The sequence below is a fragment of the Nesoenas mayeri genome, assembly GCF_963082525.1.
Source record: "Nesoenas mayeri genome assembly, chromosome: 2".
Lineage (NCBI taxonomy): Eukaryota > Metazoa > Chordata > Aves > Columbiformes > Columbidae > Nesoenas > Nesoenas mayeri.
In genome coordinates this window covers 72,774,007-72,846,095 of record NC_137543.1, presented here as the reverse complement: position 1 = coordinate 72,846,095, position 72,089 = coordinate 72,774,007, and positions in this window count along the sequence as shown.

Sequence of the window (72,089 nt, the reverse complement as noted above, 5' to 3'; positions counted from 1 at the left end):
GTCTAGCTAGATTACAATGTACATTTCTTTTTAAATATGTAACTAATTCATTTTTAAGGTAACGATTTCAATGGGAGCAGTTACATTTAAGCATACATTAAACTGTCTTGCCAGAACAGGGCCTCATAATAATAACAAAAATTTTCTGTTAGTTACCACATTAGATGGGAGAAATCACGAGACCTGACTAAATCAGTGCCAGAATATCATAACAAATTTAAAGAAAACCTTTTCAAAATTTGTTGTCCCCAAAAGGACTGAAACAGAAACCTCAAAATAGATTTTGAAATTTTGTTTTTGGTGTATTCTTGACCCATTAGAACTATAAGCTATCAAAGGAAAAGAAAGAAGTTCAAAATGGCTGATGGCTTTTATAATATGTAGTCCCTTTTCCAAAACCAGTAATCTGCACATAGGCTTCAACAGATTTTTTTTTGAAAATTTGACTATACCAAAACTAAATAGTCAAACTGTTAATTATCAGAACTGGTTACCAGTGCTTGAACTTGAGTTGCCCCCATTACAAAAATCCATATCAACAGTGGCTACCACTATAAAGAAGATTTCTGAGTTTTTCCCTTTCTCCCACATACCAATATTGATGTACCCGTTCATAAATTAGGAGCATAAAATGAGAAATCTATTAATTTGCTCTTCAATTATTCACACAGTCTTAAAGCTATGGTTACAGAAAGAAGCAAATGATAATCAGCAGATATAATAAGTAGGTAAGAAAATAGTACTTAAACGGAAACTATACTACTGGAAATGTTTATTTTTTATTTAGAGGATACAGCTTATACATGTAACACACTGAGCTAGGATAGGATGATCACCTAGCTTACTTCTGAAGTCAGCCTTGCCATTTGCAGCATTCACAGAATCGGTGAATATCAGGTTGGAAGGGACCACAAGGATCATCTGGTCCAACTTTTCTTGGCAAAAGCACAGTCTAGACAAGATGACCCAGCACCCTGTCCAGCCAAATCTTGAAAGTGTCCAATGTGGTGAATCCACCACTTCCCTGGGCAGATTATTCCAATGGCTGACTGTTACCCTTGTGAAAGATTTTCCTCTTGTGTCCAATTTGAATCTCCCCAGAAGTAACCTGTAACCCTTACCCCTCATCTTTTCCATGTGACTCCTTGTGAAAACGGAGTCTCCATCTTCTTTGTAGCCACCCTTTAAACACTGGAACATGGTGATAAGGTTTCCAGGTGTGGCCTGACAAACACTGAGTAGAGTGGGATAATGACTTTTTTGTCTCTGCTGGTGACCGAACCACTTTCCTGAGTAGCCTGTCCCAATGCTTCAGAACCCTTTCTGTGAAGAATTTTTTCCTAATATCCAATCTGAACCTTCCTTGGTGCAACCTGAGGCCATTTCCTCTCATCCTATCACTTGCTACGTGGGAGAAGAGACCAACACCCTCCATGCTACAAACCTCCTTTCCAAAACTGACTCAGAAGAGAATGAACTAATGTTTCTTGTTTGTATCATACATATTTGGAAAAGTTATGAGACACACAGAGAAAAGATGAATTGGATGACAAAGACAAAGCAGATTCAGTTCTCCATGCTGGTGAGCTGTGGAAATGTTTAAAAACAGGACCATCTTCAAGGGACTTACTGTGAATTTTCATTTTGTTTTGGTCAAGTTTATTAAATATAACATTCTTGGCAAAAAATATATTTTAATGACAATAATTCTTTGCATAAAAGCTCATCATAAAGTCTTTATACTTCTGGATATTTATATGTGGGTAGACATGCAAAAGTGCACAAACACAAATTTATATGGAGAATGTTGAAGAGAAAATCTGGTTTTGACTGTTTCTTCTATGTAGCATAATGGAAATAATAACTGTATATTTTTTTTTTTACATTTATCTTCCCCAGATAAAAGAAGTATATATGTGCATACAGGCAAGGGCGTTAGTAGGAATAAGACAGATCAGAATCTCTTTTTCTTCCTGTTTCAACAATTACATATATTTGAGATTTTTCATATATTGACAGATAATTGTTTTTTAGTTGTTTTTAAACATACTCTTTCTGATGCTCTCTTAACAAGTTTTGTGGAAAAGTAACATGAATGTTTATTTATTCCAGTTTTAAAATATCCACAGCATGACTTAATTTCAGATTACAATAACTGTTTTCTAATATTTCTTTCATATTACTTACTGATATCTAGAACTTGTTTGGTGATTTTTTGTTTTGTTTTGTTTTGTTTTAGGAGCAGAAATCATCTAATGGACTGAAATCAAGAGCTGACACTATTCTAGATATCTAAATTTAATGATAAATCAATTCATTTTTTGAATAGTCATAATAGGATATTCTTTGAGGCAAAAAAAATATAAGTACATTACTCAATTTGGGGCATAATAAAGGAATATATTCCTTTATAAATTATAGTTGTTGCCTCATATTTTTATAGATAGATAAATATTCCAGCAAAGTAAATATGGTTTTTAAGATGTTCCTGAATATTTGATCAAATAATATTTCAGAAAACATAACTGATCCCTGTGTTACTGCAGCATGCTTGTGTCTATTCTATTTTTTAATTCATGTTCACAAACTAGTGAAAGAGAAGTAGACCAGTTGCACAGCTTGCCTGAATGTTTCACTGGCTTGATTCATTGCTCTTGGGAGAGGTGTTTTTTATTGATTTTTTTTTTTAATTTCAGCCTCAAATAACTGCTCAAGACTGCATAAGATCTCAGTGTCAGGACAGAAACTGGAGCTGATACAATAATCTATCCTCTGCCCTCACTTACCTCAAGTAGTATGAGAATAATATTAAGAAATTGTCATCATTTTGATTTGTATTATTTCTGTTAGTTTCTTATTTAATTAACTGGAACTTTAACAAAATTTAATTATTAGCTTATTGTCACACATTATTTTTTATATATCTAAGTATAAAACAGCAGTAAGCATCTTCATGAAGATGTAGGTGTTTTGTCAGTGAATCAACTTAGTATTTTGTCTCTCCACTAAAAGATTATATTCCAAATTTCTTACATCTGCCCTTTCATTAATTTATTTTGGATTCAAGTCAGCTTTCTTATGCAGCAAGAGCTCTTTATGCTAGATTTATATTTAGTTCCTTTGATAGCTGAGATGTAGAATGCCTAGTAAACCTAACACATGATGGCTGGTTTAGGTCATGGTCTTGTTGCAAAAAACACTCTTTGAATCATTTTTGACAGTTTTATAAGCCTTCTTATATCAAAGCCGTCAATGAAGCACACCTCATTAATTGTGAGAACATCTAACTGCCCTTCATGTACAAGCCTCAAAGTAAGATTTTTCTTTCCTGCAATGGCATTAAGGTGCTTGTCTTTCTAGTAAGTATTACTCCAAAAGCAAATGATTCATACCGTCTGAACAGCTCTCTGAGAGGTAATGTATATATTATTTTTAAAAAGATTATTAACTTTGCCTATTAAAAAGGAAAACTTGGAAGAAACCTGACAATCTTTCACCAGCTGAAACCTGACAATCTTTCACACAGTCCAGAATGGACCTTGGGGATATATTTGTCTGTCAAATATAGTGTGCAGGCTTAGCTTCAGAGGGCAAGTCCAAACCTCATCTTTCTGTGGGGACAGGACAACATGGTTGCAGGCCAAAGAGCTGAGGAGCCATCTTAGCCACCCCAGTTGAGGCTGGGAAGACAGCAGCAGTAGGCCCACTCTCTGTAAATATCCAGGGAAGACAAAGACATTCAAAGGAATTTAAGTTCCTTCTGTTTGTTTGTTTGTTTGTTTGTTTTGTTTTGTTTTGTTTCTGTCACGAGGCTTATCAGCACATTAAATTTACCAGTTACAAAAAAGGAAGTATTAATATGTATGTCCTTAATTTGTTTGAAGTAGTCCAATTTGTGCATGCAGATATTTTCTACTAGTATAAAATATGAACATCATTGCTTCAAGGAACCTTGGAAAATTTGTTTATTAAAGACCAGTTTCAAGTAAGTATGTTCACAATGTTACAATGCAACTGTAAGGAGTGGTAACTTACTCTTGAGATAATGCAAAGTATGCAAGCAATGGGACATATGAAGATGAGAGAAAAAAAAGGAAGGAAGTCTCCTTTTCTAATGTTACTTTTCTAAGTGGACATTTTTCCCCAAACCTGGGAGTCAAATGTCAATTTGGAGCAATTTTACAGGAGGCATTAAGAGTTCTTGCCTTCAGGTGTGGCAAGGAAATTTCTCTGCACAACTTGGCATGCAAGTGCAAAGAAGGAGACATTGCATGGCTGCTGTGTGTCAGATACAGAAAAACGAAGGACTACATTTGTCTCATAAGAACTGTTTCAAAACACCTTGCCTTACTCCTTTCCATTGCTTTTCTCACTCCAACCTAGTCCAGCAACTCTTAGCAAATGAATTGTGCTAACATAGTTATCCCCAGGTATTCCTAGAGTTTCCAAACATATCACATTTCATGTCTCAAGACAAGTCTTGAGTTTGTACCCAGGCTTCAAAATCTAGATTCATTTTAATCAGGTTTAAATGAAGAATACACCTACCCAAACATTTGAAACACCATTATAGTTAGGAAATGAAATAACAAGATATCTTAGTGGTGATTGTGGATGGCATTCTTTCTTAAGAAAGAATTAAGATTAAGAAGAAATATAGAATCATATCATATTATGTAATACAGTATAAATATAATTTGAGTGGGTTGAGGAAGTTGATAAGAAGATACTATCAGTTTAATCAGGCATTTTTTGAAAGGTTTAAAGTAAAACATGAGCAATAGATTCTCACTGATTTTTAATAAAATAGACAATAGCATAAACCCAGAGGAATTGTGGAAAAGCATCTCACACTTTTTAAATGCAACAAAGCCCCTCATATTCCTGTAAGTTAAAGTGGATTGCATAGAAATAAAAAATAGCAACATTAATTACTGAATTTATATATATATATATAAACAGAAGACCGGACTTCGTAAATATCATATACATATCAAATACCATATATAGTGTATGCTAGTTCTCAATAACTATAAATTCAGTGATTATGTTTAGACTAATCTATTGCTTACCTATATTGTCAGAATAAATAAACAGTAAAACTGCAAACATTTATTAGAATTGGAAAAATTGTGAAAATCTGCTATATTTTTGTAATGAAGGAGTTGAACTGATTCTACTGCACATTTTGCTCCTTCATATAGACACCCCAATTTTTTTTGCTTGTAGTTTTCAAGACAGAAGGTAACAAAAAATATTGTTGCCTTTAGCAAAAACATATGCACCAAATCCCACAATTCTTTTTACATCTCATGGTAGTATAATTGAAACAAAGCTTTATACATAAAAACATAGTCTAAACATTAGCATTTTCAGTGGAAATAAAAAAGATTCAAGTCTGGTTCAAAAGAGAATTTCTCTCACTATCACTGAATAAATAAAAGTTACAAGAGTTATTCAACATAAAAGTGAAATAAAAGAGAAGGCTAAAGCTGTGGGAAACAAAACACAGTAGGTTAACGTGATGCCGGGCAAAAGATTGCCGTTTATAGAAGTTATCTATTGTTTCTTTTTTATTTGATGAATTTATTTACTGTGATTAATGTAATATAGGGCTTAAAAGCCTTTCCTAACCTTTAAAAAAAATGAGACAGGAGTCTATGTCCTTCAGTAGCTATTTTACAACTAATAGGAATAAGTTTTACACTGGATTTTGACTGGATGGAAGGCCTGTTTTCCTCCATGCTTTCCAAAAACATCCTGCCAAACACACAGAAATAGATATCCAGGAGATGTGCTGAGGAGTCACACAAAGCCTGCTTTGCTATGTGCTGTTTCGCCAGGCTTGGAAACATTGACCTACCAGTTTGGAGATCTGGCTCCGATGGAAGATGTTGCCAAAAGATACTACAGTTTTGAATGGTCAAAATAGGGAGGGGTGACATTGAGTGCTGAGACCTTTGAGACAATTGCCTCTGTAAGGAAAGGAGATTCTCTGCCTCTGGGCTCACTCTGAGAGAGGAAATCTCTTAGAAAAAGGTATAACCTGGCTTTGTCCTTGTCACAGTAATTGAGGTTAACTTCTTCTCTAGACAAGCCTGGAAAAACTGTCAGTCTACAGCTGGTAAGCATTTTTATTATTATTACTATTATTTTTTCTATCGGTATGCATTCCTTTAAGGAATTAGCTCATTTTGTTCATACTGCAAGAAGAAGAATACCTGGCAGACAATAAGCCTGCTGCCTCATGAGGGAAACATGGAAAATAATTATGGTGTCCAGATCACACACTGTCAGCCAAAAGGTATTAACATGAAGGCAGCTTGTGGCTCTTGTAAAACACCAAGTGAAACTTGGGAAGGAAATACAAACTGAAGGCTAGTGCATTCAAAGGATAATACTATTAAAATGGATATGTTTAGTACCGGAATTATTTTTTAAAAAAATATCTGAGTAGTGTAAATATTTTTATATCTGTGAAGAATATGATTGTTGTGTCCTACTACTTGAAGGAAAGACTTGCAGTTGTAATAAAACATCATAAGACAAGACAATTTTCTGTTTAACATTATGGAAACATACTATAGAAAATTAAAAGCAGTAGCTCTTCAGACAATACTTTGCTTGAACTCTGGTAGCTTTGCCTCTGTTATGGAGTATTCATCAAATATAAGAATAGAGGAATTTTGTGAAAAGTATTCCTTTCCCCCATAGATGGCTGTAAATCTATTCAGTTTTAATGGCAGAGAGAAGTGAAATGAGCAATTTTGAACTAACAGTGAATGCTGGCTTGACATTGTCAAGAGGTTTTCCTTCTGGCTAAAAAACAACACGCAAGCAAGGAATGTTTTTTGTTTTTGTTTTTGTTTTTGTTTTTTTGTTATTTTCCCCCATCTTTTACCAAGATGATTCAAATTAGAAAAATTATTTGTGATGAGAACAGAGCACTAGTAACACTCTGAACACCGATTTTCTATCACCTTCTCTTTCTGATACTCACTTCCAAGTTTCCAGCTATTAAGAAATATCCAATTTGCACTGTCATCCTGGAGTACCCCAACATCTTAACTTGTTTAGAACATAGAATGGAGGTCTAGAGATATATTAGATTTGCAAAAAGAAACAGATGCTTACGAGTGACAATAGTTTCAGCTCCATCATGAGAAACATGAAAACCAGAGATGTTCTTTTAATTCAATGGCTAAATTTGTATATTTTTAATCTGGTGACACATTTCATGGAATACTCATCAAACACCTACTGGTTTTGGACTGACTGAGAAAAAGGCAAGGTAGATCTATCAATATATGAGATGAAGTAGAATGTGATACTTTAGGTGCTTCACAAACACTTGGCTCATCAAACTCTTAATAAATACGTTAACAGAATTAAGTGAGAAAGTGGTATTCTACATTTAATTAGAAACCTGTGCTTTACAGGGTTAACTTAGTGAAAAATATGAGACCAAATTATTGATCAGCTAACAGATAAGTGCTCTGTCCCTGTAATGAACACATTGCAGCTTTAAGCCTAGTCTCTTAGAGCCTTCAGGAATGTCTGCAGGTCAGCTTTCAATTACTAATTCAGGCTAGAGGTGGTCAATTGTGTATGTATATATTGAAATGTATTCAGATGAAAAATACATCCAACAGACTGGGATCTGGACATGTTATAGAAGTGCAAGAAACTAACTCAGAGGAATACTGTATTCCTTGTAAATTCTTCACTCTAATATAGTCAATAGGAAACAGGGCTGCAACAACCATTGTGCCAATATCACAAGAGTGTTGTGCTTAAGATAGGTAATGGTAACTGAACATAGATTATATTTGATTTTGGTTTTGACTGTTTATGGCTACTGAAAAAAACAGGTGTTGACCAAAGCTAGCTAGTTCAAGTGAATTTTAGCAAAAGAAACACCTTTTCCTTTTCATGCTTTTTTGTGTTTCTTCTGTGGTATCTTAAATGGTATCTTGTTACTAAACTGAAAGTCAGAAATACGAAAAATTAAATATAGTAGAAGGCTGGAAAAGGATTTAGCAAAATAATTACATTTTTACTTATTCTCCTCCAGGATATTATGTATGATATGAAGTTGCCAGAGAAATTCACATAAACCTTCTTGTAGAGATTAAACTTTCCTGTCGTTTCCACCACAGTAAGTGTAACTACAGTTTATTATGATAATAGCATGTCTAATGCCAGAGCAGATCAGATTGGGATTTTTTATTACTTATATGATATCTTATACTTTCCAGAAGAGTTACTTTTCATAACCAATATGTCATCCACTCTCCCTAATTTGTTTGGAGGAAATGTCTTTCCGCCATTAAAACGCAATTGCCTGCAAGACTGAGAATCTCTATTTTGAAATAAACCAGTTGGAGCTTGTTCTGCCACCTGTGAGTCTCTGTCTCCCCATCTATATTAACATTTAAAGTTTATGTGATGCTCATTATATAATTTTAATATTTGCATTAACCCTCTTAGATTTCTAATGACACAAGAAAGCAGTATCACTCCTAGTTTCAGTGCTGAAATGGAGAGCTTTCCATCTCATAAGGGCCCCATAGCAAGTCAAGGAGCAGATATTGGTAAAATATTGTTAATATTGTTTCCAATCTACTGCCACTCCTTCAGATGCAACAGCATCCACTCCTATAAATGTCATAGAGCTGACAGAAACTATTAGGAGCTCTCAAAGCAGCCGTTCTTTCTTTCATCTGGTATAGCTATAAATCAAATTTATATGAAATCACACAAATCTATCTTGGACATGTCAGCACGTTCTCCAAAGCTTTGAAGTCTCACAAGAGTCCAGTTTCACAGATCCCTAATTAGACAATCTGATGGATAAAATTTCACCTTGGTACAGAGCTTGACCTCAGGTTTGGCTAAGTCCAGCAGCTCTGTGTTAAAACATTCAATGGACTGGCAACCAATGATATGAGCAGGACCTGATTTCTGGTCAAGGTGGAGTTAAAGGAATTTGAGGTGTTCATTACTTTGCAGTGCCAAGGTACTGATTTGCAGATAATGTCAACAGAGGATATTTAAATATAATTTATTTTCCTTCACTTTAGTTGTCAGCTTTCCAAGACAATGGCTAAATTATATCAGATAAAAATAAATTAAATTGCTAACCTATCAAGTGCTTTGGTTCAGTTTGGGATTTGTTTTTGTGTGATACTCTTGCTGTCCTTTTTTTCTTATATGTGCTTAGAATATAAAATCATTCCAAGTCTCAAAAAAATATTTATTTTTCCACTTCCTGAGTTGCTGGAATTTTCTCTTCATTTTTATTATTCTAGAAAGCAACAAAGTTAGTTTTTACAAGATCTCTTCTCATAATATTGGTTTAATCTCTGAAGAACATGACCTTGACCAACAGCAGCAGGTTGGATATTTGGTATCCAAGCTGAGTGCTGACATGATTGTACTTAAACGTAAGAGGATTTTCTCAGTCTTCCTTTTCTTCAGCTCTATACTGTCTTCCTTGTATCTGTAACTACATTGAGCTGACTTTACTATTAAGTTGTTTTGTTCATAGTAGCCATAAGAAAGTGTTGAAGATTATTTGAGACTGACTATGTTATATATAAAATGCAAGTAGAAAACACAGGAATGTTTTCATCACATAAATACAGAAATAAAGTTTATGTGTGGCATTTGTCTAGAGACTGTGAGTTCAAAGGCATATCTGCTTCTTTCTACCTTGCTGGACAATTTAACTAAAGATATCCTCTCTCCCTACAAATCTAAAAAGATGGCATCATTAAGAATAAAATATTTAATGCTATTATCATCCAAATACCAGAAAGCCGCTTCTGTAACATCAAGATATGTTTAGACATTCTTCTAAATCCACACATATCTGCTATACTCTGTTAAACCCAGCTCCTTTCAATGACAAATGCAGCTTTTTAGAGCATGCAGCATACGAGTCTCTCAGTGTGAATATTGTATGTATTTCTGAACTAGAATCGGTAAAGAGCTTTAGACTTTCTGAAGGTTCTTTCATAAACTGTAAATCTACAGTTTCGAGTTGCAAAGGATATTCAGCCCAAATCCAGGGCATTCAAATCTGAAAAAAATGTTCCTGTGTAATTGGATGACACTTCCTAGTCTCTGAGTTGACTAAATCTCAATTGAAACTTTCAGCTTTCTTCAACGTGTACTCTGTTATAAATAAAGTTAATATTAGTCTCACTCTACACAGAAGGAACTCCCATAGCACTAGCCTCAAAAAAGTCCATTTCCAAGATCAGTATTTATGGAGAAAAGAGAAAGTGAGAAAGCAAAAAAAAAGGGATACATATATTTTTGTTTGTTTGTTTGTTTCTTTGTTTGTTTGTTTGTTTTCTGATTCAGTAGGAACAGAAGTGACAGCAAAGGAAGCACAAGAGTGAAATTAGAATCTCTTGCCAAGGGAACGGACCACAAGTGATCTTCAGTCTCCTACACAGGCAAGTCCTTCCTAGCAACCCTTTGTAGGTAAACTGAATCAAAAGAGAAGAGCAGACATTGTGATACAGGATTCCGATCATTACAGCTCAGCTTGATCTAGTCTATACTTACAAGAGGGATGGTGCAGATCAGATTGCTTCACCAGATTACATGGAAAAGTAGCACTGATCCTGAGCGTACCCTGTGAGCAAAGTGTATGCTCTCAATCTAGTGTACAGGGACATTAGATTTCAGTTTCATATCCTGTTTAAATCAATGCTACCAAGTTTTCTGAGAATGCAGCAAATTATCTAATTGAGAAAAGGTCCACAAATGATATTGGTTTTGAGTAGAATTTGCTTCTACTGAGATAAAATTGTCAGAATCTTTTTACTAATAACTACGGTGAAAGAAATTAGAAGTCATCAATGTACTAGAAAGCTTCAGGGCAGAACTGAACGTGTTTCGGCAATGATGTCATATGTCACATAGTATTAATCTACCATAAAGTGGGTAATCACTACCTATGATACATTTTGAAAAAACGTGATTCTCAGCCTTGGGTTGTGAGATGAACATAATACTAAATACATCAGAATTTCCAAGTTGAGTACACATTGATTAATCTACAACAGCAGTGCTATGAGTATATTTTCATTACCTCCGTTTTATTGATGGAAAACAAAACAAAACAAAACAAACAACCCTCGAAGTCAGGAGAGTTAAGTATGTATTGCCAGAGGATAAAGATCGCCAAAAGGCCTGATGACAAAATCACAGAATCATGGACAAAATTCCTGTGATTACCATAGTTTTTAGTTTTGACACCAGCAACGAAAAACTATTGCGTACGTTCAAGCTATTTATGATGCGTTTTATATACAGAACTAACCCTCTATACACACATAAAATTAAAAAGAAAACCCACAACTCTCAGATAACTTTACATCACTGGTTACATTGCATCAGCTTGTTTATAGGTCATAGTGTACCTTCCTTCCATTAGTTCACTAATTGCATTTTTTTCTTCAAAGTTCTCAAATCTTGTATATGAAATTGCACCTCTATAACTTGTATGCAAGCACTGTTCCTCTCCTGATACTTTGTAATTCCCTTGTCTTTTTTTCCTGTAGATTTTTCTCTATGAAAAAGTGAACAATATTTTCTAAATATAGTCTGAAGTTTACTCTGATGCTATGTCACATCTCTGTATTTAGTTTTAGTCGTAAACACAAAGTACAAATAAAGTATAAACATACTGTCAGGACTAGTTAAAAAAAAAAAAAAGAAAAAAAAAGATGACAAGTAAATGTTTAGTGAAATGAAGAGTACAGCTGCATCAATTGCTTGACTACACACCATTTGCACACCATTGTTATTGGCTGATGCAAAAAAACTCTCAGAAGTGTGTTCAATATTGTAAGAGAGACAAGAGGAAAAATGCCTATTAATATGCTCTCCAGAATATAAATTGAACATACCTTTTCTTCTGAGAAACAGGGAAAGAGAAAAAAGTGGCTGAAAATGTTCTAAGTATTTTCTGTCAGTGATGGACTATGCCCTTTTTGCTAACCTATCTTGCCCTAGTACTTAATTCCGTTCTATCTCAATTTGCAACATATAAACTTGCAGAAAATAAATATGCCAAGGCCATGATCTCTGGAGGGCTCTCTCTTGACTAGATGACAGTGATGCTTAGGAATATTAATGCTGCTTCCTCCCTCAACCCCATTTTTTCTTTCACTTCCTTTACCTCTTCATCAACTGTTGGTGTTGAGAGTTCATAAAACTGCAAGACATTGAAGACTGTGGTCTAGACAAGTGTCTTAAGAGTATATAATGAGGAACTAAATTTGAGTTTCTTTTAGTTGACCTTTGGTATTTAGATTTTCATGACAGACCTGGGTTACTTTTTTATTTACAGAAAGTGGTACTTCAGAAAATGGCTTTGTACAGTATTTTTGAATTGTGTTGTAATGTTCAAATCTTTTTTTTGTCTATATCCTTCTGATGTTTTTGTTATTAGAATGGGTGAGTTGAACAGTTTCATTGAAATATTTATGGGAAAATGCCATTAAAAAATGTCCAGTCGTCTTAAAGCCAGAGCTTCCAAAGCTGTGCTGGTGTCATTGACTGGCAACATCACCTCCCCAAAGACAGTGAAGGAAGCTCCATGGCATTCTCACACCTATTCACCCACGCAGCACTAGGGTGAGTCTGAAGTGAGTGTGGAAATGCAATTCTAGGTTACAATCTGTCTTTCCTGAGGACAAGTACAGGAGATTTCCTTCTCTCCTGGTCATTCCTGGATCCTACCCCATAGGTGACCTGGGTCTTATTCTTTATACTTCTTGCAAGTCACCCATATACTGCATTGGAAAAATCCTGTCGATGACTCTGTATATATGAAGCTTGTTAAAATGAGAGAACCATCACAGATGTGTGTAGGAAAATTAGAAGACACAATAACAAATGAATTAACCTCACTGTGATTTAATTATCTTCTTTTCACACAGTACACTGTTTTTCAGTATTTTTCTTTATCTTTTTAGAGCACACTTGGAAAGCAAGAACAAAATATTCTTCTATTGATTAACTGGTAACCAGACAAAATTTCCAATAAAAGCTTTTGAAAATATTTTCTGATTTCATACATTTCTGTTCTTGAGATCTGATTTAATATTCCTCAAAAGACCATGTTTTCAGAATCTTGAACAGTTCTTCCCATAAAGAGTCCTTAATATGGCTATGGGATCCCCTCAAGGTGGTTTTATTTGTTCATAAGAAAATTAAAGTATCCAAAATCAAAGAGAGACCAAAGGCTAAGCTAAGACTTTCAGATTTGCAGTGTGATTGCTGCTTCTGTCTGCCCAAAAAAGAAGGACACAGTGGCAGTAATTTTTCTAATATAGTTTTTTCTTCCTGTGCATCTCTTTCAGATGTGTTGGCTACTACATATGTAGAATCTGTTCACACTCACAATTCTGTTGCCTTCATTTCATCTGTTGCCTTTGTTTCAGGGTAATTTATGATCTGGTGGTGAGTGATTTTCACAGTCTCATGTCTGCTGACAATACCCTTCCCTGGTTCAATGTGGAGGAATTTACACCAGGGCAGATATAATCTGTAGTATATTAAGCTGAAGTCAGACTTCAGCAACTATTACTGTGCACTGTGCAGTAATTTAAATTGTGGATGATTCATGCAACCATTTTTTCTTGTAAATAAGAGGTATATTTCTTACAATTACATCTGTCAGTAATTTACAGTCATGCACCAATAAACATTTTGAAACAAGAGGAGTAAAATTTGCAGTACAAGAGCAACCATGCATTTCAAAATAAAAAGCTAAGAGTTAAGGGACCCACTTATGAATCTTTTGCTAATGCTGAAAAGTACTTATTTCTGGAAGTGAATAGGTTTTCTCAACTGACTAGGTACACAAAGGGGTAGAAGCTATGTTGTTTAAGTAACGTCAGTCTGCCCCTGCAATTTTAAAGGTTTTTATACTGCTAATGAAGACTAGTGAGTCATGATTTGACAGAAGTCTTTTGCTCTGCAGCTGACACTAACTTGCCAAAAGGCACTTGATTAATTATAGCATTGTAAGCTAATGCATTGTGAGCCCATACCAGGCAAATTACTCTTCACAGAGCTCCGACAGTGTGTCTCTCTTCCACCTATGTAATTTATGCTAAGTGTAACAGTCACTGGAAACACATAGCCCCTGAAAATTAAAGCTGCAAAATAACAAACACAAAGCAAACTAGATTGCAAGCTTGAAACCATTTCTCATGGTCTGTAATTATAATCACATATCAATCCTCCAGGCTAGACCACAGCTAGAAGAAATAACACAGCATTGAAAATCCAGTGCAAAACATCATTATCTGTCACCTAGACTAAAACATATTTTATCCCATCTGATTGCCATTGCTTCTTTTCTCATATATTTGACAAAGACACAATAATGCATACTTTGTAGCAGTCCTTCTATGTTTTAATCTGTGATATGTCTGCCCTAGTTCCCAAAAGCCTTCTACTGTTAGGCTTCCACATTTTAAATAAAATGTAATGGTAACTGCTGTACTTTCATAAGTAAGAAGATAAGAATTTTCCATAATTCAGCATTGAAAAAAAAATATATATTATTATTACATCTTATGTCATCTATTTTTCTAGCTAGCCAGAATGACCTGTCCAATGCAAAAGGAAAGCCAAATGTATTCAAAGCCACTAAAATGTTTAAAGCTTCTAGAAACAAAAGAGGATCAGACACCCTTTAGCTCAGTATTATTATGAAACATTTTTTTTTCTTAGATGGTCTAAGCAGGAGTAGGCTCTTTGGGTGAAGCTAGTGTACTAATGTTTTTTTATAACAAATGACTTCCCTTCATGAAGCACATCTGGATCCTGAGAACTTTATTATTACTAGTCATAGGTAGTAATTTGCTCAGAGTGAAGTATCTGGAATGTGGTAATTGAGTGGGAACAAATTCTGTTTTAGGTGGTGATACAGCTATATAATCACTGGGCATCTAGAGATTTTTCACCAGTTAACTCCTTTATGGTCAAGAGATCCAAATCCTTCTGTAAAAGAAGAGAGGGAAAGAGCAGACAACTAGAAAAAAATGCTAGATATGCTTTACCAATGAAAGATCGTCTTCTGAGATGACAATATCCAGAAAAAATGTAAAGGATGCAGAGAAGGAAAACATAAAAGCAAAAAAAACCCCTCTTGTTTTAGGAAGAAAATGTGTTGTTTTTTTTTCAAAGTCTGGGGATCTGAGAACTGTGGTCTATGCATACATACGATAATAAATTTTGACTGTGCTTTAAGTGAAAATGACTGGCTTAGAAGCAATGTTAGCCTAAGAGCACAAATGGAAAGACAGGTGAGAAATTTTCAGATCACTGAACATAAAAAGAATTCCTTTTTAGATATTAGATTTGTATTTGGAACAAGTATGGATGTGCTTTTTTGCTGAGCTACATGGCAAACTTTACTTTCAGTATAGTTTTATCAACGTACATATAAAATTGTGAATGTGGTCTTGTACTGATCTCATCCACAAGAAGAACTTATTTACTTTTTATTCCTTTTAAGCTGCAGGAACTTCAATAAAACAAGCAAGGTTTCATGAAGAAGAGAAAGTAGTCACAGAAATGACAAGTTGAATCTCAGGGAAAAACTGTTTGGTTCACATGCTTTAAATCCAGTCAACATCAAAACTTGATTTCTTGATTTATGAATAGGACGTGATTAACAAGCAGTCAAGGAACAATTATTTCAAGATGAATATGTGCGATACAATAGATAAACCACACCACAGGACACTTAACAAAATACTAGTAAACACAACTTTTTAGTTACCCTTCCAGGACTAATCCCCCCAGGCTCTACTCCCACAGAAAATCCCACTGGTGAGAGCTTTGGATGCTACAGCCAGGCAGAGGGGCTGCCCTCCCATTCCTGCCACACTGGCTGCTATTGCCCAGTCCCTGCTGCTCAGTGGAGAAGGCATGGACAATGCCCACTGCCACGCAGGGCTCCCAGGCCACGTGCACAGCCATCAGGGGATTGTGGGCATTAGAGAAAGATAGGGGAAAGGGCAGGGACAAGCTCGTTTGGAGTGAGAGAGAAACTACTCACTCCCAAAGCAGAGGAGAAACTATAGCTGGGAAAGCATGAAGCAGGAAGTTCCAGTTTTTCATTCATCAGTCAGGCTTCTCTATCTGCCACAGGTTTTATTATCATCTGCATCTTTGCCATGAGACATCCCTTGACTCCTTTTGAGTAAATATATGCAGTGTTCAGGGTGAGTAAAGTTGATAGGAGTTCAGTCTCTGACAGCCAGTCTTTTGAGACAGGATGTAAATGCTTGCCATGTGCATTTGGTAAGAGATACATACTGTCAGCATGTTATTGGCAGATAAATAAAGCAATAATTATTATAATCTCATTACCAATACTCCATGACTATATTAACTTAAAGCAACATTAATTAAAATTACTGTGTAAATTATAAAACTTTAAAACCTGTCTCCTGTGCACCATCATGAAGTAAACAGTTTACAAAGGGAGCATACTCTGATTTGGCAGTTTCATCCTAGATACTGCAGGCAGATGGAGGCAATAGCTATAAAGAATTTTCACAGCCTTGCTTTACAATTACTCTGAAACTTTAGATAACAGTAACAAAAAAAGAAAGATTCAGAAGCTATCCACATTCATTGAAAGGCTGAGTTCATTCTGTCTCTATGATGTACCTTATGATACAGCTTTACAAAACTATCTTTCTACTCAGAAATATCACACCTCTTCTCCACCAAAAAATAAGAAAAATCAAGCTGATAATCTGTCTTTTAAGTTTGTTTTTGTTTTTGTTTTTGTTTTTTTAATCAACTGATTCTATTTTAATAAGCCAATATGTATGATTGTCTGTTCTGTCCTTGAAAAAACACCCACACATATACCACATATACTTTATATAGTAGAAGAATTTTGATGAAATCAAATACCAAAAAAAAAGTCTAATAGCTTGTGTACAGTGTCAAAGCAGCAGGGTGTTTGTTGTTTCCATCTGCTGGCTAATACATTGCAAATGCACAGATATATTCTGGATGATTTAAAAAGAGGTATAGATTAAACATATCATATATTATGCTACGTGTAACAAATGTATTATGAATCCTAATGGCAATTGCCATCCTTGTATTTTGCAATTCCTGTTGTTGCATCTGGTTCTTCAAAGTGCAGACTGTGTCCACTGTTTCTCAATTTGTACAGGTTCTTTGGGGCAAAAAAAGCTTTTCTACTTCCTCCCCAAGCCAGATGTTCACATCCAGCCTCACCTTAACTCCATGCCAAATTAATACACAGTCATGCACCATCTTTCTGCAAACTCTTTTCTTCAGGGAAGAAATTTTCTTCTGGAGCTCTGAAAGGCACCCAGATCTCAGAGCTGGGGATGAGGGAGATGCTGCAGCTGTACATGCAGTGCAATTTAGATGTTGCCTGGTTGCTGTAGTATTCAGAATTAAAAGCAGAAAGAATCTCTAAATTTATTTCAGAAAGTGTAACTTTTCTTTATTGATGTTCTAAGAGCCCAGCAGACAGTCCATTTAACCACTGAAAATGGATAAAAAAGGGGATATTTACCTAGAGACCTCAGCATTACTAAAGAAAATTCAAAAGGCTCCAGGTGCACTTCAATATCCATAATTAAACTGTTTAAAATATACTTTTCAGTTATGTATATAGTATGATTTTTCAATGACATCTGGATGCTTAGAGTTCATGCCTATGTGGGGGAAAACCTACTAAGATTTCATCTTACCTGTAGATTTCATACACATAGACATCTATATACACAAACACATCCCACTAATGTCTTATTCTGTTTGAGAAATAAAATATAATTGGGCACTATAATGAAAATATTTTCACTTAACTATTTTTTATAAAAATTAAAAACAATCAAGCAAACTGAAAAATCTCAAGAAGTTGCACATCAGCATAATGACAATTATGGCCAGTGACAGCAAAAGAACAGAGATAAAGTTCACATTTATTACAATTTTTTTGCATATTTTCAAGGGTTTGTTTCTGGCTTAGTAGAGATCATGATAGTAAGCTAATACACTAACATTTCAAGTTTTTATTTCTTAAATGTTTGTTGACTGTTGTTGAAAAGCAAATCTTATAACAAAAAAATGAAGTTAGGCATAAGAATTTATAATGAATTGCAGAATGACAACTTGGACTGGCAGATTATGCTACTAACTCTCTTTTCCCTACTGCTTCTTTGAAATATAGTTAATAGATTCTGAAATTAAACGCTTTCAAAGGAGAGTTCAGGTTTTTATCTGTTGCTTCAGAATTTGAATGAGAGGAAAAAAAAAAAAAGAGGTAAAAGGATCTGTCTGGGTTGCTACGCTACTACTTGTTTTATAGAAATTACAATATAGTCTTGCTTGAGTACTGCAACTTACTTTTATATAAGTAAACAGAATTCTATTTTGTCAGTTTCTGTATTTCATTTAGGACAACATTTATTCCTTCTAACAAATTCCGTTTGGATTTTTTGTTTTGTCATGGGACCACAGACTGTTTAAATAGGCTTTCCTCTTTTTTACTCTTTGCTTTTAGTTCTCTTGTCTTAAATCTGGATAAAAAATGCATCTTATTCATTAGTATACTTGTAGTCTTTGGCCCTTTATTTATTATTCTGATAATTGTTTTATTCTGTTTGTATATGTCATCAATTCTTTTCACTTGTTCTTCATATGGCAAGTATGATTTCATAGTCCATTCCAGTTTGGAACTATTTTCTGTTCAGAATTGTCTTATCCATTTGTATTTCTCTCTCCACACTGTTATTTACAATGTTGATTGCAAGTAATATGTTTGAAGTCTTTCTATGCCCTGTAAAATTAGAAGATGGAAAACTATTAGAAGATGGAGAACTATTCAAAAAGTGCATTTTCTTGAAAAATATCAGTATCTCAATCTTTAAAAAGCCTGAAAATAAGCTGAACATGCAATTTGAATGAAATAATTGACTTGCTGAATTTTGTATAGTTCTGGACATAAACACAAAACTCTAGAGTATGGTCAATAAAATACATTATTCACCGAGTACTTGACAAAACATTTTTTACAGCAGAGAACCTTCAAATCGAATTGCAGTCATTACTACTGCGTGTTCAGTTAGGACTGCTTAAATATATATTACATATGTTGTAAAAAATATGTATCGCATTGTATTGTAATATTCCCAGTTCATAATCTTGATTGGCTAATGTAAGAGAAATATAATCCAGAAGGAGACACAAAGCTACCTAATCTTTGGGATGGGTCAAATTGTCAATTTAAAAATTCAACACAAAAGGTAAAATTAGTAGTATTTGTGCATGCTGGTTGCTACTCTTAAGTAGATCAATGACAGTTCAATCTTCATGGAAAGGGGGAAATATTGTGGGGTTTGGGTTTTTTTGTTTATTTTGAAAAATTCATCTTTCACTGAGCTGAGTCATCATCCTAAACTAGTAGTTCCCCATGAAACACATGCAAATAAGCATGCATATGGAACACGTTTTGTTATACCACCAGTTTTACTCATTCCCTTATTATGCACTAATTCAGTGTTAGGAACTATTTTAAGAACATTGTGCTATAACCAGAGCTTGCTGTTAGATGTGTCAGTGCCCAGTGTGTATCATCTGACTGGCAAAATCCTTGCTTTCTAATGAAGGAGTTTTGTTTTTTTTTTTGAATGATGCAGCTGTATTCCCTGTGCTGGGAAAAATCATCTGTCTATAAGTCAAATCAAAAGAAGTCACAATTTGGGAGGGAGAGTCTATAAATGTCATGGAGAGAGGTAGGGCAGTGTTTAATCTACTGGATAAAGGTACCTTTTCTGCTTCGAAATTTCAGCAGCATTCTCAATCTGTCAGGTTTGTGCTATCTCACAAGCTACTGCTACAAAGAGCTCGATATATTACTGAATTCCTTAGGGAAAAAAAACAAAACCACTATGGAATTACTGGAGACATCGTGTACTTTTTGTAGACTTTCATGTTATATCTGGATTATAGAGCTCAGTGTATGCATTATTCTCTTGGGGCAAAAAGCCTGGCATGCAGACAATTTCCTGCACCCCAGTCTCCATTAGAAGAAAACAACACGCTCCTCTTCTGGGAATGAGCCACAATGTGCTGCTTTAATACACATCCATGCTGGATACACAGAAGAACACAACCTGCTTCTATGAAAGAGCCTACTTTAGCAGATAAATGATGACTTGAAGCCTTCTCTCTACTACCAATGTTGTTCCCATTGTCCAGACTGCATAAACGTGACTACAAGAGTTTCAGACTCTCCAGCACAGTCACGGCATGCAAGTCCAGACCTAGAAATTTAGGGTAAAGCATTCATCTTTATTCAAGCAGACATGCTCTTTCCCTTCTCCAGTGAAAATTTCTGTAATTAGCATAAAGAGGAATACTTGCAATCATAATGCTAAAACTATTATATCATCTTTGCAAACAAAGAGGTGCTCTAGATAATGATATATCTGTGTGTGTTGAGGAATGTCTGTTCCTTCATTAAGGTAACGTGGTCATTTGTTGTACATTTTAAATGGAGATATTCTTTAACATCTCCAGAGGAGAATGAATGGCTGCAGTGCAGGTAAGAACAGCTGCACTGAAATGAATGAATTTTGTCACTATTTTCAGGTAAGCTAGTATTTCTTCCCCCTTGGATTTGGTTAATTGCAGTGTGAATACTATGTAGATCATCTTTATGCTCACATGACAAACTTCTCAACTTAAATTCTGTTTTTCCATTTAAGCAGGTTGGTATATATACTGCAATGACCACAGGAGTCCTTAGTGTGATGGGGTAGCAGGTAGAAGGAAAATCTGACCAAAACCAACAAGGAAATGAACATAAAACACTTTTCAAAATTCATTTAGTTTACAATCTATTCCTGAGTTGCAAAAGTGCAAATACTTGCCTAGCTTTATTAACTTTGAGTATTTCTGAACTGATCATATTAAAAAGCATCAAACCACATCTTAAATTTTTATGATATCTGAGTTATTAAATGCTTAAAAAATGTGCTTTATAATGAAAACACCATCACAGCCCAGCCTCCAGCAGCATGCATACTGCTGCTGTAATACCTATCAAATTACTGGAAATTGTGGGGGTCTGATTTTCTTGGTATTGTGAATCAAAAGTAATCTGCAAATTTATTTCCAACAGCACTCATGCTCTTGATGCTTCATCTCTTCATTATATGTGAGATTTTAGGCTGGAAAATACCAGGACAATGTATTTATTAGTTGTTTAATTATACTTTGTGTTTGGTATGAAGAGAGGACCAAAGTCTCTTTCTACTGTCAGCATTCCTAAGCATATCAAGGCTTTCAGAATTTCCACTGTAATATATGTCAACAGGAACAAAAACAGAAGAGTTGTCATGCAGTTTTACTTTCATCATTACTTCCTCGCTTCTCTTTCTAGTTGTCTTCCTTCTGTCTGATTTCAAAGTGTAAAAATGTGTTAATGTACCGACACTTGATACACACACACACAAAATATTTTCCTTTCCTTTCCTTTCCTTCCTTCCTTCCTTCCTTCCTTCCTTCCTTCCTCCCTTCCTCCCTTCCTCCCTTCCTCCCTTCCTCCCTTCCTCCCTTCCTCCCTTCCTTCCCTCTCAGTGACACAATCTAATTAAACTCTCCTCCTCTCACCAAAAGTCTTCAAAATGCTCCCAAAAACATAACATCTCTTCTGTAATGTTGTCCTCTTTCTGTCTACTTGGATGGCAAGCTGTGTGAGACAACAGTTGTCCATTACTTAGTGTGCACGTTGGCTACCACAGGGCAGTGCTGTCATAATAAACCTGATTAATACCTCTGCAGCACCAATAAGTTATGTCTTTGCCACAAAAATACATGTGAGAGACAGGAAGGCTCTCATAATATGGAGAGGCTATCCTGGAAGAAAAAAAGAATCACCTCCCTCAATGAGCCAAAATCCCAAACAAATTCCAAAAGCATTAAAGAACCGAGATGGTTATAAATTCCTTTTTCTTATATCATATTTGATGAGCTTTTATGGTTGGGACTGATTACAGAATAAGATTTAGAAACATAAATAAACTCTAAAACCAGAATGAACTTGTCCTCAAATTACTTCTGAATTGTTTCTGCTTTGACTGGGTATATGTTCTTGGATTGAACTAGCTATGTTTACATGGACCTTCTTGAAATCACCCCATTCTTTTCATCTCCAGGACAGATAGCATTGTGGTCTCTGTTAAGACCATGAAAGGTTTTGCACCCAGAACATTCAGGTTAATTCAGTTTAATTCAAGACCTTATTGACAGTAAACCAGAAAATGGAGCTATTTAAATTGTTATATGTTCGTGAAAATTTTGATCATTAGATTTTGGCTTTTATTTGCAGCATAAGAAGCATTTATCCTCCTATCTTCCTCTGTCCCTCTGCAGTCCCTTAACATCTTCTGAATTTTCTCAGTGAAACACCTATTGCCACATCTTAGAGTGCACAGGCTGGGTCAGGAAATGGCCCACAAAAAAGGTTATGAAGTGATTATCAGCAATAAGGCAACAGCAAATAGCTACCTGTATTTCAGACTTCACTGACCTGAGTTGTTGATTAGCAATGTCTGGACATCTCCTATTAAACATTAATAATTTACCATTCTTTTCCACTTCAGTTTATCCTCATGTGCTAGTTATTTTTCTCTAATATGCGCCAGCAAAATGCTTCCTGCCCTGGTCTGAGATTTTTTGCCAACTCATTGATTTCTCTCTTTGACATTAAAGCTAATGTACTAGACAACACTGCTACATCATATAGCTAGGTTCTATAGGGTGAACACTTTGTGTTTTCGAGAACCTATTCTCAGTGAAAAATTGGAAGAATTATTCTCTTAATTAAAGCTGTATTTTTTTCCAAACTCCTGTGAGTTATCTTAGAAAACTAAAGCATACAGTATCAAGAAAAATTTATCTCATATTTTCTCACTAAGCAATAGAAAAAGAACAGCAAGTTTTGTTATAATTTCTGAGACCCCACTGATAACTGAGTTATTTATGCAGAGCTATCTGTAAGTCATTTACAGTACTCACAGGGGGTCTATCTGCAGCCTTAATTTCAGATCTGTGGCTCTCTGTGTTAGTTTATGCCTCTAAATGATCTTCTGATAAACTCAAAGCAAAGAAATTTTAATAAAAAGAAAAATTGTAACATTTTTTGGAGGCGTTCTAGGGAGGATAGGGGAAAATTACTACTCTTAGATTAGTTACAAATTGGTCAGGTAAAATTTGACTGAAAAATTAACTAGTATTTGGATGTCTTTTAACATGGTCGTAGCAGTCTTTCTTAATCTGTCTGAGGACAGGAATTTGAATTTTATTAATAGAAACAAAAGTATTAACATAAAAATCCTCAGCACAGCGGAAAAATGTCCCTCTGTGGGATCTTTTTTTGCCCCGAAGTATTTCTTCTTCCTTTTAAACTAACTTTGCTACAAAGAAAAACACATTACACATTATTTTGTTTGACCCTCTCTTAAGAGTAATAAAATGATTACTATTATGGTGTTGTTATTTGTATTATGTTGGTGCTTAATAGCCAATTCAAACAGGTTTGTTTCCATTCAGAATAGCTCATCATTTTTCTTTAAAGAGATTACAACATAAAAAAAAAAAAAAAAAAAAAAAAAAAAGGAAAAAGGGAGAAATTGAGAAATTAGTATAACCAGACAGAATGTGTCTGTTTACAAAAAGGTTCACAATGATTTTAAAGGTACAGAATACATCCATCAAAGTATTTAGTAGATACAAGGAGACATGCAACCACAAAAAAAGCGACTAAGACACACAAATGGTTGTAATTAAAGCTGTAATAGGAACGACTAAATCTATTAGTCATGGCTCCTTTTGTAACAAAAACAAATAAAAAAATTGTTTTATTCTGATCCAGTTCTTTGAGACAAGTGATTTATACATAGACACATCAAGAAACATGTTTCTAGTTTGTTTACATCAACACTCTGCATTTATTTCTCTTTTTCTTTCTCCTTATTTTACACATCTCATAAGTCTCTAGGTGAGTAAATTTAGACGGATGTTAGACTTTCTGTTTTTAGAAGGTGGAGTTAAATTAAAATTCAAGTACACACCTATGTATATGTAATATATATAAAAAAATTACTTATTCCCTATAAGTTAATTATTACTTATTCAATTCAAAATGCTGATTGAACCATTATCTGAATAAAGTAAGCAAGACACTTTCTGTGTGTATCTTCAAACTGAGTCATGTAGTATGGCTGAATAGTTCAGGTAGCTGCTATAATTTTGCTAAAGATGACCCTTGATAGTTGGGCTATAGTAACACCATAATTTTATTTAGTACTCTAGTAAAGTGTTTGGCCCTGCCTGCAGGTAGAGAATTTCATGGCAGTACTGTGGCACAAGTCCTTCTGTTCTGGGTTGCCATAAGGTTACGTCTATACATAAGGACATGCCTGAGCCTCCTCGACTTGCACACATATCTTAGGCCACCCATGCCTGGGTCTCCCCAGCCATATGGCAGCACTGCAGTCGCCTGTCCAGCACAGACGTCACATTCACACTGCCCAAGTCCAGTCTTCAAATTTAGGAGCTGCTTTTGCTAATCTAATTTTCTGCACTGCCTACATCACGTACCTACACAACTTCTAGGAGTCAAAACTGGCAATGTGAACATTTCCCTTGCTCAGGTCTCTGACTTTTGAACCAGGCTACGTTCCTCAGCATTTCTAGGAATGTGGATCTCAAGCCCAAAAAAGGGCATTTGGTTTCTTCCACTTGCTTACCTCTTTAGTGATAGCAGATCTTCTAAACTGTTGAGCAAAACCTAGAATTTCCAATAATAGAGCAAGGAGAAGACAGAGCCAGATTGTGGTAAATTAACAAAATTATTTGCCCTATACAAAATACAGTTTATTGGATACATAGACACCTCCTAATTTTTCTGCCCTTGTTACAATAGTAATCTTAAAACTCCAGCCAGACCTCAGTAGATAGTGGAAAGCATAAATAAACAAATAAAATTTTGAAGTTATTTACCATATGAAAGGTAAAATTTTTCTTTTAAGTCTTGTTCTTCTTAAAAAAAATGAAAAAAAATTATTAAAATTTCTTTTTTAGTATGTGTAGTTGCTTCACTGATAGATCTTTTTCAAATATGTAAGTACTTTATGAAAACACATTACTACCCAACAAGCATAGTTACATCCCACAAAGTATAATAAGTAGGGTTTATGAACGTTATTATTTTATTTTTATTTTCGTTTATTTATTTATTTATTTTTTCAAATAATTGGTTCCTTGTCTTTTGTTGTTGTTGTTGTTATTGTTTGGTTTTGTTTTTCTCCTTATGTAATATTTAATGATGAAAGTAATTCTAGCTAAAACAACTCATGTATGCTTTTCTCTCCCAAGTTCAGGTGTTAAAATGACATAGAATAACTGTGATTTATGAATAGTAACATTGCAAGAACTGATATATTGTCTAGTCTCTGGAAACATTAAAATATTTTTTCTTAATTTTAAGTCAATACAATTAATACAAGACTTAAATTGCCATGATAAATCAGAAGATGACACAAGATAAAAACATAATCTATTCAAGAGTGATACTTCAGAACAACTTTCCTAAAGCACACTTAATGTTAAAAATGACCATTTCTCAATTAAGCTGGCAGCAGATTATAAGGTTCATTATGCATAACAGGGATTTTTTTTTAAACCCTATATAAGTGAAAAAGAAACTTTTGCAGAATAATTTACACATTAAAACAAAGGACTTAAGGAGATTGCCTGGCTTTAATTAGAAAAAGAACAGTCAATTATAAGACCAAAAATAGTTTTAGGAGAGGAAACTGTAAATCTTGTTTTCAGTGGAGTTAGAATTATCCAGAATGCCTGAACTTCATGTACCCTCTGTAGTGATACTTACCAAGAACCTCTGGACTCTAAGATGAAGCAAAAATTGATTGGGGTACAGCTATTATCAGTTTACACAATAAACAACAACATCAGTGCAAAGCTATAAAGCTCTTTTAGGAAAAAGGGAAAACTCCAATTATTTTACATCATATCAAAACCTCATTCTTCTCTCCATCTTTCTTGTCTATACTGCTATAATTTTTAGTCATTAACATAAATCACAATTAAACTGGAAATATTAAAAACCCCTCACTTTCCTTATTTACTAATTTTAATGAATATATAAGAATTTTTGCTAATTAAAAATGTTTCCAATTAGCACACAAGAACTTCAGGAATATAACGCCTCATGCAAAGTACCCACAATTTTTGTTTTATTGTATATAAATGGTTCAGCATACCAGAAGGAAGAAATGTTTTACAATAAGAGTGGTGAAACACTGGAACAGAATGCCTGGAGAAATGGTAGATGCTCCATGCCTGCAAACATTCAAGGCCACACTGTATGGGGCTCTGAACAACCTGATCTAGTTGAAGTTGTCCCTGCTCATTGCAGGTGGGTTGGACTAGGTGACCTTTGAAGGTTCCTTCCAGTCCAAACTATTCTATGATTCTATGATTCTATTATTCTATGATTCTATGACTTATAAGCTGTCAAGAGTTTTCTCAACTTTTTTTCCTATTTCATGTGCTTCTGAGCAGTATACATGACAGCAGCATTGTCTTGCCTCCTGTGCTTGTTGACGTTGACTATCTCTGTTAATGTCCTGAAAGGTGTTTGGGCAAGGCTGGGGGGAATATTTATTTGATTTTGTTTTCATACGACAAGTTTTAATGTTGTAGCGATGCAATGAACATGAAGCTCTTGCACTGCCATGTCACCTCCCGCAGCTTGTTGTTCTCAGCATGCGTTCTGTAAGAGGAAACTTTGACTGACAGATTGATATGATCTATTATGAAAACAGATAAGTCTTAAGCTATATGTGTTCTGAGCTTGTTCATACATTTCTTATTTGTCCCATGCCAATACGGAGTTGTAAAAAAACTCAGACTTTACAATATATAATTTACATTTTGACATTTGGGAAAGTTGTTGAGTTTTCATTTTTCTTCCTTTCCCTGTCCCAGGATTACAATTTGGTAAGTCTATATTTCCCAGTGGATAGATAAATAAATAGTTACCTTCCATCATTGTTACAGTGTAGTACCACTGCCAGCCAGAAGAGTTATGAAGTGGTAAATATTTATCTTAACTGCAAGGAAAGCATCAGTCTTAGCCTAATATTTGCCAGTATTCAGATTATTATATTCCTAGGTATTTTTTTAAAATATATTTTCAGGCAAGTATCTTTTATAAAATCCACAAAATTCTTTTGACTTCCTTCTGCAAACTATAGATTAAACAGCTGTCAACAAAGTGTGCTTGGTTAATCACTATTATTTTACTAAGAAGGATTAAATGATTTATATTATTTCCTAAAATCAATAAAGTTAAGCTTAATCAGATTAGCCCAATGTTTCTCACCAAACACTATGATCTTTGTACTAGTGACATGTATTGTTTTCAGAATTACAAGCTACTGAAACACAACCCTTCATTTAGCTTTTAAAATTAAACTCATATCTGTGATTAACTCAATAGTACAATAAAATAGTATTTGAGGTGATATAAACTGAAAGATAAGCCTATATATGAGGTCTTTTGGAGAGATCCAGAAATACCTTAATACCTATATACATTTTGCTGGGGTTTTTTTAGTATATCTGATAGCTGCGGAGCGAGGAGGTAACAAACTGAATGGATAGCTATTGTCCATACAGACTTTAGAGATGCTTAAGTGTATTCCCCACATAAGTTTGATTTCTCCAGCATATGTATGATTAAGAAGCACACAGTTATGAGGCAAGACTTTAAATGCTCCAAGTAAGAGTACACCCCTCTCTAGCACACCTGCTGAGTCTGTCTTTGCCCTCAGAAACTTGCTGACCAGAGAGAAATGGTTGAGTGCTAAATTTGCTTTAAAACCCTTGCAGTTTAAAAGAGCATATAGAGATACAACCAACAGTTTCAGAGCCCAGGGTGACTTTTCAGCCTCCCCTTCTTTTGCAGCTGCCTTTGAAGCATCAGAGGGCACATCTGGTGAGTGAGGGGTGGCATGGGAGCTCCCAGCTGGGCAGTCATTGATTTACTGATCCAAGGATCTTATCTGAATATCTGGATGGGGAAAGGAAAGTCTGGGAAGAAGCAAAGGTTATTTCTATTGAATGTTTAATTTTCCCTCTGATGATAGCAACAGAGGCTAGAGAGCCTTTTTGCCTCCAGAGTGGCCCTCAAGTCAACAGCTTGCATTACTTGTCTTATATTCATGTCTGTCCTGTAACATTTAATTACTATCTATATCTGTTTCTGCCTTTGGAGATTTGCAGGCATTGATGGACCTTCAAGGAGTAATTACATCTGGCTGTCTCATATCCTGGTGGAGTGAATATAACTGCCTCAGTCATTGTAGGGAAAAAAAAAACCAACAACTAAAAACCCAGACAGATTCCCTCCGTGTTATAAATAATGGTTTAATGGCTTTAAAAAATAAAATAAAATAAAATAAAATAAAATAAAATAAAATAAAATAAAATAAAATAAAATAAAAATATTATCTCTGCCAGAGCCCTCTGTGAGGATTGGAAATAGGACTCGTCAGAAAGTTTTGCCTGCTGCATTCTTAGTCAAGGCAGGTTCATATAATCAAGAATGGCAAGATTCAAAGAACTCAGCAGTCCTCAGAGCTGAATACTTGCTTGGTCCCCTGTCCAATATACTGGCTCTATGCATCCCTTTTGGAGGTGGCTAATTTCCCCAGAAACAGTGTGCCTCCGTACATTACACAAAGCTCTGGGCTCCCAGGGTGGAGGACAGTAATGCAGTAGTTGAGGATTGTGACACTTTATGGTTAAGGCTTTCAGAATAGAAACATAACTTATCCCGCTAGCAGTCCTACAAGACTGAATCCCAAGCTACAGGCTCTTGGCCTTCATGAGTTCCACTGGGTTAAAAAGTACATGCTGATACTGTTCACTGCTTTTGGATTCTTTTTGAGCTTATTGATCAAGAGTACATGGTGAGGTTCAACTGTTGCTTTCTGTTGCTTTGATACAAGGCAGCCAATGACAAGAAGCAAATAACGAGCTTGTTCTTGAAGTACAAGTAAAGTTCTGGGTTTTTTTTAGGCATACTTTTTTCATAGTGTGTTTCATTAAAACACTCATTAGGGAGACAGAGGATCAAAGCTGATTCTGCCTTGGCCTTGAGAATTTGTTTTCCTTCTGTTCCCAGGCAGTTCAGAAAATACAGTGGAACCTTATTATCCTGGACCTCACCAGCATGAGTCTCAGGTAGCTGATACCTCATCTAACCAGCTGCAGTTTCTGCTGCCTCTGCTGATGTTTGCTGATTTTATTAATCATCCTGTTTAGTAATCACACTTTAAAGTACTTTTTTAGATGGTCTGTAAAAATACTCATATTTGGTAAAAAAAAAAGAGTAATTACATGATATATTTGAGGAATACACACCGGTATGAAGAGTTAACAAGTAAAAAGGAACAAGGCAAGAGAAAATGGTCTTAAGTTGGGCCAGAGGAGGTTTAGATTGCATATTAGGAAAAAATCCTTCACTGAAATGGTTGTCAAGCACTGGAACAGGCTGCCCAGAGAAGTAAATTGAATCAGTAAGCACTAAGCAGTATGACTGTTCTCTAAATGATTTGAATTTTGTTGCTATTAGTGTTAAGAAATAATGATTTCTTTTGTATTGTGTCTATGGTTCTTGATAGTATGTGTCTAGTTAATATCCTATAAAACATGTGAAGCTGATTGATAGCAGGTAGTGTTCATCTATAGGAACACAGTCACAATTGGTCACAGTTAATAATTATGGAAGTAGTAAATATTAATATTTTATCCTTTTGAAATGTGTCTTTAAATTAGTTTTGGGTTTGCATGTTCCATTTCTCCATATTTGTTGTTCACATTCCTTGCATGCTAAGAAGGCAACACTCACATTCAATTATTTTCCATGTTTCTTTATTTGCAGAAACACTAGATGAAATCTCAACCATAGAAGAAACTGGAAATAGGAGCTGCAACTTGGTTAATTAGTAAGAGTAAATCACCCAGAAATCCCCAGTACAGTTGTAACACTATTGATTTTTCAGTATAAGAGCAAAGAGTTTAAGGTCTTCAACAGGTCCTTCATAAATCACTAATATAATCTGCCATAATTGCAATGTGGGAACATAAGTCTCCTAGGTAAGCCCTGTGCATGTCAAGAATAAGACAGAAAAAGGCCACCTGGCATATTGCAATAATTTTGTCTGTGGAAAGTTTATTTCAAAACCTAGCACAGTGACCCATTGAACTCCCTGTGATGATCCAGTACGCTTGATTTAAAGAGGAGCTGAAAGACAGACCCAGGAATGAATGTCCCATCATAAGAAGCTGACTACATTTATCCTACATCTTACAGGAACAGGAATCACACAGAAATCAACACTTATTTCCTTACTTCGCCCATAGTCTACGGTGTGGGTGCACTTGTGGATGCTGATAGAGCTTGGGTCTTACTTAAAAATAAAGTTTGTCATTAGACAGAGAAAGACAGCAGAAGCCCCAGACACTGCAAGCTAAACCTTATATTTTCTGTCATTTCCTCTTTTCAATGTCTCTGCATTCAGTGAAGTTCCTCTTAAACTGGCTAATCAAGCATTTCTCCTGGAGTATTTTTCTACTGTTTTTAGAAGGTGTGAGAAGCGAATTCTTGATATTTTTATTTTTAAAATGATAAAAATAGTCCCAGGGGAGAGCTCCTTTCAAGTTTGTGTTCTTTTCTTGGGGTTATTACTGTATTACAAAATATTCCGTGTTCATTTTGTGATGAACTTGTAGCTTTTATAGCCACTATCATACAGTGCTGAGGATTCTCTGATGCTTTAGTGTTCTTCCAAATGCTTAATTCTTGATGAGTTTGCTGGTTTGCTTCATAAAAGGAATAAAAAAATACCAGATTCCTTCCCTCTGTTGACTTGCCTGCCCCTTTTGTAAGAGGAAACATTTCAGGAAGAGACCAACAAGCTTCTTAAGATTGCAGTAACTACTCATTGGAGCTGTAATGTAAATTGTAGAATAAATGTAAGTTAGAAAAGCCCGAAGCTGTTCTGATACTACAGTTGTAATGGTAAACTATGAACTGAAAATGCACTGTCATGTTACTGTACAAAAATGAGTTGTCAAATTCATAAGCTACTAAATACCTTTCTGAGTACCATCCAGAAATTTTGAAAACATCTGTTTTTGCAAAAAGCAAGAGAATATACAGAAGAAATACGATACGATTTTCTCAGAAATGCAATACACATGGCTTTTCCCTTTCATATCAGGATACTGGGAAAGTTTTCACTTCCAATTAAGTTGTCTGAGAAAGAAAAAGTATGTGTCCCTACTATACAAGACGAGTAGATGAAAACTCATCTATTTTTATATATAGGATAGCTTACAAATATGAAGGTTGTTCTTTTGCTTTGATTATCTGCTTGGTTACTTCTGGCCACTAGGGAAATAAGTTAAATCTGCTCATCTCATGCTTCTGGTTTACATTCCTTCTCAAAAACAACATATTGTGTTTTCTAGGCATTTATTTTGTTTTCATTCAAATTATTTTTCATGTTGCACACCTGACTTTTGAATAATTGTATGGACAGAATAGCAAAGTAAACCAACAGCAACACAGCACAACACAAAACCTCTTCACGGAAGTGATATTCCAAGGAGGAACTGTAAGCTTGGAAAACAGAAATGTTCTTCTTTCCTATGTATTTAATTCAGAGAGATTGACAATTTATTCCACAAAGAATACCATTTTGTTTTAACATATTGAATTATCAGTGCTCACACACAAAAAGACTGACACAATAAATCAGAGCTGAAGTGACATCTAGAGCACCAGCATTTCATACAACTGAGAACTAAAAAAGCTGTCTTAGTACTGCATTCATCATTTTGCTACATGCAGCATTTAAGAAACTCAGAACTGATTTTGTGAGTTTGTTTGCCCTTTTTGAAGCACAAGTAAACAAAAATAGAAGACTGTGGAGGTTATTCTCTGCCGTATGATTCATTATGTTCCACTTGGCTGTGAAATCCCTGGAAATAATTACAAGACATTTCAGAATATGAGTTTATGCTCATAAAATCTCTGACATGGTTCAGGGTGTTGTCAGACTTGCTTAAGGAATGAGACACTATTCCTTTGGAAAACAAGAAAATCAAGAGGTATGCCTATGAAAGAAAATCCTCTACTTCCAGAAGTCTTGCTAAGTAGTTTTGAATGTATCTGTCTGACTTTGAAGATGAGCATAGGTATCCTGAAATTTTGTTTCCTCTGTATTGCAGGAGACAAAATACCTCCCCAAAGCTATGGTTCCACTTACAGACTGCTTTAAAGGCTACAGGTTCCCCATTTCATATGTAGTTCTGACATTTCTTCCAAGAGCACAGACACTCTGCATTCTTCCCAATTTACATCTGTTTTGCAATCTGTTCTGCACTTTCAGTTCCCTCTCTTCTCCAGCCTTTAATGGGTATCTCTTCTGGCCCTTTTGTGCTGCCTATGTAACTGGTTTCATTAGCCTCTTAGAACATAATTTCACTCATTCCAGGTTAGCAGTGCTCTGTCCTGCTTCATATCCCAGTGAGGATTCTCATTAATTTCTCAAAATCTGAATTTTCTATGCTTACTTTGGCAATATAAGGTAACTTGTAATGAAAAAAAGAAGAGAGAAATCCTACTTACTCTATCTTCTTGCAGAGTAACTGCAGTTCTTTCTCTTGTGCAGATCAACCTAGAGGGAAGAAAACAACTTCTTTCCAGTTGAACTAATATCCAGGGTAGAACCAAACTGCTGAATCAAGTACTGCATGACTCCTTGCTCCCCTAGTTCAGCAAAATGGACCTACATTATTCAGGTTTTCTTAAGCATTACATTGAATCCTTTCCATCTACTAACCTCCCCCCCCATTTTTCATTTTACATTTACTTAAGATTTCTAAGATATATACTGCTAGTAATGTGGATAGTTGGTAACTTAGTTTCTTTAGGGTTGATATTTAACAGACACAAACTGTAAATTCATAACCTCAGTGGGGGAAGAATGCAGTAATTGCATTTAAAGCTGTTATTATATTTATTTTTTACAAATTGATTCTCAGGGAAATATTGCCTTTTAGTGCTTTGATTCACTTAACTGAAGCAAGGATTTTTAATGTAAACGAAGTTTTCCTGACTCATTGCATTAATGTTTTGCTACAATTTCTGCTTTCCATTAATTCATTCTCTCTCATTTAATCACTTTCTCCCCAAACTTGCTCTAAAAGCTTACTATTTTTCCACCAGCTTTCCCTTCCCTGTTTTCAATTGTACAATATAAAATCAGGAATGGGATTTAAGAATGCACCATTCCATTCCTTTTCATCTCTTCAAGCAAAATAAATAAATCATTGATTGCAACTCTAGTTTAGGACTTAAAGTTTGGATAATTTTTCTCATATACTTTACTGGATTGCTTTCATTCAGCTTGATAAATAATTAGAACTACATCAATAGTACAGGAAATTAATTTCTCTAACCTATTTCTCAAGATAAGGGAAAGAAAAAAATGATGTCTTTGACTCAGGTACAGAAGTAGAGAAGCTACAGCATGAACTTTTTTCAAAAGGGCTATAGTAATTTTCAGGGTCAAATAGGCTGAGGTGGTTTTTTTTGTGATGTAATGCAAAAGTGCTAGAAATCAATGACAGAGGTTTGTTATTGGTCAAAAGGGAGATTAAAATAATTCTCAATGAGGAACAAATAATTGTCATTTATTATGTGGTTAGACAAAGTACAGAAGATGACACAATTATCTGTGACTAGAGGTTATGTGTCAAATAATAATAACTGCAAGTCATCTAATTTTAGTCTGGCTGGTATCCATCAACAATTACTTTTTTTTTTTTTTTTTAACTTTTTTTTTTTTTTCCAGTTGGTAAACCAGAGTACTTTATCTATTCATACTGACCAGAATAGTTATCTGTTTCTCATGCATCTTTGAAGGACATTAATAATTTTTAGCTTCACCCATCTTTAAACAGGTAAAGTTTTTTACAATTGGAACGTTTCTTCAAGCAATGTATCTCCAGAGTTTTCTTAAATCTTTCTGAATTTCAAAGATATAAAGCACTAACATTTCTAAGTGTAACTGACAAAATAATTATATATATAAAAATCCTAATTATTAAAAAATAAAAGCTATATGACTTGTCAGATGTTTCCAGAAACCTTTTTTTTTCAGAAGCCTGTAGTACCTATGATTCAGACTACACACAATTTCCACTCTACCTGATTTCAGAACTATGACATTTCTTGTTTTGTGAGAGGTATGGAATGAATGTTTCCCTACTGCATGAGATAAATGAAGCTCTTAACTCTTCTTGAGAACCAGTGGTGAAGCAGTAGACCAACTGAAGCAATAGACTTACCATTATTATTATCTTTCCCTGGTAAAAATGTTTTTTCAGACTTCACTGTTCACAGTATAATAAGTAAACCCATAGACCAAGACACTATCATTTTTAGGGTAATACATCTTATTGCACATAAGGTGTATAACACATGACATGTGTATGTATGACAGTAAGACTTTCAAAAGTCACAGCATTCACTTGATTAAAATGTATCAAAACTCCCATGTTATGTGAATGTGTTATTTGCCTTGTTTATTATAAGGAGGTACAACCTAATTATCTTGTTTTTCATACTGCAGAAATCAGAGAAATAGACAAATCTAGTATTAAAATAATTATAAATGAAATTACAGAAAATAAATATATAAAAATGTAATGGAACTTAGTGCAATGTAGAAATCAAATGAGATCAAAGTTAAGAGAATGTTGCATTTTTTTTTTTTTTTGTATTTTACATTAATTTCCTTCTAACTCAAAGTAAGCCAATCAACAGAATACTTCTATGAATACAAACTCATTTTTGCATGCCAAAGGCTCTCCTACACAGTGTATAGGACGTGTGGCACTTCATCAAGATAAATACTAAAGTGTAGTGAAGAGACTTTTGCTCGATCATATAAAAATGACAAGACATTTAGAGCAGCATTATTGTTTAAGGAGGCTGTGACAGAGCACTTTCTGAGCCAAATTGTCACAAATGAATGCATGTATGTCTTTCCCTTCTCTATTACCAGGTCATGGGATAGGAGTGAGGCCAGCGGGGACATAAAGGAGCCTGCTGCATCCTGTGCTAATGAAATGGTTTGCCAGTGTCCTCAGCCCAGGATGAGCATACAGCTGATTGATGACTGTGTCATCCAGCTTGTCTGTCCAATTCATCACTGTACAGTCAACTGACCAAATATAGATTTGGGTGAGAAACTCCTGGCCTTAGAGTGCTGCTTAAGGACAGTGCATAGCATATAGTTTTACTGGGGAAGACCAAGTGGCATAGGACACCAGTGGGTAAGAACTATTTGCCACGCTTGGTACCACAGATCATGAGAGGATGCCCAACCAAGCTGGCTTCCAGGGAATGGAGAATCTCAGATGCTGTAATAGTTACAGCCAATTAACATGTCCCTTAAGAATTTGCCCTTTCAGACATTTACAAAGGTGACCCTTTGAATGCTGAAGCACTCGTTGCTTATCATCATGCTTATGTGACACACTGTGGTACTATTAATAGCAGCGCCTACACAGTATCACACAGTATCACAGTATGTTTGGGATTGGAAGGGACCTCAAAAGATCATCTAGTCCAATCCCCCTGCTGGAGCAGGAATGCCTAGGTGAGGTCGCACAGGAACATGTCCAGGTGGGTCTTGAATGTCTCCAGAGAGGGAGACTCCACAACCCCCCTGGGCAGCCTGTTCCAGTGCTCTGTCACCCTTACTGAGAAGAAGTTTTTTCTCAAATTTAAGTGGAACCTCTTGTGTTCCAGCTTGATCCCATTACCCCTTGTCCTATCATTGTATGCCAACGAGAAGAGCCTGGCTCCATCCTCATGGCACTCACCCTTTATATATTTATAAACATTAATAAGGTCACCCCTCAGTCTCCTCTTCTCCAAACTAAAGAGACCCAGCTCCCCCAGCCTTTCCTCATAAGGGAGGTGCTCCACTCCCTTAATCATTTTGGTTGCCCTACGCTGGACCCTCTCCAGCAGTTCCCTGTCCTTCTTGAACTGAGGGGCCCAGAACTGGACACAATATTCCAGATGTGGTTTCACCAGGGCGGAGTAGAGGGGAAGGAGGACCTCTCTTGATCTACTAACCACCCCCCTTCTAATACACTCCAGGATGCCATTGGCCTTCCTGGCCACAAGGGCACAGTGCTGGCTCATGGTCATCCTGTTGTCCACCAGGACCCCCAGGTCCCTTTCCCCTACACTGCTCTCTAATATGTAATTTCCCAACCTATACTGAAACCTGGGATTGTTCCTGCCCAGATGCAGGACTCTACACTTTTCCTTGTTAAATTTCATTAGGTTATTCCCCGCCCAACTCTCCAGCCTGTCCAGGTCTTGCTGGATGGTGGCACAGCCTTCTGGCGTGTCAGCCACTCCTCCCAGCTTAGTGTCATCAGCAAACTTGCTGATAGTACACTCTATTCCCTCGTCTAAATCGTTAATGAATATATTGAATAATACTGGCCCTAGTACAGACCCCTGAGGTACTCCACTAGATACTGACCTCAACACATCTCCTAAATCTCACATCCTTTTCCTGTGGTGAGGAGTGACTTCATAGACAAGGATGAGGGTTTCTGTCTCACCCACCACTGTTGTCCTGGACTTTCCATGAAAGTTTAGATCTTCAGTGTAGTTTCCTACATTTTCTGATTAAGGAACTAGAGCATCTGTCATGTAAGGAAAGGCTTAGAGAGCTGAGATTTTTTAGCATAGCATCAGAGTCCAATACTCTCCAGACAGGCTGTTTCAGATATTCCACATGTGTAGTAATGCTTACTATCAAATTTATTTATCTGAAGATTTTTGATGTTACACAGGATTTCTGATTTAACAGAGTAATACTATGAAAACACAATACAAATGTAAGAAAATTACAGCAATTGCAACATACAATTCAATCACAATACCAATGTGCTTCTCATTACCATTCTCTATGGTATGCTCACCATGACAATGCTGGCTGACTGCAAATGCCAGGAAGGAACATGTGGACTGAACCCAGCTCAAACCTGTTTCTCACTTTGAAATTGTTTGTTAGCATTTTATTTTTGTAGTATTTGTTGGGTCGAAATACATATAAACTCCGCCTCATGCTGATCTAGCTAACTCAATGAGACATTCACAGATTTGTTATGAACTCATGGAGAAATCTTTACACCACCAGTTAATCCATTCAGCTGTCATAACTTTTTATCTAAAAGAAAAGGTACCCTCTACTCTCCTTTGTGTTGAAAAATGTCGACTGTTTTGCAACAGCTGTGATCACGCATATCCTACATTATTTCCTGGGCTTTATAGGTCATCACCCTTGCCCATCTCCTCTGAGCTTTCTTTCATTTTAGGGGTTTATTGGTCACACTTATAAAAAAGGATGCAGTGGGGTCTTATGAATGAGTATAAATACCTGAAAGGACGGTGCAAAGAAGACAGAGCCAGGATCTTTTTTGTTTTTTTGTTTTCAGTGAGAGGACAAGAAGCAATGGTCTTGAACCAGAAACACAGGAGACACCATCTGAACATCAGGAAATACTTTGTGATGATGACTGAACACTGCACAGGTTGCCCAGATTGGTTGTGGAGTCTCCATCTTTAGATTTATTCAAAAACTGTGTGGAAATGATTCTGAACAACCTGGTCTAGCTGGTCTTGCTTGTGTAAGGGGTTTGACCATGTGACCTCCAGAGATTCCTTCCAACCTCAACCATTCTGTGATTCTGATTCATCTGCAATACTATGTGCCAGAAACAGGTGCCTGACCATGCAAGACTGAACTTCTGCTGAATGATGGTACTGCTTGCCCTAGCTTGAAAGAGCAGAGATCTCCATCTTCAGGACTCATAAGGCATTAAAAGTTTTCTGGCAGGAGCACAAAGAGTAGAACATCCTGAATCACACCTACATAAGTCACAGGCAGCATGATGTGGCACAGATTGGTCATCGGAGACTGGCCATGTCTGTGTTGAGTGCAGGTAGTGATATACTATGATGATAGCTCTTGTGTGCAGAAGATTAGAAGGTTATAGGAGGAGTCAGAGAAGCATGTGGGCTAATGGGCTTTTGAAAACTAACATTCTAATTCTGTAATAAGGCCCGTATGTTTTGCTGGTTTGCACATTTTCTTGTGTGTATATAGATTCTATTGTGTCAGAAAACCTCAGACGCAGAGACCATTTCCTGACACATTTTACTTATTGGTATGGATGTTTCCTCTCAGTCTATTCCCTTTCAATCACAACTAGCTATACAGACAGCTTCATAGTAAGATTTTCATAATTTCAGTCTAAATTCATACTGTCATATCTCCAAACATGGGAAAGTTAAGTGTCTATGTCATCTAATCAAAATCCTCTTCATCCAATTAACAAGCAAGCTCTCTAGAAGGTAAGTTACCTCACTGCTATCAGAGCTCTGTCTAAAATCAGGTAAATCTCTCACCACCAAAGATAAAAGAAGCCCGAATGACCAGCTTAGATTAGACATTAAGCTTCAGAGTCTTCCAGGAGATTTAGGCAAGATGAAGATCACACTTAGAAAAACCTCCCCTCCACCCACTACTGTCATAGAAAAATCCTCATTTCTCAAATAAATTAAAGACTTTTAGAACAAAAGACCAAACACATAAAAACCATCATAATTATGCGACCAGAAGAGAACAGAGGAGATCAGACAGAGCCAATCTTATAAATCTTAGAAAAGCGGAGATGTCTGGTGAACATGTCCACATGACCCTAAGAGATCAGGGAAATCATACTGAATAACTCAGTTGATACTTTTGTTTGGTTGGTTGGTTGTTATTTTGTTTTGTTTTGTTTTGTTTTGTTTTGTTTTGTTTTTTGTTTTGTTTTATTTTCCAGATGCTTTAGTTTTTCCTCCTGAGCAACAAGTTCTTCCCCTGTTAGCAACAGTGCTCAGACTGGTTTCCTAGGAACTTCACTTTCAGTCCATTCTTTTTTTTGCTCCAAGCATTCCCCAAATATGAATCATCTTCTCAGTGTTGCTTAGTCAGATTTGTGAAGTATTTTGACTGTAGGTCACATTGTTAGTTTGTGGCTTTGTAGTGCATTCTCTGTATTCAGATTTTGATTAGCTACCTACTTAGTTTTAAGAATTTTAAACTACACATGGATTTATTTCCATCTATAGGAATGTGATTTGAGTAAATAATTTTTAGTTATCTAAGTATTTCCATGGGTGTTTTTCACACCTCTTGTAGAAAAGCTTTACTATGCCTTCTTTACAGATGAAAAAAAACCTGAAGTATAAAGAGATTAAGTTGCTTGCATTTTGTTAAACTGATGTTAGTTGCAATACCAAGTGGCATTGAAATAAAATCTGTTGAGTCTGAAGCTTGCAAGTTATTCTTGATTCTCAACAGACATGAAAAATGGCAGATACTTCTTCATTTAAAAAGTATATAAAGATTTGAATATGTTTTAGAAACGTACACTTTTGCTCAGAAAGAATGTGAATACTTGCTTGAATGCTATGTAAGGACCACAGATAACCTGGCCAACAATTATTACAATAAGGCAACATTCTTGTTTATATTTTTAAATAAATTACTCAATGTAATTGATCAGTATGCATAGTCTAATGCTACCTAGCAACTTTAACTCTGCACTATCACGATATAATTCAGAATAAAACTAAAAAAACACCTTTAACCATCAGTTTGCTCAGATAACCTTGGGTCAAAACCACAAAAAGCCTTACTCATAAATTTATAGTTAATGCACAACATGCCTAGATAACATATTTTTTTTCATACTTATTAAATACAAACCATTTCAACAAACTTTCTTTTATTTTCTTTGAGCAATGCATAATTTTAAATAAAAAAAATTCAATGTTTCAGCAAGTTATGAGCATGTAATAAAGAAGTTTTATAATGAAAACATTTTTGTGAACATATTACTAGATAAACTTCTGTAAACTTAATGCTAAATCATGAAATAACTCTACAGTCCAATTTATTTCTGCAAGTAATGATAATGAATTTCTGCAAAAAACTACACCTCAAAAAAAATCTGAAAATCAACCCAACCGAAACAACCAAGCTTGTGACAAGACTTGCTATATAAGCACCATAATAACAGAAATAAAACTCTAAAGTTTATTTTCCTTTTGTCTGCTATTTACATCCAAAATGGAAAATATAGCTAGTATCTCTCTGACCTCTGACAAAGGCAAATGTTGCAAACACAACCAAATGTGGAAAGCAAACCTCTCAAGATGACCAATTTTTACTTTTACAAAATGAAGGTTTTATATCAGCAAGCAGTAACTGTTCATGTAATCAAGAATTAAAACAATAACTTTAATGCTATGATAGTACAGGGAAGCTCAGGTGACGTGACAGTGTATGATGGATGCAAACATCATTGTGTTATTTGTGATGATGTAACTTTGTTAAAGACAGTTTATAAATCTGTAATCCTTTGCAACATTAATATTACTGTCAGGAATATAGGCTTCAAATCCTGTATATAGAAATCCATCTCAAACTGTAGATACAGCATAAATCATCCTTTCACACTGATACTATATCTTTGGATTGATTCTATTACATCAGTACAACAAGGTATGACATTGTTCCTAAGAGGGACTTTAATAGCTAAGAGGGCCTTACTATCAAGCTCACAAAAGATATCTCTTCTTCAGCTAAGTTTTTGACATTTACACAATGTATTTTTTATTCTCTTCCAAGTAAGTTAAAATGGTTTTAAAAGGTTAATTTCCCTTTATTTTAAAACATTTTTTTCTTCATTTAAATTTATTTCTTATTTTCAAATGTCACTTGTCTATCTGAGCTTCAAGGGGTCTTTTCTGTCTTGTCTCTATAGAAATACAAATTGTGCTTCTCGAAAGAAATAAAGAAATACAAAAAGAAAGAAAGAAAGTAATAAACACCCATCCTCCCACCCACCCCAGTCTCCCAAAAGAAAAAGAAGAGCTATTTTAAAATAAAGTATTTTTAACATAATCTTATTTGGCCTGTTTCTCTTTAGGGAAGATTTTGAAAACACTCATTCTCAGCTGTATTTAGGCAAAACTCTGGCTTACAGCTGCTATCTATCTGCACGTTCTTTAATCTAAAAGCTGAATGTGGAGGAATAGAAAAAAATGCACTCATCAAAGCACAACTTAAAGCATCATATCCCTGTGCTCCCAAACTCATGCAGCCAGTATAAAGTCACCAAACTCCAGTGTGGGGCTGAGTCTTAACTTTTCTTCCAAAAGTTAAAATTGAGCCACTTTCACAGCCTTCTTTTATATTTTAGTATAAAATGTGTTTCTCAATATGTGATGCAAGGTATTGTCTGTTGAAATATAAACTCCTTATTACTAGCCTTTCAGAAGTCCTCAGTGAAAAAAACATCATCCTAGTAGAAGTCTCCCTTGAGGATTTCTACTAGATGCTACAAGCCTCAGTTTCCAAAACTAGTTTGAGGCATTGTTCCTTAATTTAAGATAACATTAAGGATAATTCAGTGGGTGGAAATAGCTGCATTTTTGCTACTAAAACCACAACACAGACTTATTTTGTTGTCGGTGACTGGAATCATTCAGCATTCATAGATGGAATGTTTATATGCTTCTCCAAAGATCCCATGTCTCTTGGGACTGTTAAAGATTCTTGGAAGCCACTATGGCAGGACGACACCTCTGCTTTACATCCAGAGACTCAGGTCAACATCCCTGAACTTTTTCTCTGTTTTCTTCCTTAATTTCATTCTCATTTCCTCTCCTGGGAGTAAATCTTATTTGTGAAATGATCTGGTAGAGAATAAGGAAATGGCTTGCAAAAGCTGTCATGATCAAAACAAACATCTTAAATACAGAAATAAGGAAAGGTATTCCCTAATTACTCTGAGGAAAAGCAGGAAAAAAAAAGCTCCACATTTTTTACTAAATTAGAAGCGAGTATCTCAAATTATTCTTCAGACAGGTTCCTTGGAAGACTAGCAAAACATTTTGAGGTTCTGGCATGAACAGCATTGCTCTCCTGCAAGGACGTCTATATTTTAACTGTCAAAGCAGTTTAAAACCTCAGTCCACCTCTCTGACCCACCTCTATTGCAGACATCTGAACAGTGGTATTTACCAGAAATCACCTTTCCATTTTCATTGAGTCTGGCATATCTCCACCCTGCCCTCCTCTTGCCTCCCAGTCTTGATCTTAGCTATTTACAGCTTTTAAGATGGATTACTGCAGTACACTCAGGAACAGGTCTGACAAAAAAACAAACAAACAAACAAACAAAACCCTGGGAAAACAAACAGCATCAGAATTACGAGTTCAATGACAGTATGTCACTCTCCTTTTTCAAATTTATGCAGGCTCCACAGGTAATTGCGGAAAGGCCTTTTCTCCTTCAAAAGCACCTTTTGTACAGACCAATTAGTGTTAAACCCTTCAAAATCATGAAGGCATTATCAGACTATTATTGTTGAAATATAACTCATTTAAATTGAGAAATTCTGTTTACAGGAATAAACATAATCACAGAAAGCTTGCACAGTGCTGAAAGGAATGATTTCGTAATAACCCTACATAATTTTCAAGGCTGAACCAGGCTTAATGCTGAGCATGTAGATTATATATTGCTAGCTTCTATTCCATTTAGGATGATTCAGTGTTTTAAGATAGCAATGAGCGGGTGAATATTTTCCTAGAGAAGAGAATCAAAAGGCTTAGTAAAAAAGGGTTTAGTTACTTTCATCTGTCCCTCACCCTCTTGTCCGCACGTGTGAACCCAAAAACATACACACAAAAGATCACTTTACTGTACGTCCTACCACTATATGATATAATACAGCTGATGATATATGTTAGGATAAAGCCCTCTACAATCTCTACTTTAGCCTGAACGTGATTAATACGATCCATTACTTTGTAAATAAAAATACTTAGGAAACCAGTTATCTCTCTTTTACAGATGTAGCGAACAATTTATCATTTCCATCTCCCCAGCTGCAATAGCATCTGTATGCTATCATGGGAGATTAATCTTTTTGTGTTAAGAAACTCTACAGCTACAGGATACTGAAAGTGTAATACATCTTCTGTGTCTCAAAACATCTTTTTTCCTTTTTAAAATAAAAAGTAAGTTTTCATGCTTACAAAAGATTCAGAATCAGAATATCAGAAAACTCTTTATTACTAGAAATTCCTTTCTTATCTGCACCAGAGAGAAGGTGTCAGCACTGTAGTTTAAAGTTCTTTAAACCAATCCACTAAGGTTGCTTGAGGATCTTCAGTAGATTGATACAGGGAAGCTTACAGTGCTCATCTGAAAAGATTACTTGTAAAAAGAAGAGAAAATTCCTCTTGAATTCTATTTAGCCTGTTGTACGACTCAAGAAACAAAGCTGTGTTATGTTCTACCCGGTTTTATTGTGCATAAACACTGACCACTAGAACAAACAGAATCCCAGGTGAGACTTTGCAGTGTATAATATATGATACTCAAATATTTTGTATTCTGAACATATAGGAGCATTTTCTCTATTTTAAGTACCAACAAAATTTTGTAGGTGACTATCAAAACTTTCAGGAGAAGACCTCGGTGTCATCCTTTTTCAGGATGTGCAACTGAAAAACTCATGGGCAGAGGGAAGGCTTTGAGCAACATGATACAACAATATAGACAAATGAAAGGTGCTAGCTAGCAGTCTATTAATCATTTAATGAGACCTGCTAAAGAAATGCATTTACTACTGATTGCCTAAAGCTTAGCAGCATGTCCCTTAGGACTGAGCTTGATTCTTTCTGTACTGAAAGCAGTGAGTATTTCAGCAACCCCTAATCTACAAAGAACTTATATGTCTTTCCTTTATGGGCAGTGTTGCCAATCAACAAAATCTCTACTGTGTTAGTATTGAGAACTATCTTTCCATTACTATCTGGCCTTGATGACAGCAGCTGGCTGAGTTATAACCCACAATTACCTGCCTTCTCACTTTCCTTATGTTGACTGTATTTGCTGACTATATTATACTTGTAGCATTATTGACTATGGAAAGTGTGAAAACAGAAGTCAGACAAGGGCTGTTTAAACACCAGTATCTCCTTGTGCCTTGTAAAGTCACCAGTAAAGTCAAATTAGGTTCTTTCACCATACTCAGGCATGTATAAAACATGTTGACAAGGTTTACCCAATAATAAGATCACCTAAGTATGATGTTACCCAGGAGAACACACTTGTAACCAAAGGACACAACTGCTAAACATTAGGAAATTTGATAGTTCAGAGTATGGGGAATTAAATGTTTGGTGGTTCTGATTGGAGGCACAAGAAATTAATAGAAAGTAGAAGGATAAAAGACCAACATCCTGGCTTGTATCAGAAATAGTATGGCCAGCAGGACTAGGGAAGTGATCGGGTCCCTGTACTTGGCACTGGTGAAGCTGCACCTCGAATCCTGTGTTCAGTTTTGGGCTCTTTAGTAAAAGAAGAACACTGAGGTGCTGGAAAGAGTTCAGAGAAGGGCAGCGAAGCTGGTGAGATGTCTGGAGCACAAGTCTGATGAGGAGTGGCTGAGTGAACTGGGCCTGTTTAGCCTGGAGAAAAGGAGCTTGAGGGGAGACCTTGTTACTCTCTACAACTACCTGAAAGGCAGTTGTAGCATGGAGGGTGTTGTTCTCTTTCTCCTAAGCAACAAGTGATAAGACAAGAGGAAATGACCTCAAGTTATGCCAGGGAAGGTTTATATTGGATATTAAGAAAAATTTCTTCACGGAAAGGGTTGTCAGGCATTGGAACAGGCTGCCAAGGGAAGTGGTTGAGTCACCATCTCTGGTCTCTGGTGGTGTTTAAAAGTCACATAGATGATGTTCATAGGGACATAATTTAGTGCCAGTGTTATGTTAGTGGTTGGACTTGATGGTCTTGAGGGTCTTTTTGAAACAAAATTATGCTATGATCCTCTGGTTCTATAATTCCATAAACATCAAACCAAAACTAAGTGTTGGCTGGCAATGTACGCATATATGTCATGTTCCTCTGCTGTTCCTGATGCAGTAGCCTCTCCCTAAGTATGCCTCCATGCTCAAGTGATTTCCTTTCCACCGCCTTCTGGACTGACCAACAAGACAAGTATGTACCTCAAATCTATGAAAGGATTATTTTCTTCTGAAAAAAATATTGCCAAGCGAGAAAATTCTTAGTTAATTTAAATGACTAGCTGGAAAGTTTTATATTTAGCAAACACACAGACACATGCACACACATATACATTTATTTACATAGATCTCTATACAGGGAGCATAATACTGTTAAGAAGACAAATAGTATTATCCATATAGTATTATCCACTTGATATCTAGTATTTGAGAACCAAATATATATATATATATATATATATATATAACAATCATGTCTGATTTTAGCACATAATTTCTTTAAACAAATTGCAAACTTCACTAACCAAAACTTACTTCTCAACACAACAGTCTCTTGAGACTGCTAGTAAAGGTCTGGGATATAAAAATAATCTATCCTGTGCCATATTATGCTTTCACAAAATCCAGTAGTAATCAAAGAAAACATAATGTCTTTGGTCTCAGTACTTTGTATAAGTGTAGGTGTGTTTTAGAAAGCTTAGTATACTGGTCAGAGCTATTGCACTGTCAAAACAAGAATGCCTTTTGACAATTTAATGTACTATAAAATTCCTTTATAAAAATATGAAAGAATTTCTGGAGTTTTAAAGATTTAAATACTAAATTGTCTTCCCTGTTAGTCTTCTCCAAGTGTAAGCTCTTATGATCTCTTGCTATTCTTTTATTTTCTATAAGAGACTCAAGGTATGAGATAAACCATTGATAGAAGCTGTCATACTGGTTTTGGGTAGTAAAGAGTTGATTTAAACAGTATCCATTTGCACATATTTGTTCTGTGAGGATGGTGTGGAATCACTTTTCATCCCTGTATCCCTGTTTAATTTTCTCAGGACACAACATTAACAGTCCTTTCACTTAGGAATAAATGCAAGCAGATGTTTAATTAAATTGTAATGTACTGTAAATAACATTGCAACTACCAGTAATCGTGTTTCTTTAGCCATAATTGTTTCTGCTGGCCATTACCAATGGTTTTACATCAACAACTTGAAACACATAAGTTCACACTGACTTGGAATGAAGATGTAGGAAAACATGCAAAAAAGAGATGACAAGATTTTGTCACTCTCAGAGCAACTTACGGAGGCAGATTTTTCTGCTTTCCTTGGCTGCCTTGCAGCCTAACAGAAGATCTGGACTTTTTTTTTTTTTTTTTTTTAATGCATGGTTTTATCTCACTAGTATTTCAAAGGTACAGAAAGTCACTTCATACAGATGAAATATCAATGAGACATCAAATATTTGTAATTTACATTAATATATTCAATAACTATATAAACTACATTACAGACCTGTCAAAATGAAATCACAGTGCAAGATTGTTCAATAAGTTTTGGCATTTGTTTCTTAAATGAAAGAAAACATACAGGCAAGCTTGCTGTATATCTAGATTTTTAAGTGATAATTACTATGGTTATAGTGTAGATCTTTTTTAAGAGAGGGTACTTCCATCTTTCTGAGGCTCCCTTTCAAGACAGTCTTGAGAAAAGTCATTCATATTCCAGCATTTAACATCAAGCTTTATGCTGATAAGACACAATGTCAAATTACTGCTATTTTGTTGCTACTGTAACTCTGTAAATATAATCTATACTATATAAAGTTTACCACCTTTAACATCAGGGATGCAGTACTCCAGGTGGGGTCTCGCCAGAGTGGAGTGGAGGGGCAGAGTCACCTCACTCTACCTGCTGGCCACGCTCCTTTTAATGCAGCCCAAGATACAACTGACCTTCTGGGCTGCAAGCGCACATTGCTGGCTCATGTTCAGCCACCAGTACCTCCCATCATTCTCTGCAGGGTTGCTCTCCATCCCTTCATCCCCCAGCCTGTATTGATACTGGGGTTTGCCTTGACCCAGACATAAGATCTTATGCTTGGCCTTGTTGAACCTCATGAGATTTGTATGGGCCCACTTCATGAGCTTGTCCAAGTCCCTCTGGATGGAATCCCATCCCTCAGGCATATCAGTGCACCACTCGGTGTAATCTGCAAACTTACTGAGGGTGCACTTGATTCCATTGTCTATGTCATTGATGAAGATACAAAACAGTACTGGTTCCTGTACAAATGTTTTAAACTTCTGGAGAAAAATTTGAATTTTTAGAAAAAAAAAAAAGAGTGTAAACAGAACTTGTGTAAAATGGGGTCATAGTATGTCATTGACATAAGACAATCTGACACCTCTTTCAACTTATTCCCTTCATTCAAAGAAGGAAATCTCAGCATCTGTTTGGACTGCATGGCTCAATTGGGAAAAATCTGAAGGTTACATGTATTTTGTTTTGAACAGTTTTTGCACAAAAGACCATTTCCTGATAACAGAATCCCAGAATGATTGCCGTTGGAAGGGACCTCTGGAGATCATTTAGTCCAACCGACCTGCTAAAGCAGGTTTACCCAGAGCAGATTGCACAGGAATGTGTCTAGGAGGGTTTTGCATGTCTCCAGAGAAGAAGACTCCACAACCTCTCTGGGCAACCTGTTCCAGTGCTCTGTCACCCTCAAAGTAAAGAAATTTCTCCTCATATTCAGATGGAACCTCCTATGTTTTAGTCTATGCCTGTTGCCCCTCATCCTGTCCTTTGGCACCACTTGAAAGATTTTGATCCCATCCTCTTGACACGCATCCTTGAGATATTTATAAGCATAAATAAGGTCTCTTGATATGATAGGCTAGGGGGACCATCAGTCTCCATAGAAACTGGAGCCTGACATGTAATCCATCTTCTAGGTTCTGTGTTTCACTCTATGAACAAGTCTCTTTCACAGTATTCTTAAGAAATAGTCTTCAACAGTGCCATTCATTCAGACATCATACTTCACTCTTTACTGCCGATATGAGGAATGTTAGAGGGAGAGGTTATGAAAAGAGAAGAAAAACAAATGGAAGCCTGGAGAACATGTATGGGGAAGAGAATAATTCTAGAAGTTTGCTTTTTGGAAGCACAATACTAACAGGGTTTGGAGAAATTAGCAGAGTTGTCAGCAAGAGATAATTTTAGGGAGCATGTCTCAGAATGAGGATCTTTGAGTAATTGGCTTAAACAGCCAAAAACTTCAACAAGAAATGCTGTGGCATCTGAACTTTCCACAGTGTCCTTTTTAAAGACAGAGAACAGAAAATTATATTGAACACTTCTATATGGTGATTTCAGAATAATGCAAGAAAAGAGCAGTACAATAGAAGAAGTGATTTTTTATTCGGTGAGTTTGTTTTGGTTTTAGTTTAAACCATGGTTTTGAAGACTAATGTGGCTACTTAGTTTTACTTCTCCTAACAGAACTTCTGATTGTTATAGAGTAAACTGAGATATGTGTAAGGAAATGAGGAAAAATCCGGTGCACTGCAACTGCAGTTCAGGTACTGAAAGAGAAAATTGAATTAAATACTATGTTCTCTTCTTGGATTAATGTTATCTTTCATATTTTTTGTTCAAATTTACACTTGATTCACTTACATCAACTAATGAGTTGTATACATACACATTCATGAAATGACAATGCCCGTACTGCAACATGAAGAAAATACGCTTCGTCAGATATATAGTCAACTAAACAAATATCCAAAAATAGAAAAAAGACATTCATATTTGGGTCTGTTCTCTTTGGTATGAGAAACTGCCTTGGAGGCTACCAAACCCTTTGTATCTGTCCCCTAAAAAAAAGTCCTGCAGAATGAATACAGACCTCCCACTTCTAGTCCTGTCTTCTACAGGGTTTGGTTTTGCCCAAGGTTTTCTGTTTCAACTATCAGTATTTCACAATTCTCACAATTTTCAACCAGATTTCACTTCACTCCTAATTGTATTTAGGAGAAAGCCAAGTCTGCACAGTAATTTTCCCTCTCAAGAAGCTGGCAAGCTATGATAATTGCAAAAGAAACCCTAAAAGTTCTCCAAATAATCAGGAAGAAAGCTGTAAAGAAGCATAAAGATCCAGCTCAGGGATTTTGGGTTTCCCTCTGGAATGTCTTTTTATTCCTTCTACCAGCAAGAGACATAGGTTGCTGTAAAACATTTTGAGTCTTTCATAGAAAGGTATCTGTAATTACTTGTGGATTAATGTAAAAAAAATTATGTACAAAATGTTTTCTGTTTCATCAGATTTGCTATGCACAATGGGCCAATGTGGTTGATATTGTTATATTTTCATTATCTTTTACACTTTAGCACAATATTCAGCTATGCAAGTTTGCTTGAGTCAGTCTATGAGAATTTCTAATGCCTGAAGATGTTTTCTGAGGTGACCCTGGATAACTGGTGTCTGATTATTTGAAATTTTAAGAGATGCTTTACTCAGATATGAATAAGAATGCAAAACACAGACTTAATTTTTGTATCTCCACATGATTTTTATATTTAATTTTCATTATCTCAAAGTGGTTTTGAGAAGAATGTGTAAACCTATAGAAGTTCAAGTACAAGTGAAAATAAAGAACTAAATTGTTTTCCAGAATCCATTTATAGATGCATTGTGGACAGAAAAATAAGAGGCAAATCCTTTTATCAATATGTGAACATTTTAAAAATACATACATCTTACAAGTGGGCATTTATATAAAAATACGTGGAAGTTGTAACTTTACTATATGTTATGAGACATTTTAAATGTTATTTTTTTACCTAAAAATCATACTTTCTCTTCTAAGCTATAGTTGCACTTACTCTAGAGAAATACTATATAAGTAAGTTTATTTCCTGTCTTTTTAAAAGCTTTTTTCTTACAGCTGTTATTTTTTCTATGACATATTGTAGATTCTGTCTTCTTCCTCACTCAGTGTGTAAAACGTCCTTTCTGATATTCAATAAAGTTCAACAAGAATAACTGCTATTTTTGTCCATTTTTCACTGTTATATCTTTCTGGAGTATTCTCTGCTGCCAGCAATTCATTTTCAGTCCTCTCAATCCAGTCCTAGGACTGTTGTTGGTATTTCTTTAATAATAATCATCCATTGATTTTTCCACTAGCATCAGCAAAAGTCAGATGTTTTATTGTGTAAATGCTGGGTGAATGTATTCAGTTACATCAGGCATTGGTGATGCTATAATATTCCATATATTTTTTACATTTGGGAATTGAATAACGTGATGATTCTGAAACTACTCATTGAAGAACAGAAAATGAACATGGTGTTTACCACTGAAAAAGGCTGTCTACCTTAAATTGACATATTCAAATTATTCAGACAGGATTATGTTGTATGACAGAAACCAATATTGAACTGTATCAATTCTGAAAATAAGCAAGATGATATTCCTAATATAAAAATTATGATACAGTAGCTATGTGTTATTTCATGCTTCTAATTGCTACCGAAAGTGTGTCACATTTTTCCCTAGATAGTATGTTCTCAAGTAAAGTTTTAAAAGACATATCTAACATATTTACTTTTCTCGACATATAGATTGCCCACACTTACTGTGGCCCAGTTTAAATCAGAGATTAATACTTCCGTAGAACTAGTGCTTTCCTAGTGGCCCAGGTGTATCAGAAATTTTCTTTCAATATAATAAAAAAGTAATATTTTTAAAATTATTAATGTTTTAAACTCTAATTTCAGCATAAATTGATGCTCATTTTTCTGTTGTGATCCTGTTAAATACTTTAAGGAATACTCTTTTAAACTAACTGTCTAGTGCCTGATATTCTGGTGCCTATTTTGGAAATGTGAGTTGTTGACTATTTTTTTTTTCCTATACTGAAGTTCTACTATTAGCAGGTGAGTTTCTTGAAACAGTTTCTCAGCATGAATTTGAGAATCCTGCAGTTTATGTCGTGTCCACACTGTTTACAAAGGTCTTCAATTTGCAGCCAGGCTGCCTACAAACTCCAAGTTGTCCAGGGTTGACCGCTAATACCACTAAGGGAGGGGATGGCATGTACAGCTAGCTGTGTTACACCAACAGTGCAGTGTTCCAGGGCACTGCAGAATGATGTGTGTTTATGATAAAAGGCAGAAAAAGACCAAATCTATCTATCTCACATACAGAAAAATAAGGACCTGTCGTGGTTTAACCTAAGCTAGCAATAGCTGCTCACTCACTCCCCTCCCAATCCCTGAATAGGGGAGACAATCAAAAGGGAAGGGAGCAACTTGGATTGAGAGAAACACAGTTTAATAAAATAACAAAATACTACTACACTACTAGTAAATATATATAAAAAATAGAATATCAAAGATTCTCAATGAAATTCTTTACAAACTCTGTCTGCACTGATCAGCCAGTCCCAGGAAGCAGCATCTGGTCCTGAACAGCCAATTCCAAAGAGAGAAGAGAGGAAAAGGCAAAAAGAGCCAGAGGCCTCTGCAAAATGGCAGAATAGCAAAAGGCCAAACCAAAGAAAGTCCCAAACAGAACACCTCCTGACAGGTCTCTGTCTCATCTCTGACTGAACTAGGAAAGTACTTAGCTGGAACATCCCAGCTCTTCTTAAATACGAAGCATGATGCTAATGGCATGGAATATTCTTATTGATCAGTCTGGATGCCAGTCAAGCTCTGCCCCATCTATGGCCCTGTTCCCAGCTGCCTCACACCTGTGGGCGGAGGACTCAGAACTATCCCTGGCTCTCAGACAACAACAATTAAAAACTAATTAACTCTGTCCTGGGGTGTTACCTTCTTGTTCTCAAACTAAGTCCAAACAGTGACCATGCTAGCTACAAAAAATAGGTATGGTCCAGCACAGGACCATAGTGTTGTAACAGAATAATATTCCATTTTCCCTGTTCCCTGTACCTTGGCATGTTTCTGGTACTCATGGTAACACTGAGAACCAGAGTGGAGAAAAGGTTAGTAGGTGTCACAGATGTTCCAATTACAAAGGGTGCAAAACTGTTTCTGTAGTAGGACGTAGCTAGGGCTTGTTTTGCCCATCCTTTTCCATTAGTAGGAATGGATGTTTTAGCTTAACTTAATGATGCCTTGAAGATCTGATTTCTGTAGCAGTAATCATAAAGGTTTCAAGTTATAAAAGTGGTGTTCCAGTATGGTCCATTGGCCAAGTTGAAGTACACCCACCCTGAAAAGGTTTTATATGATGCTTTCACTATTGTTTATTTTTGATCAAGAACACATTCAGTAGTAGGGTGGGAAGAGGCCTTTCTGATTGAATGAGCTTGTGAAAATGAAAGTTAGCCTTATGAGATTCTGCAGAATTATTATTAGGATACAAAAATCCTGGTTTAGGGTACAAATTCTGTATTAAGACACAAACATTCCTAGTGTGAACTGAGTGATCAAAAACTGAGTTCATGAGAACAGCTAAGGCAGTAAATATAGCTTTTTCCTTCTTTTATACAGACTGAAGTCACCTACTATGTATGTCTCAGACTGATTAAATGTGTCTTATGAGACATGGTTTAGCTCTTTTTTTTTCTGTACTGTGAAAAATAGGCCAGACATATACAGACTTATTACTTTTTCTCCAAGACTAAAAGCTCAAGAAAAGGCCTAAACAACATGCATGTCATGATTTTTTGATTTAACTGCAGTTTTTTGATTTACAGGCAACTCCTCTGATATATGACAAAGGGGTCTGGTATCAAGTCTATTACTCTCCTGCTTCCTCTTTCCTGTTTTAAAGTACTACAATAATAACAATAACAACAATAATAACAATAATAACAATAATAGAAATATACTAAAATTATTCAGTGCCTTTGAAAGAAACAGCAATAGATTCATACGCTGTTCTTGAACAGAACGTGGAAGATTATTTCTATCTAATAATCAGAAAATTACCACAAAAAATATTTCCTTGTTCCCATATATTCCTGAAAAGATTGAGATTGAGACTATGTGAAACTGCAAGGTAAATATTAACTTTTTCTTCCTCTGTCCTTTTATCATGCAGTGTGGTATGTCTCAATGAGCTTCGACTGCTTGCAAATTCATAGCTCTGCAGCAAATGGAAAAAAAAACAAAAAAACCAACAAAACACCAATAACAAAAAACAACAAAAAAACCTAATAAGAAGGAAAAAAGAACAAAAAATAACCAAACCCCTTTTTTTCTTTTTTTTTCTTTTTTTTTTTTAACCTCTTTGCTAACGAGAAAAAGCACAACTTTGCCATTTCACCTTTATTGATAAATCATTTGCACAGCTTTGCTATTTTTAATTATCCAACCATGACCTTCCCAAAATATGTGATGATTGCAGCAGTTAATTCTATAATCAGACTCCATTGATTTGGCAGAAGAAGATGAATAAATTCCCAGCACAAAAAAAAAATAAAGCTTCATCTGCATCTGTTGTTAGCATCACCTACAAAATCCCTTGTGTCACTAGAGATTTCACTGGATGCCACATACTCTGAGTGACTGCAGAATAGTTTTGTAGACGAAATGGTCAATCCTCTCTGACCTTGTCTGTGTCAAATATTGAAACAAGTGTACATTAGTAATAATAATTGTCTACTCATTTCACCTTGCCTAATGTCACTTGAATTAGCACTCTGGTCCTCAAAGTAAAAAATTTTAACTTGATGTATCCTAGGAGAAAAAAAAAACAACATAAAAAACCCCTCTATTCTTTTTCGGCCTCCACAAATAGAAGCATAATATTTGTCTTTTCATTGGTAACATTAAGTCTGTCTGATTTGAGTGATAAAAAGCAGAGATTATCTATTCCTGTCTGTCATTTTTGGCAAACTTGTGAACTTTTCATAAAAACAGAAAGATAAATCACAGGAGCTATTATTGTCTTTATCTTAATCTTTCTAATGGATCAGTGTAATTTTTGGTATGCTCTAGTAGGTCAGAGAGGTCATCACTGTAGGAGAACAGCCTTGCCTGCTTTCTGAATGCTAAATACTGGTTTCCCACACAAATCCAGATAAAGACTTTGCACAGGGGATTAAGCTACTGGGAAAGCAGAGGAGACTTGTGAATCTACTCCACTGTTGCTAATAGACTTCTCTGATATTTAACAGTCCCTCTAAGGTGGGGGTTGAGGCCATACAGCTTATGGAGAGCAGTCCTCATCTTAATTCTAGAAGTATTCATTATGAATTTGCAAATGTTTAATCACAAACACAAACACTGAAACACCTCACCATCACACTGTCTGTAGTTTCTGAACAATATAGACTAGAGAATGCATGATAGTGGTGGATAGAGTTAAAAATTTTAGTGCGAACAACAACAGTTATGATGATGTAGCAAATATCCATTATTTAAAAATTAGCAGTGTAATGTGTGTCAATGTTTCTTTCTCCTCTAAGGAAAGGTAACGATTTGTTTAAGTATAGGAATGAACCATTACATAAATAACTGACAAATGCAGATAAAACCATACTAAGGCTTACAAAAAAAAAAAAAAAAAATAGGCATTTCCTGTCCTTAATGGGTACACTGCTATCCTTGCTATCCTTAATGGGTCAGCTGCTAGGCTAATACATATTAATAAATCAAAGTATGTTTCCAATATTAGTGATCAGAAAAATCCCTCAAGAACTTAAATTTCTAGGAGTTTCTCATTTAAACAGGAAGAATATGACACATGGCTCAATTGTCTTTCCTCTCAAAATGATAAAGATTTAGACTTAGAGGCATAAAATATGCAGAAACAGAAGAAAGACAGAGGGAGAAGTGGTAGAATATTTATGAAGACAGCTATAAAGTAAAACTTATTATTTTGGAGAAAAAGGAAAAGAACAAAACACCAAATTAAAATTCTGGCACATTGCAACTAACTGGTCTGACCAGCTGTCTTTAATTCTGTCGTTTCTAGTCCTCTTTTATTTATTTATTTTTTAATTTATTTTCCTTTCTTTCCCCTACCCCAGTATCAAGGCTATTTTTCTCTTGTGTTTTTGCTCTGCTTATCTTGAAAAAGACCATCATACTCCAAAGTTTTTTCCTCTGCTTCGAAGTCTTTTCTTTGCATTTCCTCATAACAAATCTACCACTCTCTTCATTACATATGCATGTCATTCTGTCTAAACAAAATCTCTCAGAGATGGTTTTGATGTAAAAGATTATATACATCAGATGGAGAAATAGGAAGTTATCTTAGTCTGACCTTTCAGACCAAATTTGATCACATTCCAGTCTCACCGAATAAGTTTTAATCAGTTTCATCAGTGTTGAAATTTAAGTTTTTGTGTAGTTGAATACAATTTCAGCTGATTTAAAAAACAAAAAAAGCATATGATCATGTAAGCAATGAATGCACTTTTTTTTTTTTTTTAATTTATTACAAGTACAAAGGAATTTGAGAGGAAAAAAACAACATTGTAGTATTTTACACTGTTTACAGTGTATCGTATTCGTCTACACTAATAAAATGAGAAATCACAGCTAAGCAGGAAATGTCAAAATAATTTTCTATTCACCTGAAAATATTTATTAGATACATACACACTCTCATCTTAAGGAAAAGATAAACAGGCAAACAGAGCATTTAGCTCTAAAGTTTCAAACATACAACCACACATTTCCACAATTGTTTAAATAGTACATGTTATTTATACAACTCCTACATTTATATAGAAGCACAGTCTCTGTAACTGAAGTCTGCATACTTATTGTTTGAGCATTGTTTGATGGATGAGTCTGACAGATAAGCTGCTCATTGAAATTAATTCTAAACATATAAAAATATTTCTTCAGGCATAATTGTATACAAATAAAGAAATAAACAAAAAGATCCACCACTACCACTTCACTCAATTGTCCAATACCATTAGGAAAAAAAATCCTGAGGTTCTCATGGTGATTTCCAGACTACATTTCCTTCATTCTGTAGTGCATACATATTAAAGCACTTTAAGGGCATGACAATTTTCTTGAAGACTTCTATGCAGCTGGAATTTTATGCTAGGAACAGAAATGGTGTCTTCCAGGTCTGAAGACATGGAAATTGTAATACTATGAATATATTCAAGGACTAAAGGAGATTGTCATTCACTAGGACAGAATAGTAATGAAAACGTGTTATATAATATACACACATGCATCCCTCCATGTAAGTCAAATATGTTGGTTTATCTATCTTTTGATATTGTTTTATGCACTCTGTATTTCAACAAAGTCAAAATTTGTCCATTCTCTTGACTTTAATTATAATGACATCTCCTATTTATTCTCATAAATTAAGTAATTTTTTTTTTTCTTTTTGAAACAATTAGATGCATGGTCAAATTATTGTGAAAAGTTCTGGGAAAATGAGTTAATATTTTTTTTTTTGTTTTTTTTTCATGTTTTCCTATTCTGCTCTATACTTTTCAAGAAGAAAACAATTCCATTGTTTTGTTTCAAAATCTAGTCAATTTCCTTAAGGCTTTTAGTTGTGAAGACTGAAAATCAGAAACTGATTTGTTTTAAAAATCATCTACTGAAGAAAAATATTTCATGATAATCTTTAAATAACTTTGTAGAAGGATATAGAATTTTTTTTTCTTTTTTCTCCAAATAAAGCAAGTTCATTTAGAACATTTCTATTCCTCCTTATACTTACTACTTCTGTGGAAAACCATCCATGTAATATTTTAAGTTGCCCCCTGACACATAATTGTTAGATTCACCTTTCAGAATACTACATTCAAAAGTCAACAATGAGGTATGCAGTGACAGAAAGTTTACCTACCTCATTGCGTTATGGCTAATGCTTTACTCTTCTTTCTTTCTGACTGCTGCTTACTTGGCAAAGATCTGAAGGAGTTTTTTGCCCAATGTGAAGAATAAAATTTATTTGGTGCCATAGGGTGAAGTACACCAGAAAGAAAAAAGGACTGAAATGGACATCCTACTTAGCAAGGCTCGGTTCCTGCAATTGCAGGCTAACCACTTTGACAGAGTGATTCTAAGTCATAAACTATGCAACGCTCTCAGCTGTGTAGCTGAAGGAAATTTTATCTCTTTCTCCTTGTGAGGTTTTATCTAAAATTAAATTGTAAGTTTTCCAAGTCAGGGATAGTACTCCTAACTCATTTTGAGCAATGTACTCAGTATATGGTAAAAAAAAAACAATGTGTATTAATCATGCCAAGTTTAAAGTATCTTTAAAATATTAGATTTAGACATGATCATGAGATTTCAAGCAGAACGTGAAAAATCAGGGCGTTTATTTTAAAAATGAATTCACAATTCATATAATCAAATTATGATCAAAGAGTACATTTATAATGTACTCAAAGAATGACTGGATTTTTTGAAACATAAATGATAATTGAAGACCTGTCAAAATAGAAGAATAGTGTTTTTGTAGTTTGCCTTGTCATATTACATCCCTGTCATTTTTTGTTGGTCTAACATAAGTAGATTGGAAATGTTTTAATAATGTGAAACACCCAATGTGTGTACTGCTGAAAAACAAACAAATCTTTGTTTTCATGGCCAGGAAAGCAAAATGAAATCAAACAGTGTCAAACCAGGTTTAACTCACCTAATCCTTCCACAAGCAAGCAACTTACTCTTGGCCTTTCACTTTCTCGGTGGACTGAGTATATTTATGTTTACTAAGTTGAAGAAAGTCTGTGATATACACATAAATTCAAAGGAACTACATTTGCCTTCTTCCTGTTCTCCCTGATTTTTTTCTTTCTCTGAAATGCTTGTCTTTGCAGCGTAACAGTAAATGGGCAGACGAAAACCTCACAGTGATTTCCGTAACATATTCATGTTCCAACATTTGTGTGAAAACTGCACTCATGTCTAGTCTCAAACTCAGAACTAAAATCAGAATTACAATGGACTGTTAAAATATAGTGTCATCATTTTAATTTACCAGCTGCTTGTTTCCTCTTTGACACAGACCACTTAACTTTCCATCTTTGACTCTACTCCAAAAGCATCATCTAATCTTCAAGCCGTAAAAATATTTTATGTAGGTGTTCCTTCAAAAGTATCTTCTGTTAAAAACAGTCTTTATACTGCAAATCAGATTTGAGTTCAGAATACTACTGCTATTCAGAACTACTGCCAGATAGTTTCATCTCTCTGTACTTAACTCACAAAACATAAAATACAGACAATAATACTTTTCCTCACTCAGACAACTGTCATGAGCTTCCATGCATTTTTCTTGAGAATTATTGTACTAAATTCACTTGGGTTAATTTTGAAATGTGAAATAGCTGACAGAATAGGATGCAAGCGAAATACAGAGGGAATGAGAATCTAATTTCCTTACATGTTTCTAAAGTGAAAGTAAAAACCAAAATGACAGAGAACTGGGTTTATACTTAGGTACAACCCTATAAACATGTTGTCCTTTTTCTGGCCAAGGAAAACTGCCATGTAACTGTGTAAAGCCATAATGGTCATAGTTAAATTTTCAAAAAAGAAATACATATCAGCTATGCTTTCCTTTTGTTTCCAGGTGAGCAGCTGAACTGAACATGATACAATACCAAAAATACTAATGATAACAAAACGAGGCTGCATTAATTGAACAAATAGGCTGTTCTTTCCCATTTCTTTTCAAAAGAGCCTCATTTCAGTCTTGCTCTTGCTCCATCACAAAGTTCAGATCAGGCTGAACTGTGCTGTCTTTTGTGGTCTTGGTGGGCTCATCCATTCAACTAAGACTGCTCTTTTCCCTCTAGTTGTCTTGAGTCTCGATTTGAAAAAACAGCTGCCACCAGGAAGGTTGCAAAAAGCTGGTTTAGCATGACATTTACAGAGTTCAAAATTATCTTTCCTAAAAATCAGCCACTTAACAGTACTTTTGAAAAAATATTTTTCATTCACGCTCAAGATAGTTTGTGTTGAACAGGAGAATATTGACTGACTCACCACTAGGATTTTTAACAACTGCCACACAGAATAGTTAATATCAGATCTACCAATTTAATTGTGTGACTATCTAGAGATGTTATTCCAGAATCTTTCTTTTCCTTCCTTCCTTCCTTCCTTCCTTCCTTCCTTCCTTCCTTCCTTCCTTCCTTCCCTCCCTCCCTCCCTCCCTCCCTCCCTCCCTCCATCCCCCCTTCCCCCCTTCCCCTTTCCCTCTTTCCTCCCTTCCTCCTTCCCTTCCTTCCTTCCTTCCTTCCTTCCTTCCTTCCTCTATTAAAAATGAGTATATTAATAGGAAATTCTAAAGAAACTGAACATCACCAATATGACACAAAAAGTCTAGTTTACTCATAAGTAAATACTACCATCAAGCAAGCATACAAGTGAGGATTTGTGCAGAGCTTCATTAAATGTAAAAACAATAGTCATCCTTAATCTTCAACATTAACACATGCAGGAAAACTGTTCCCTAACTTCAGGCTTTTCATGATACTAGAACTATTTTGGAGTTGAACTGATTATCAATTTTGACAAAGAAATAATGTAGTCTTAACTTGAAAAAACAGCTGCCACCAGGAAGGTGGCAAGAGGCTGGTTTAGCATGACATTTACAGAGTTCACTTCTACAAGAAATTTATTGTAAGTGTTTATCCTTGCTGTGTCTGTATCTTTATTTCCATGAGTGGTCTTTTGCTCTTCACATACTACCACTGAATTTCAAGATTGCAATTTATGTAGAAAAGAGAGAAAATTTCTATAAATTCAATTCCAATAGATTCAATAATACATGACACATTACTCCTACAACACAAGGGTCTTTAAGAGTTTTGTTAATGTTATTTTTTTGCATCTTAGAATCATAGAATCATAGAATTGTTTACATTGGAAAAGACATTTAAGATCATGACGCCCAACCATAACTGAGCACTGCCAAGTACAGCACTAAACCATGCCCCTAAGCACCACATCTATAAATCTTTTAAACAGCTCCAGGGATGGTGACTCAACTACTTCCCTGAGCAGCCTGCTCTAATGCTTCACAACCCTTTCCACGAAGAAAGGCCATTTTCTCTTGTCCTGTCACTTGCTACTTGAGAGAAGAGACTGACATGCTCCTTTCAGGTAGTTGTAAGCAGCGATAAGGTCTCCCTTCAGCCTACTTTTCTCCAGGATAAACAGCACCAATTCCCTCAGCCAATCATCATAAGACTTGCTCTCTAGACCCCTCACCAGCTTTCTTGCCTTCCTCTGAATTCACTCCAGTACCTCAATGTCTTTCTTGTAGCAAGGGGCTCAAAACTGAACACAGGATTCAAGATGCAGCCTCATCAGTGCCAACTACAAGGGAATGATCCCTTTCCTAGTCCTACTGGCCGTACTATTCCTGATTCAAGCCAGGATGCTGTTGGCCTTCTCCTTCACCTGGACACACTGCTGGCTTAAATTCAGCTGGCTGTTAAGCAACACCACCAGGTCCTGTAGTGTTGCATAGGGTTGTTGTGACCCAACTTGACAATCGGCCTTGTGGAAAACTCATACAACTGGCCTCAGCCAAATGATCCAGATGGTGTAGATCCCTCTGTATAGCCTTCCTGTCTTCAAGCAGATCAACATCACTGCCCAGCTTGGTGTCACCTGCAAACTTAATGAGGGTGCACTCAATCTCCTCATTCAGATCATTGATAAAGACATTAAACAAAACTGGGCTAGGTATCCTAACACATGACCAGATCCTTCAAAGGCTAACAAAAAATTCAGTGAAGAAAGTCAATCACATGCTAACAATTTATGTTTCAGCCACTACCTCATTCTAGCTCAGAGTGCTGATAAACTTATTTGTATTGGGGATAGAGCCTCACAGATAATGTACGTACAATAAAGTATACATTGGCAACAAAGGTCTCAATGGACCTCCTCCACAAAAAAAAAAAAAAAAAGAGATCTATTATGTGATTATATTTACAAGAAAGAAGAAAAAAGAAAACAAACCCAACATTCTCTCAAAGCTGTCTCCAAACACCTTTTCATCTCAAATCTGGAAATACTGCAGGCATGGAAATGATGTATAGTGAGTTAAGTGTCAATAGGGCGCCATGCAGGACAGATAGTCATTATCCCAAAGAAACTGTAACAATGTAACTCTTTGTGCACTATCTGAACTTTGTATTAGCTTGTCTACACAAGGTTAACTCTACCATGTACTCTGCTCTCAGTGCAAGGCTGACCAGTTCGGTAAATGTGACTAAGTACAGGGTGGGAAGGTGGGGTAGGGAACGAACAGACAAACAATCAAACAAAGAACTCACACATAACCACCAAACCAAGGAATGCAGTCCCCTTGGTCTCTTCCCTTTTTATGAGTTATTTTGACCTTTCATAGCCATCTTTCATAGTCAGTTAGAAATTCTGAAAACCAAGAAGTAAATAAGGATTTGTATAGATTTGGTTAAGTCCAGATATATTAGATTTCCATTCTTTCTTGGAAATAACTTGGTCTCACCAGGGTTAGCTGTAATTTCATACAGGCTATTTAGTTTATGATGACGAATGATAAGTCTGACTTACCACACATACATATATAGAATATGCACAAGTTTACAATACATATATGAAAAGCGACTGATGCCATCCACCTCATGTTATGCAAAGTATTTGACCCTGTCCCACACGACATCCTCATCTCTAAATTGAAGAGACATGGATTTGATGGATGGACCACTCTGTAGATAAGGAATTGGCTGGATGGTCACACTCAAAGTGTTGCAGTCAATGGCTCATTGTCCAAGTGGAGACCAATGATGAATGACATTCTTCAGGAGTCTTGGTCACAGGACTTGGTGGAATACTTAGTAGAGTTCACCAATTACACAAAAATGGGAAGAGCCGTTAACAATCTGGAGGGCAGAGAGGCCTTGCAGAGGGATCTGGATGAAGTGGAGAACTGGGCAATCACCAACTGCATGAAGTTTAACAAGGGCAAGTGCCGGATTTTGAACCTGGGAAATGGCAACCCTGGCTGTACATACAGACTGGAGGATGAGATGCTGGGGAGCACCTCTGCAGAGAGGTCTAGGAGTTCTGCTTGACAGCCAGCTCAACATGAGCCAAGAGCGTACCCTGGCAGCCAAGAGGAACAATCATGTCCTGGGGTGCACCAAGCACAGCATTGCCAGCTGGGCGAGGGAAGTGATTGTTCCACTCTGCTCTGCAAAGATGTGGCCTCACCTGAAGCACTGTGTGCAGTTCTGGGCAACACAGGATAAAAAGGCTATAAAGCTGCTGGAGAATGTCTAGAAGAGAGACACAAAGTTGGTTTATACAATGTTTATACTTCTCCAATGTTATAGCCAGCAAGGTCTCAAAGATACTTAAATTCAAATACAAAATTAATCCTATTGATTTCAGAAGTGCTACTGGACTACAAAAAGAATGTGTCACACCAGACACAACAATCTAATATAAATATTTCCTTTGTATTATTTTACTCCGAGGTCAGTAAGTTCATATCAAACAGTATTTATCTGCACAGTATTTTTAAGTATGATGAAATTACTCTTTAAAGGCAAACCTAATAGAATTACCTATACAACATTTATAATAATATTGAGTATCTATATGGAACAATAATTTTTCATTAGTATTAATTCAGCATGAATTAATTACCAAAAATCTTTTGTGGTTAAGGGATCTCTTCACCTTGGGCAATGAAGTATCTCTTAGTCTCAGATAAGGAATCTCAAAACTTGAGAGGTGTCTCTGTTCAAGGGGAGAGTCACCTGGCTTGCAGTCCAGCTGCAGTTCAGGGAGAGCCCAAACTGGGCTCATCTTGACGGTAATATTTATAGAGCGAAGTAGCTGGCTACTAGTCAACACTATAGACAAGACTTTTGTCTTTGTTTTAGCTCTGGTTCTGTACTTCAGTTGTCTTGCATTTTGAGGCTTCAATAGCGCCTTTTGAAATATTTTTATGAAGCACCTTCATTCCCTTGTATGTGAGGCAGGAGCTTTCCAGCTGGTAGGTGCAACACAGGGCATAAGGTCTGGCGCTCCTTAGTCAGCCTGAACAAAATTACAGCTAGAGGTCAAGTGCATCAGTTATACCCATAAGCTGCATATTCCTTTTTAGATTGCTCATTTGTCCCTCATTCCATGGTTCAGTTATATAACTATACAATAAAGGCATTGTAGCAATTTATAGAATACGTAAATGTTTTGCAATATTAACACCACTGAAGTAGTTCACCCATAAGCATTTCCTGTAATCAGAAAATAAAGTCTCCTACTTTCTTTCAAAACAGTTGTGGATACTTGACCACATTATACTGTGTTTTTCTTAGGAAAATAAAATAAAGATAAAGCTATTAAAAAAAAAAATCTTACAATTCTGCTGCCTAAATTGCATTTGAAAGTCTTATATTTTCATAGAGAGTACTACAGTAAGAATAATTGAAAAAATAATGGGGGACTAAAAAGGGCATTAATCGGTGTGATTACATATTCAATAACTACAAATATCTGTGCTTCTGTATATGAACAGATGTAACTTATTTATTAGTGTGTTTTAATCTCCCACCTCCTCCACTGGATGTCAGGACTACTGTCAATTTGAGTGTTTTCTTCCTTAGCCCAAGCTGCAGTAATTCATGCAGTAGGCTAAGCAAGGAGTCATCACACAAATCTGAACACCAAGACCAACCTGTATTCTTGTCAGTTTTGCAAGTACAAATTAGAAGGTTTTGAAAATGTAAATTTATATGTGAAGTCACAAAGCACTATAAATCTCCCAGCCTTCTTGTAGGTATCTCAGCATCTCCTATTTCAGTGTCTCCTCCCAGCCTGTCCACTAGTTTCTCCCTAGTTCGCCACCAGCCCACATCTAAGCAGTGTTTCATAGTAAATTTTTCTCAAGCTATGAACTGTCATATCTTGGATATGTTTCTATATTGTTAAAGTCATTTTCATTTTTTCCACCTCTGTGTTTTCACAACAGTAATTGGTTTTTTTTGTTAAAAAGTGTAAAATCTTTCTGGTCAATATATAGAACTGTTTTGTGTTAGAGATCTGTTGTTAAATACTTCATTATATTTATTTCTTCTCCCTTTATATACAGTGATTTTTGTGTTATTATATTGTTATTAGCTACCTACTTTGATAGCTTTATAAGAAGTCTTTTAAAGATTGTCTAAAGATCTGAATACCTTGGCTTACAAACTTACCATACTTTTTTTTTTTTTTCTGTTTTTGTCATTTCAGTTATAATTGGAACTGTTCATCAAGAAGTTTTAAATCCTTTGTATTCTCAGACCACTTGTTTATTCTGAGCATTAACTCCAATTTATGTTACCTCTCTCAGTAAGCTCACATATATTGATAGATACACCACAGAATTTGTTAAGTATTTTAGATCATACTTGCTTAATTGACATAACTGAAAACTCTATGATCATTTAAAACTTCTTAGAGCTAGGATGGTTTTGTATTAAAACAGGCTTTCTCCCAAATTTTTAGCAGGATTTCCTTGTAACTAAAAGCAAGGCTTTTTCTTTCTCTGAAATAAGATTTACTAAGTGTGCTTTAGTATGCTGGAACTGCTTTTTCTGAAGTCATAATATTCCCATTGATGCTGTTCTCTCAGCCCTGAAGGCCAAGTAGGTTTTGAAGCAGACACTGAGAAACACGCATTCAGGGATTTGATAAACCTACAGGTAAACCACTTGCAGCTGTCATCAGCTATTTGTAGTGCAGTTTTATCCCATCCCTTCTTGGCATTCAGTGAGATATCCTTGTTTTGGGACATATTGCTCAAGATAGCTCATTGTTGGGTGTTTGATTCTTAAGACAGAAAGCAAGAATACAAATGAAAAAAGTATTTCTGTGTCAGTCGTCAATACATTCCTTATTGATTGCTTCTGAATTCACATGTGCATGCTTTTAACATCTAGCTACTTTGATTCTATTTAATTACTTTACTTGAAAATGCCTATTTTCATATATCTGTATACATATCTGATTTATTTTCTGCTTAATGAAGGAATATGTCACTTGAGAAAACAAAGAAATAAATACATTAGGAGGAAAAGTATGGTTATATGTACAATATATTAAAGTTTTCATGGACCATTGGTTTCTAACTGCCCTATGTGGTTCATTAACCTTTAAGTTGCAGTCTGTGTAATTCACATAGGTAGATAAAATAGGAAACTATAATTTTAAGCTGGATTTTGCCCTTAAGTAGGCAAATAACTGTAACAAATGTATATTTTAACTGTAAAACTATTTTTGCTAACAACAGAGAGTAAGATATCATAGCTACTAAGTTCCTAGCAAGACTACCAGATAATTTAGCAAGTGCTTAGTGGATTATTAATAATCAGACCTTGAAAATATTTTGTAATTTTTATAATATACAAGTGTCATTTAATATTAAAATTTATTCTTCTTTAAAAAATAGTATAAAGCTCAGTAATATATAACAAATATAACTTACTCTTTGTTCACTTTAATACATTCTCACAACAGAAGATAGAAATGCGACATGTCTTGAAGATGCCTGCAGAGAGAATTGAGAAAAGGAGTAAAATGGGAAAACAGACACTCAGAATGACCTGTGGAGTAATTTACAAATGCCTTTTGTTATGAGAAGAATAGAGGAAACAAAATAACATAAACAGAATTCATGTTAAGAATACCTAAGAAAATTAATACTTCACTGTATGGATCAATGTGTAAGAGAATAAAATCTATTTTTTTCCAATACACCTGTGTTTTTTCTTCCATATTTCTTTCAGTCCATCAAATTTGCATAATATCAGATCACAGTCAGTGAATTCATGAACAATGCAAGCCTTATTCCAGGGTGGGAGGTATCAGCCCTTTGGAAAAGGTTCCAGTAATGTTATTTCAAATATTCTCTTTTCCTCAGCTTTGTGAAGTATTGTCGAGGGTTAAGATTGTGGGGTGACAATAAAACCCTGGCAGATGTATTGTTAACCCCCTCTTCCCCCCCTACTTCCCCCTTTTGCCCCTCCCTCTCCCTCCTTCCACTAAGGAGAGGCGATTGGGAGGAAAAGAAGGACAGAGAGAAGAGAGTTGGAAAAAATTAAAGATGTTTTACTAATGTTACTAAGAATAGAGAAAATAATACAAAATATACAAAACCAATCTTGAAAGTCTCAGCAACTGCAGAGCCGGCACCCAAAGTCCTGGATTGGACCCCACAGCCAACCGGAGCTGGATTCAGTCTCTCACTAGGCCTCAGTTCGCAGGGACGACTAGCAAGGTCCTCTCCTAAAGTCGGCCATAGGGAAAGGGACGAGATCTTCGTGATCTCGCACTTTTATATGAAGTATTCACGTGAATGGAATGTTATACACAGTTGGTCAGTTTCTTGGTCACTTGTTTCTCGTCGCCTCTCTTGCGAGATGTCCATCCATGCTTATCAATAAGTTTGCATTCCATTGCTATGTTTACTCAAACATGTGTCTGGTTCTCCAGGAAAATGCAGTTAATATGAAGGCTTTAGCTGACAGGCAAATTCACTGAAAGAGAAACTTGTTTTTAACAAAACCAGGACAAGTATATATCTACAAAAACAGATCACAGTACAGTAAGTTCTGCATGGCTACAGGAATTGACTTCAGACCAATTTTTTAACATCAATTTTGTAAAAGATATCAGAATACAACTGTTGTAGGTAAATAGGGCATTTTAACTTTATTCTTGAAAGCTTTAATGAATTTGCATTAGCAATATTATTAGAGGGAGAAGTAAAAGTAACTCTTCACCTGCTACAACTCCAATGCAAAAGCTGAGTATCCCCTGGTGGCCAATAGTATCCTTTGAACTCAGAGCCTGTGGACAAGACAGAAGCATAGATGACCAGGGTTTCTGGCCACTGCTTTAATGAGGAATCCCTTAAGATAGTTTTCAAGGCCTTCTCTGTATATATCCTTGGATTTGGTCTGCAGTAAAACTTAGCTGTGCATATAAGAACTGCCTGGAGAATTAGCTTCTGTTAACGCAAAAAGATAATGACAATAAAAAGTCCATTAAATTTAGCTAGGGTTACTAGAAAACACCAGATACCTTGAGGCAGAACATCTTTTTGTAGTCTTAGAAAACAAGCTGAAAAATAGTTCTTTTACATTACACTGAGTTTGCAGCACTGAAGCTCTTGCTGCTTATTTTTCTTACTGTTACTGCACTAGAAAAGGGCTTTCAGCCATCTATTTCACCTAGACAGAGAGAACTGAGAGTGAAAGCAAGTTGCAGCCATAACCTCTTTTATTTCTGGAAATCTCATGTTATGATATTTTCTTCTTACTAACTAGGCTTCCAGGATCACATCAAGACTACGGCGACTAATTGAAGAAGATGGAAAGTGAAGCAATCATTAAGTCATCTAAAATCATCAGCTGGAGAGGTGATAAATGAAGGTCTCTATATTTGGATTTGCACTCAACAAACAAGGTATTTGCTGCTTTGCTCCTGAAGAAAGTTGCTGTGCTGCCAAGGATAGCTGTCTTCGGTTTTTATTTCAGAAAGAAACATAATCTTGGCCTCCATGTTTGTAAAGCCATGAAATCACAGTCAGAATGTTGAGAAGCATTTGTTATATTATATAGAGAGAACTCCTCTTTGAACCTTGGAAAATAGCTCTTATTTTATATCACTATGCATACAGATAAGAACAGCTTAAAAGAATGAATGTGTTCCGAACATCTACAACCCTCTAAAATTACCTATGTCCTGAAAGAGGAGATATTTAGCTACTTAACAGAAGTTTTCATGCTTGAATACAAACTCTGAATATAACCTGGTACTGATACACATTGAATAACACTTCTATTCACGACACCAACTCAATTTTGACATGATCCAAGTGGAAGAAACTATCAGCTTCAGTAGCTTTGAATCAATTCAACACTGTTTTTAGTACAAGTGAGAGGATTTATGAAAAAATACAGGGGCAAAATGAAGTTTGTCCTTTTTCAGCAGTTGTAAACCACAGGAAAGCTGACCACTTCTTACCCCTCAGATTGGCAAGGGATGTGAATGACTACAGGCCTCCAATAATAGGGTCACAGGAAGATGGAGCAACATTAACTGTCCTGGGACCAGCTTCTGGTATAAAAGAGAGAACAAGGAGACTGTGGAGAAGCCAACTACTCTAATGTGTAAATTTCTGATAAGACATTAAGAAAAAGTTTTCATAAAAAGAGTGTTCAAACACTGTGAAAGGTTGCCCAGAGATATTATGGAATCTCCATCCTTGGAGACATTCAGAACTCAACATGGTCCTCGAAAAGCTGATCTAAACCGACCACACCTGGTGTTGGAGCAGACTATATAAACTGTTTCCTCCCAACCTAAACTACTCCATAACATCTGTGAACCATGTGAGACTTTAACTTTTTTTTTTTTTCAATATATCTCAAAAAATAGTCTATTTTTCAGAAAAATCTTATCGTTCTATCTCAGTTTGGTGAGAGTTCCTGCATAGTGTATTTTGGAGAAAAAACAAACAAGCAAACAAATAAAATATACTCTAGGGAGTAGAGAGAGCATGCTGTATGAGTATCTCAACTCCTGGAGCTGCTATTTTTCCCTTAAATTTTCTGCCTTCATTGACTGCGACAAATGACATAAAATCTGACCACTGAATGCAAGTAAGAAACTTCAAAAGACATTTTCACAGCTTTTACAATCAACATGCACCTTGAGGATCATATAGTCAGCTTAATTGCCTATTACATGCTGTAGCACCTTATCTAGCAGTTTCTGCATGAAGTTCATAATTGTTTTAATTAGCTCATGAAATAGTCTTTTAAAAAGCTACAGTATGTTCTAGGGCAATTGTTCCAGCTATTAATTGTCTTGTCTGTCAAAAATCCCCACTTTATGTTTATTTATATGACATCTTACTTCCATTTCCAACCTGTCAATGTCATTGAGCCTTGTCTCTAGATTAAAAAGTCATCCACCATCAGAAACTTTTTCCCAGTATATTTCTGGGGACAGTGATCAAACTAGCTAGGACAGTGATATTATTAGGCGGGAAAAAAAAAAAAAAAAAAAAAAAAGACTCCTTTATTCCTCCTTTATTCTCTCATTTTCACAAATGTTTCCCTTACTTTGAATTATTACTGTAGCATTCAGCCTCTTGTCTGCAGAATGGATTCTGATATCAACATTCCAGTAACAGTTTTACTCATGGTTATATACAGGTAGCACAATACTACTGCTTTGATATTCCTCCACTGATTCACCTTGGTTGGAAGTCATAATTATTTTCATGATATCAAAGCAGGTAACTATTTATGTCTACAATGATGGTATTGTATTTAGATCTTGCTAAGTGTTAAAAATCTTGTTGGCATATGCCTATCCCATTAACTATCTTTAGCTGCCTCAGAAACTGATCTCTCTTAATTACAGCTACACCATTTTCAGATCCCCCAATATCCTGTTTTCTTCTAGATCACTGAGGAAGACATCAAATACAAACAATACATTTCCAAGTGAAATTCCACTGAAATACTAAATTAGATATGAGTGGTCAGTCGAAGTGCTTTGTAGTACTCTCTCCAATAGAGGCTATACTGATAAGCCAAATAGTTTACAGAAATATGAGAATAATTTATCAGTATTATTGCCTTCACCCAAACTTTCCACTTCAATGCATATTATGAAATTCAAGCAATAAGACTTGCATTCCATTATGTCTGATTTTGGTTCTGTTACTATCTTTCAATTCGTTACCAATCCCAAATGATCATAGGAATTTAGTGCACAAGTTACTATCTAAATCTTGCGTTATAGCTTGTTAGGTATCATTTCCATGCCCAAACACTTGAGGTTCCTGAAGTTCACGGACACTTCAGATTTTTTAAGCAACTTCCTGAGACGCAAGTCTCCTGCTGGGCATACTCAGAAAAATACCAGGCTTGACAGTGATGAGCCACTCTATCACTATCATATGTCTAAGCCTCCTGGGTATTCACATGCTGCATTCCTTTTTTACCACAGGGATTTGATGCCACCAGCACATGCTAAGAATGGGTACTAGTTTTGCCATTAGGAGTATTCAGCAGCACCTACTCCTGAAAACAACAAAAAAAGGGTGATAAGAGACCCAGTTACATAATTCAAGCCTTACCTATTAATTTAACTGTAAGCAAGTACAACTTTATAACTACAGTATACACATAGATATTGCTAAAAAAACAAACCAAACCAAGAAAAAAAACCTCCAAGTCCAGGGAGTGAATTCTAGGGCTGAATTTTTGATTGTCCACACTGAAACACTATATCACATCTTGACTTTGTCTAAGGGTTCTCCATTAATTTTCTCTAAAACAAATTCCATGAATAATTTGAAGGAATTTTGCTCAAGGAAACATTCACTGTAGACAGTATGGATAACTGGCTTGTATGGTGACTGACTTGTCTTCTAGTCCTACTGTAGCACATGCTATAGCTCCTTCCTCCCCCAGCTTATGCCATAGCTATGGCAAATTGATAAAGCGTTAAATATGTGTCATATCTTAGAAGCATATCTACAATGTGCTGCTTGCCCTGGAAAAAATGAATTGATACTGGATGACCAGGCCTCTCTACAACCAAAAGCTTTCCAACACACCAAAGAAGCAGCAAAAATTATTTACTTTTGAATAGTACCCTAGAAATCATGCAGCAAGTCACTACTCATTCAGAACATACTGCAATGACAATCAACATAGCAACTTGCACAGACTTTCCTCCAATCAGGAATGTTCCTGCCATACATAGCCACAAAGAGTTGTGTAATCCTCCCTGAATCCATCTGAGGATATCTAAGTTGCTGCACAGCAGAGAAACAGTTTTTTCCGCACACTGCTGGAACAATAGATGTGCTCTTGGGAGTAGATTTTGATTGTCTTGCATGGCAAATGTCCATGACATATCCTTCCTACAAACACCTCAATGTCCTTAATGTCCTGTACCTTCAGTATCAGCTCTGCACCCATGGCTACCCATGATGTAACAGCCTCCCCAAACTTTTCACCTCTTAGTTGCTTGGGTCCTTGTGAACAAATGGGGTTCAGGTCATAGGTGGTCAGCTTCAAAATTTTTCTGCCGTTTTGAATTTGCAGTAAGACACTGGCTTTTATGACCATATGGTGAACACCCTCTTGGTACTGGGCATCCCATGTGTAACAAGACGGCTACGCTTCAGCAGAAGCATCATGTAATACTGGCAATACATATTGCTACATCTCTATGTATCTGAGCAGCAACATGGCACAGCACAGCATTGTCTAATATAGAGCTAGATAGCATGCACAGCCCCTACACAGCAGGCTGCAGAAAACACGGCGAAGAAGTATGGTAACCACAGTGACCTACTTACAGTATGTAGTGTCTACACTGACTCTCTTTCAGACCCAAATATATGGTGATGCCAATGTATGGTGAGACCTGGATCCTGCTCAGAGAGCACTGTCAGCCCTTCATATTTTGGAGGCATTCACCAAAATGTGCTCAGAGCACAACTCCAAGCAGCCTGTTCAGGTCATTGTCTTGCAAAGGAATCTCTCAGATCCCCGTAACCTTATAGGCAATGTTGCCTTTGGGCTGTAGGTGGTTGTAGATATTAAACGAATGTGTCTCCAGACCATTCCGTGGACTGTTATCTCTCTGTTGCATTACTTTTCTTCATTGAAAATACTACAGTGTACATCACCGCAAAAGCAGAGCTGACAGCTCAGGCTATGCTGAACAGCAGAAGGCTAGATGCAGGCAAGTCCATGTCAATGTGCTTGCAGGTATAAGTACATGACCATTTTCTGGTCCACAAAAAGTTACAACACTTTTTGTTTCCAGGATGAACGAAATAGAGTTTAATGAGTGAACAGAAAAGGAGGAGGCAAGAAAGTCAGTTCCCTTTTGTTCCTGGAACACCTCT